The sequence below is a fragment of the Castor canadensis genome, chromosome 4 (assembly GCF_047511655.1).
Source record: "Castor canadensis chromosome 4, mCasCan1.hap1v2, whole genome shotgun sequence".
In the NCBI taxonomy this organism is placed as follows: domain Eukaryota; kingdom Metazoa; phylum Chordata; class Mammalia; order Rodentia; family Castoridae; genus Castor; species Castor canadensis.
Genome location: NC_133389.1, coordinates 168542781 through 168614869, shown reverse-complemented (window position 1 = coordinate 168614869; position 72089 = coordinate 168542781). Strand labels below are relative to the sequence as shown.

The following is a 72089-nucleotide window of genomic DNA, read 5'->3' as shown; positions in this document are numbered from 1 at the left end:
CCAGTGTTGTCATACCTGAAGGCAGAAAATGACAAAGTGACCTTGTACATTCAGCATGATGCTTTTTACCTAGTTTAAATTGAACAGTTTAAAGAAAATCTAACCTTCAGTTATAAGATAAATGAGACATTAATAGAAATGGATACTATACAAAATCCAAGAAACAGACCAGTTGGTATTTAGGTATATAATAAAATCTATAAATTGTAAATTTTGAAAATCATATGGGAGATCCTACTTTAAACTCTTACTGAAATGACTTGTATTGATGTATTTCCCTAACTCAAAACATAGGGTTGCTTCCCTCGATAAGTTAAAAATTTGAAAACATGATGTTAAGAAGTGAAAAGATCAGGGTAAACTCATGTCTGCCTCTTACTTTAAAGTTATTAGTTTTGACAAGTGTGCCTCAAATAAGATCATATCCATTTTGTTTAACCATATGTATGTCTGAAGTTTGATTTCACCATCCACCCACCTTATGATTTTTTACCATGCATCATAAAGTGATGTTAGAAAATCTTTTTCACTTTTTCTTTTCTTTTTTTTTTTAAGTACTGAGCAGATGATCTATCACTTAGGCTATGCCCCCAACCCTTTTTACTTTACTCATTTTTGGATAGGGTCTCACTTTTTTGCCCTGGTTAGACTGTAACCCTCCTACCTATGCCTCCCATATAGCTGAAATTATAAATGTAAACCACCATACCTGGTTTATTTGTTAAGATGAATTCTTTCTAACTTTTTACCAGCTGGCCTGAAACCCTGATCTTCCCAATTTCTTCCTCCAGAATAGCTGGGATTACAATCATGAGCCACCATACTGGCTATGGCCAGATTGTTGGACAATCTTAATGGTTATTCATCAAGTGCTATTAATAGCAAGTCTTTCACATTTAACACGTATAAGGCACTATGGTTATTATTTTTCAAGAGCTATCTCATTTAACCTTTATAGCAATATACTTGCATAAGTACTATGATTATACACAGGTAAGAGATGAGAGCATCAGGACTCAGAGGAAAAGAAACTAACTACTCAGTCACAGTTAATGAAGGATGGAGCTAGACTACAATCTAAGGAAATAAACTATAATACAAAGTGACATACCCTTTCATAGTTAACGTGAGTGTAGCTCACAGCAAAGTTTTTCAGTTCACTATTACAAGTGCACTGTTAGATATTTGTTGAGCATTTGTTATGTTCAGGTCTTTGGAAGGTACTATGATGACTGAGATGTAGATACTTTTCTCAGAAGGCTTACAGGTTACCATTATAGCTTGTTTCCAGCATAGCATGAAATTACAGGAACCAATAAAAATTCCACAATTCATTAAAAGTTGAAATTCCCTTTCCAAATACACCATTCATTATATGATTCATTTAGCAGACACTGGCAGTGCCCTGCACACATCTCTTCACCCCTCAATTCAGCCCATACCAAGGTGTCTGCTTGCAGGCACCCAGGACACATCATCTCCTGAAGGCTTTGTTGTGGTCCTCACACACATGTGAGGCAGGTAGGAAGTTCCAGAGATTCATGCTTCTTGGAGAAGCACTCTGTTAATGACTGAGAGATTATAGTAAACACATTCCAGCTTCCTTGCTCTTCAGCTGGGATAATTCTGAAGTGTAATTTACAATATCTTCTAAAATTACCCAGCAAGGCTGAGCCCAAAGTAACAATTCACTAGATAACATATAGTTGGACTTTTGTCCCTTCCCAATTTCAGTTCAACACTTCTCTGTCATCTCCTTTTTAATGAACCACTTATATTCAAGTCTTTGATTCAAACTACTTCCAGAGATACCCCATGCAAGACAATTTGTAAGCCAATATGGAAATTCAGAGTCTTATTCTACTCTTAATGCTTTCCTTGTTGAAAAACAGTGTTTTGCTCTAAGATTGGCAAGTTTGAAAACTTCAGCTTTCTATAATGTTTGTTGAGTTATCTTCAGGAAGTGACATGCAGTGGGGAATTCTTGATAGAACAGAAGATTGAAATATCTTTGGTGTATTTCTCAAGCCTAATAATCGTGTTCTGAGGCAGCCTCCAGTAGCTGTCAGACTGAAGGTTCTGTGTGTTAACACATCAAGTAATGACTCCAACCTGCAGAGAAGAAATCTTTCTTCAAGTATTTTCAAAAGGAATGCCAAAAAGAGCTGTGTACGGAAAGAATGAGATCAGATGCTAGGTCAGAGTGGAGGCAGCCTGGCATAGAGAAAGGTCCCTAAAATAGAAATCCATACAATTGGGTTCTGACCCTTCTACTGTCCATACAAAGTTGTATCACTCTATGAAAGCCAGTTTTTTAAATCAATCTTATTTTCCTACAAAATGATGTTTGATCATGTTTATTTTTTGTTTTGAATTATTTTTGTTTTTGAATAAAATAATACACTAGCAATTCATGGTTGCCTGGGAAAAGGGGAAGGAGAGATGGATTACAAAGAAGGACAAGGAAATTTCTTGAGTCCATCTTTTTTATTGTGGTGATGGTTTCATTAGTGAATACATACTGTCAAAACTCATCAAATTATCCATTTTAGATAATATTACTTCAGTAAAGTTATAAAAAGACAATCTCATGTTTAGTAGACATTTTTCAGTTTATATCAGTAAATTCTTTTTTTCTCCTAATATCTGAGTATCCCAAAATCTGTTTTCAAGACATTTTTTTTAATTGAAATGTTTGAGTTGTTCAAAGTTTGGTTTAGCCTTCTCTTTCCTTCCTTCTCTAGTTTTCTTCCTAATGGCTATCTTCAATCCTTTTAATTTTGAATTCTATCTATATGGAAATGACAACTAAATATATCAGCCTAGGATAGAACTCACTGCTGATCTCTAGACCTATAAAGTTGCTTATTAAACCCTTCCATTTGGGTGTTTCATAGACAATTCAAATGGAACCTGTCTCAAACTACTCTCAGCTGTTGGGGCCCCTTCTGATGAACCCTCCAACTTCTCTGTAAATAGTACCCTCAAATGCTTCCTACATTATGAAAATTTCCCTCATTTCATGGCCCAAATCCCACTAAGTGAAATACAGTCCAACTTTCTCATAGTTTATAAGACTCTGTATCAACATTTCTCAAAGATACCCTATGGGGCAGTTTGGTCAAAGCTATTTTTGTAATACTTCTGATATTTTGTAATACTGCTACATCAGTGGCCTTTCATGCATTGTTAACTTTGCATAGCTGCTGCAAACATAAGGCTGAGTAAAACTGTTGGCACCTAGTATGTATCAAGGCTGTGGCTTCAACCTGTGCTGGAAGCATCACATTTTTCTCTATCATACTCTAGCAGTTAAGCAGAAGGGAGCGAGGTGAGGTAGCACACACCTCTCAGCTACTTGGGTAGTGGAAGCAGGATGATCAAGAGTTCTATGGTAGCTTGGGAAAAGTTAGTGAAATCCTATCTCAGAAACAAAATATAAACAAAATATCTGAAGGTGTGGCTTAAGTGGTAGAACACTTAACAATATGTACTAATTTCAATCCCCAGTACTATAAAAAAAAAAAGAGGGAAGTAAATTTCATATAGGAATGTCTTAATGAAGTACCTAACAAGATTAATTCTTTTTAAATCTCAAATGTTAGATACATGCCTTTTAGTATTGTGTGTGATGACATGGGAAGTAGTACACATAAAACACTGTATAGTTGTTGGAGTTAGGAACTTAACTAGCCTTCTTTCTTTATGTAGCACCTTTTTCATTAGAAGCAAAACTGAAAAATTGTATTGAATAAGTCACTTTAAGGAAACCAACTGACAATATTTGTTGTCAATATTAAATCCACACTTTCAAACAAACAGTAGAATTTTGGAAAAATTTTATCCACTACTGTGAACTGGACAGTATCTCAATACTTAGAAAGTTTTCTCATTGCATCAACAGCAATTTTGATGAACATGATTCCTTTTGAGAAAATGCAATGAAATGCACCAACATCTGGGAGATCTGAATTTTTCAGTGAGCCTGTATTTTCCAAAAGACCAGTACATGATGCTCAAAATCATGCTGGGTAAAAGATCCTTCCAGATAGACAAATGTACTTAAGATAAAAAGAGTATGAAAAGTCATTGGAATGACTTCAAATTCCACTTTCCAACCAACATATTTAAGAAAGTCTCACTAATAATGATTTTGGTGCAATACCAAAGAAGCCTATATATTTTTGCAAGAAAACTCTATTATAAAATCCCTCCAATTTCAAATTACATATCTGTGTGAAGTTGCATTTTATTCAACATTTCACCCAAAATAACCTATCTTGACAGATAGAAGGCAGTGGTACATGTAAGAATATAATTGTCCTCTATTAATCAAATACTAAATAGACTTGCAAAAATATAGAACAGTATTACTCTTTTCATTGTTTTTCTTTTGGAAAATGTAGTTATTATAAATTATTTGGCATGTGTATTAGTTTTCTGGGACTTCTGTAACAAATTACCATGAATGGGTTAGCTTAAAACAATAGAAATTTGTTATTTCACTGTTCTGAAGGCCAGAGCACTAAATTCAAGGTGCTGTGTTGGTTCTTTTTGGTGGTCAATGCTTCTCTTCAGTAATGTTTCTCGCAAACATTCTTGCTATTCTTGATACATCATGTCAAATGCTGTCTCTGTCTTCACATTGCTTTCTCCTCTGTATCTCTATGTCTGCTTGCATCTCTTCTAAGGACTTGTCATTGTGTTTAGACAACCTCCAACTCTAGGACAATTTTATCTCAAGACCCTTAACTTTATCACATCTACAAAGACCATTTCTCCGAAAACGAAGTCTTGAGGTTAGCACATAGGCATATCATTTTAGGGTTCACCGTTCAACTCACTACAACATGCAATGTGTTTATTGTTATTTTATATGGTATAATAAATATATATTTTTAAATTCTCTAATAGCAAATGTCATGAATATCAATAGATATAACTCACATTTAAAAAAAAAAAAAAACTCTGTTTGGAATCCTCAATGATTTTTAAGTTTGCCATAGAGTCCAGAGATTCAAAATTTGACAACTACTCCTCAGTGTTATCTGCTCTATCTCAAAACTTATTCACCTCTCCACTCCTCATTCCCTTTTTCTCTGCTACTCTTGGCCTTGCAAGTCCTGAAATACACTAAACTTCCTCACTTTAGATTCTCCCAGAATTAATGTTTCTGGCCATTAGATCAGAATAAACCTGTGTTCAACACTATGCAAATGACATTAGGTCTCATGTATCTCACTAGTGAAAGGAAAGGATGAGCTAAATTATCCTGCATATTATTGAATCAACAGTTCTATTATGATATTCTTCAGGTCTCAGTCGAAATATCCTCTTTTCTGGAAGGATTCACAAGCCCTCCTGTATATAGAAGTGCCCCATGTTCTATTTTATGCTCATAAACTTATGCATTTTTCATTTGGCTTGCCAATATTTGTATTTTATTTAGTCCATTTTACATTTAAACATTTATTGTTTATATACCTTGGTACAGTGTGGACTTCATGAATACTTGTACTACTCCTGTTTTGTTTAATATTACATATACTCAGCCTCGCTCAAAGTGGCCAGCTTATCAATACTGTTTCAAGAAATCAATAAGAGGACTCTGCATTAATCACATATTTTCTCCGTATGTATGGACATAGAATTAAGGCATGCATTAGCACAAAAGCGGTTCACAATAAGTGATCAAAAATTTACTGCCCATTTTTCTTCCCGAATGTATGCTGAAAAAGTTTTCAGTTTTATTACAAAAGAATGCTATCTTTTCTTAAAGGCTTCATATGCCATAGTTTGACCACACTTTCTCATAAATTGACAATCTCATTTTGTGGAAATTTGAGTCCTTTTTAAAACATTTTGCTTTTCTAAATGGCTTTTCTTTCCATATATATTTTTGTCAAACTGACCTCCAAAAAGACTGAATAAATTTATGTCCCCTTTAATGTCCAAGGTCACTTAATAGCTGTCTAGATAGTAGGACTGAAGAACTAGCAAGAATAGGCTATTGTAAGACTCTCTCCCATTGGCCTACCATTTCACTTAAAATGTTTCTTCAAGAATTGAAGGTGGCTTTTATTTGTATAGTACCTTGAAATAATGACAAATATTGCACCTCACCAAGATAGTTTGTGAGTATTTAGAAATAAAAATGAGATAAATAATAAAATTTTAAATGAAGAGACAGAAAACACTAGTATCCCTAGGGAAAAGGCCACTTGAACAAAATTTAGAAAACAAAATAAAGTCATTTTGAAAGCAAGCATCTGGCCTCGAAGTTATAGAACTAAGTTCCCTGTTCGGTTCTTGGCCAGCTCATGACTCTAAGTCACTAATCCTTTCCAGGCTTCAGTATTGCCACTGGCCCATGAGTACTGGATGGTGTAGTCCCTTAAGCTATTCCAAATCCAGAACTATTTGCGGTCTTTCTTATGGCTGGTCATGGTCCTAAAATCAATTCAAGAAAGGGGTTGGTTCACCATTACTGAGCTACAGAAATATAACTACTTGTATTGGTTTATTACTTCTGCTGCAACAAATTACCACAAAATTAATGGCTTAAAACAGCATGAATTTATTAAGCTATTTCTCTGAAAGTCAAAGTCACAAATAAGTCAGTAGGCTAAAATCAAGCACTGCATTCCTTCTAGAGGTTCCAGAAAGAAATTTGTCCTTTGTCTTTCTAATTTCTAGAAGCCACATGCATTCCTGGGAGATTGCCTTCTCTTCCATTTCCAAAGCATAGCCTCTTCAAATCTTTCTCTGAATCTGACCTTCCTGCCCATCTCCTTTATTTATAAGGACTACTGAAAAACAAAAGTTCATTTTCCTTATGCTTGTATTTTTTTTTCCTTTGACTTGTGCGTTTGTTTACTTAGATGTATTGTGTTACTCCCTGCCTCACCTCCTATCAGACACCTTCTTCTCTTAGCTGTGGAGCAATACACCTCTATTTTTTTGCCAGCAGAAGTTTTCTATTGGGTATTTCAAATATTTTGATATTTGCACAGTTCATTATTTGTGCATTAAACTTTCAACAAAGGAGTTGGGGAAATACATAGCTGTCATAGTATTTGTCTATTTCTCCAAAAAGCCAACAGAAGGACAATCATAAAAATAATTGAGGCCACTTTTCCATCTATGATGGATGAAAATAATGCAATACTAGAACTCACACACCACAGGCATTCAAAAAAATACTGTGACAAATTCAGTGAAAGTTTTTTCCCCACCACACTGACAAAATCAAGAAAATACCCATCTGGCACCTGCCAGTTAAAGGAAACAATTTCCAAACAAATTACAGACTTTTAAAAAACTCCCTAAAACCCTGACTTTCAAACAAACAAACAAAATTTACACATTTCCTTTGTACACATTCCAAAGACTTCTACAACACAATGGATAGTACAGACTTATACATATAGGGAAAATATGGTGTTCAAAGTCAGACTCACTAATTTTATGAGAAACATGGTACATTTAAGACATTAACTTCTTTTGGTTGCCCTTCACACTGGTTTAACATTTTCAAACTTTTAAAATACCATAATTAATATGTTTTCAAAGGTAAAGTGCATTTAGAATGGAGGAGAGAGGGCCAAGAAAAAAAAAGAAAAGCAAGTATTTTCAATACTAGGTATAAGAGTCACGCATAGGAAAGGATGGATGGCAAAAATATACTCTGTGCCTCTGGATTAAAATTGAGGTATTAATATGAAGTCCTTGTATTTTGTAGCAATAGACACGAATGTAGAAATATGTAAGAATAGAGAGGTATGCACAGGCACGCACACACGAACATGTTCAAATAACTGAGTCAGCTTGGAAAGGCATCCAAATCCCGGATAATTTGAGCATAAAAATAAATAATGACACTAATGGATTATAACCGTTGATTAAAATATGATTCCATGGGTTTCAAATAAATAAATTAATGAACAACTAAATTAATTGGACAGAAGTGAAACCTTTTCTTACAGCAGAGTGTCAACTCATGCATAAAGAAGGAATAATTCAACTAGATAGTAAACCTAATGGGCAGATGTTTAAGGAAAAACCTGACGGATTCCTTAGTCAAATGATTAAGTTAAAATCTACACCGATGCAGCATTGTGTTCCTCTTTCCTTGACAGGCTGAGGACTCATCATCATTACTATGATGTCATTGACGTTCAGGTGCACGGCTGAACCTAGTAATGAAGAAAATTCTCACAGACCAAAATTGAGACATATGCTATAAACTAATTGTCTTTTACCCCTTAAAAATCAAGGTCAAGAAGGGCAAAGGAGGGATGATATACTCTACAGATCAAAGGAAACAAAAGAAGCATAATAAATAAGTGTAATGAGTTATCTTAGGTTAGATCCTGTATTGGAAAAATATTGGGGAAATTAGTGCAGTTTGAATATGGATGGTGGATTAGGTAACAGTGCAGGAACAATGTTACATTATGATATTTGTGCTTACATGTACTCTTGTTCTTAGGAAGTACTGGCTACAGTATTTAAGAGTAAAGGAGCATAATATTTTCAATGTATCCCAATAAATAATGTCTGTGGTGAGAGAGAGAGAGTGACAGGCAGAGAAAGAAAGAAAGAAAAACAGAGAAAGAAGATGGTGAAATAAGAGGATAAGTTTACTATGAATTATTATGAATGTGGGTAAATTATACATGAAAATTGTGCTATTCCTGAAAATGTTGTCAGTTTTAAATTATATAAAAATACAGAGATATATTAAAAAGTTCTAGATGGAAAAATGATCACCCAACATGGAGATATTACTTTTCTTAAGTGAGATCACCATAAGAAGGAAACTAAGGTAGAAAGGAGACAAATAGAGGGGATGAACCAATTCAGGTTATGATACATGTATTCATGGAAATGTCACAATGAAACTCCCTGTATAGCTATTTTAAACAAATAAAAATGTCTTTTTTCAAAAACAGAGAACAGGAAGGCAAAACAAGTCCTGTCTGGGGGGTTGGTACCAGAGGGAAGGGGGAGGATATAAGAAAGGGTGTAGGAGGATAAATATATGGAAATATTATGTACACATGTATGTAAATGGAAAAATGAGACCTGTTGCATCTACTCCAGGAATGAGGGGAGGGGACGTAAATGAGAATGATGGAGGCGGTGAATTCAACTATGATACATTATAAGAACTTGTGTAAATTTCATAATGTATGTCCAGTACAACAATAATATGGTAATTTTTTTTAAAATCAGCAACCTGGTTTTGACTAAGAAGTGATTTTTCAGTGGTGGAATGGCTCAAGTGATAGAGCACCTGCCTAGCAAGCTTGAAGCCCCAAGTTCAAACTCCTTCTCCTTCCCCCCAAAAAAGAAGTGATTTTTACAAACATGTGAAGTAATAAGTCCAATGCCTGGCAGCAAAAATATTGAAATTCTTATATGCATTATAAGCTCCAGACAAGTTGCTTTTACCAAATATGCTGACATTTCTAAACTCAAGAATTCATGTTTTGGGGAAAAATCAGCCTCATATATAATTTATTTTACTTATGAGACTTATTCAAGTATTGATAATTCTTTATGTGAAACCCATCTATGGGTAATCACTGGCGTTGTATAACCTTAGCAAAGGTCTTTCTATCTTCTAAGATCTTTTATAAACTATTCCCTTTAGAAAATTAATATTGAGCATTATCCTGACGTCTGACCACAGAGTGAGATCAGGAGCATTTGAGAGTTGGAAAAAGTTCTCTTTATTGTCAAAACACTGACACAAACCATGTGATGCCTCCACCACATTCCTGAAACTGCACAAATATCAGATGTAAGATAGAACAGTTCAAATTAGAATTTGACACTTTCAAACATCAGTGACAAAATTGAGAGACATATATCAGGGCAAAGCAAAGCAAAAATATACAGCTATCAGTTATGCATTTGAGCAGTGGAGATAAAAAAAACTCTGGAATGTTGAACACATTGGAAAGTTTTGTAATTTACAGAAATAAAAATCAACTTGTGGCAGTGTCAGCAGAATGTCATGATACAACTAAGTTTATCTCAAGACCAATATATTTTTGTTTTCCTCTTTCACTATTTTTCATTTCAGAAAATTCACTGACATTACATAGACTACTAGAAGCAAAATGTATATGGAATAAGGTTTCTAGGGACCAGCAATATCTATACATTCTTAGTGTATTTCCAGCAATGAGAATTCCTTGAGTCTATGGTGCTTTGTTGTTTGCAATGCTTTTTCAAATGCAAAGTTATTTTGTTTCTAGTTTTTGGCCTTTAGTGTTTTGCTAAAATTGTGAATTTCATCATGGCATATGTGGTTGTATTCGTCAGTGCTCTCCAGAGAAACAAGATTTAATACACATGTACATATACACATAGACACACACAGACAACACACATGTACATAGTATGAAGAGACTTGTTCTGAGAAATTGCCTTATGTGATTATGAAGGTTGACAAGTCCCATGATCCATTGGATATCTGCAAGCTGGAAGCTCAGAAAAACAAGTGCTATAATGCTAGTCCAAGGGTAGAAGACCAATATCCCAATCAAGCAGACAGATAGAAAAACAAAGGGGCAACTTCTTCTATTTCTCAGTTTGGTTTTATTCAGGCCATGCATGGCTGGATGTCCACTCACATCCCCACATAGGGGAGGGTAGTCTTCCTTGCCAAGTCCACCCATTCACATGTTTAACCTGACCCAGAAACACCCTCCCAGACACACCTGGACATAAAGTGCAATACGAGTATCTTTGGGCATAGCATCAACCAGTATGGTGGCTGTAGTTTCCTTTTGAATGAATGTAATACAGTTTCTACATCCATTCTGCTGTGAAGAAGATTTCTTCCCAGTTTGGGGCTCTTGTTTGTCTTCTTTGGTAAACATATGGATGCATTTCTGTGGGTTGGTGTCATCCGTGGGGTGGATGCTATAACATGGGATAGACATCTACTTCCAGTTTTCCAAAATGGTTGTACAAATATATACTCAGTGACAGTGCATGAGAGTCGCAGTGGTTCCACACGTTTGCCAACATTTGGCTTCATTAGTCTGATCTAACAGAGAGGAGTGAGTAGTTTGAGGTAGACCAAAGTTCATACCTAAAATAAAAATTATATGTTTACAGGCATCGGAAAGCTGATAAACCAAAAGCTAGAAAGGCTAATACTCTAGAAAGGGGAGAAGTGAACGAATGTGAATTTATTTTGGGGGGCTGCTTTTTTTCCTAAAAGGATGAGCACATTCTTGGTGTGGGCAATAGGCCCAGAATCCTGGTTCTGTATGAGGGGAAAGGCTGAGAAATGCCAAAGGAAAGACTTCACAGCTCTAAAAAGCCAGTAAAACAAAAGTGGGGATTTTAAAGGCCTCCAACTCAAGGCACTGTTTCCTTCAACACATTTTCCAAATTCTGAAGCTTTGTAGGAAGGCCAAAGAAAGCCGTTGAAAGCATTTAAAGACTACTGCAGAATCTTTTTCAGTTCCATACTGTTGAGTAGACTAGATTGAAAGACCCACTAGGGCTGGGCCCTTATGAGTCCATTGAGCGCCAGTCTAAGGGTTATGTTCCAAGAACAGGAGAGAACAAAGTCAGAGCCTCCACTTTGCAAAAGTGCCCTCAACTCTGTATGTTTGGGGAAAAGTGATAGACCTCCACTTCCTTCCTAGGAAATTATCAGCCACTTAAAGAAGATAATTTCATATGTGTATTCATAATAAAAGTCCTCGACTGCTAACTCCAAGGCCTACTCAGCAAAGGATAGTTCTGTTGTCTCTCTTTTTTTGGGGTTCAAACTCAGAGATTTGGGCTCATTAGGCAGGTGATCTACCACTTTAGCCACAACTCCAGAGCTTTTCACTCTGGTTACTTTTGGAGATGGGATCTTGCTTTATTTTTATTTATTTACTTATTTGTTTTTGCCTAAGGCCAGCTTGGACTACAGTTCTATTTGTGCTTCCCACAGTAGCTGGGATGACAGATGTGCTCCACCACACACAGCTACTAGTGGAGAAGGAGTCTCATGAACTTTTTGCCCAGGCTAGCCTTGAACTGCAATTCTCCTAAGCTCCACTTCAGCAAGGATTATAGGCAAGAGCTACCAGTGCCAGCTTTCCTGTCTCTTTTCCCCTTGATTTCAGTCACCTTACTCTATCTCTTTGCAGGCCTCCACACTTTTGATTGAATATTGGGCATAGATCTCTGATCTCTTGAAATTTGCATTTGCCAGTTTTTAAAGTCATTAATTTAAGACTATTTAAGGCCTATGTCTGGAAGAAAAAAAAATACTGTAGGACCTAGTTCATTTGTGATTCTGTTTCTAACATCTTTTGATTCCACTTCCTGTTTGTTTTTATGTATATTAGTTTTGGTTGAATGCCAGGCATTCTTTATGACAAGTCTGATAGAATTTAGATGATCTTTCTACAATGAGGATTCACTTATCCTGCTGCCAAATATGAGGGGTTCACCTTAATCCAATCAAGTAATTATTGTCACAATGTTAATTTGCTGTCTCTTTAAGTCTTGGTCTCTCTGTTTTATCTCCAGTTCCAAGAGAGATGCTTGCCAAGGGTCCAGAACAACTAAAAGACTAGAGTGTTTACAATGACTTTTTTTCCTTGGCAGTCCTGAATTCCAATTTTTGTTTACCCAGTGTTGTGAGATTGCCAAATCTCTCTTCTCCTTTTCAGCTACTCTTTACTTAGCTTCTTAACCTCTGACCCTGCTCAATGAAGAATTGGCACATGTTTAATGGGGAGTACCAAAGAATGTCAGGCTTGCTTCTCTATGCCTCTTTATTTTTCATGATCTTGGTCCCTCAAGCCCTTGATTCCTTTTTGGCCTGAACTCCAGTTTTTTGTCTCCACAATCCCATGACACTTCTAAAAGCTGCTGGCTCCTCTGCCCTCTGGCACCCATCTTCTGCCTTGCTTTTCAAACTCTCACTCATACAAAGATAAACAAATGCAGCAAGAGGTAAAAGATGCATGGGGAAGTCGAGCTTATCTTAATGATCATTTTTTCCCTAGCATCTTAGCTCTTGAGCTTGGTTAACTATACAAATTTCCAATGTCTTCCCATGGACTGTATTTGTACATTTTCTATCCAATATTTCCAGTTCTTCTTGGTGTTATATTATTCTGCTACAAACAGGTCAATGGCAGGCCAAAACAGAAGTCCCTTCACATTTGTGTTTTTACTAATCCTGAGTTAAGTATCATTATTTCCCTTTTATAAACGAGGTAAAAGATTTGATGAATGCAAGTGGTTCACCCAAAACCACATGGCTAACAAAGGGTAAGTCTTTATTCCACAAGCCTTTATACCACATCATCATGACCCCTTATTCTTTTAGTAACTGTCATTTGATCAGTTGGTGAGTATATTTTCTAAAGAGGCTCAGAAAACAAAAAGTTACTATTCCACTGTCACATATCTATGTTTGATGTATACTAATGGAATTCATGTACACATATGCACATATACACATATATGTCTATAAATTTTTATTGCTGGAACATGACTTTTCTGGTTTGGCTTACAAACTGAAGTAAATAATCATAATATTAATATGTTCCCCTCATATTTAATTGACTTCATCTGCGTATCAATTAAAATACTTTTAAAACCAACCCACTTTCATAACAATCCAACCTTTAGAAACATACATAGCATATATATTTATAAATGGGCCATTCCTAACAAATTTTTACATGTGCTTTAAATTAATCTTTAAATAACCTAAGAGCTAATATTCATTGGTCACTTATTAGGACTCATATACTTAATACACAATAGATTTTAGTATGACACATATTATCTTCATTTTACAAAGAAGAGAGCAAAAATTTAGGAATATTTTAAAAACTAACTTAAGAATATGTTCATGACACAATCAAGCATGGATCAGAACCACAGAGCCTAACCCATTAGTCCATGTAGTTAAATATGATGTAGCATTCTCGATGCTATGTAGGATAAAATAACTTTATATTTCTTTCTTTTAATTTTTAATGTACTTTAACATTCTATAATTATTCATGGAGAAGGAAAGCTTCCATACAGCTAAGTCAATTGAGTGTGCATTTATGATGGTTGTGGTGGATACAAAAAGTCACAGAACCTTCCAATTTAGTTGACAAGAAAGAAGATGGACATAAAAAAAATACCTCATTGCCACATGACATTACATGTTGAGTGATACAAATAAGGGATTCAGGAATTTCAAGGACAGCAGAAGAGCTGTGTACCTGTGGTTGACAGTGACTTTACTGAGGAAGAAGACTCTTGACATTTGTGTTGAAGAGCAGCATCTGTATTTGGAGAAAGAAGGGACCCAGGGACTGCAGAGGTGAGAGGAAGTGTCCAGGCCTCAAGGAGTAGGCATCAGAGGGCTCCTATATTGACATCCCTTAAATAAGCTTAATATTATGGCACATGAGCCCATTTTCCTTTGTACATTTTAAGCAGAGATATTAAACGAGACTCTTTCTAAGTGGGATAGCCAGTGGAATACACTCCTAAATATTTTTCTTCTCACTAATCTTTATTATTTCTTGTCTATCTCTTTGTTCAAATCCTCAATAGTTCTTTCTAATAAATGTCAACTGTCTTTGAAATGAGTATGCCTTAAAATATTAACATGCATAAACTTTTTAAATTGTTTTATTATTCATATGTACATACAAGGCTTGGGTATAAACTTCTTATGTTAAGCTAGTTAACACATCCCCTCTGTACACAATTTGAGAGAATAAGTTATGTGCTAGGTATAAGAAGAAAAGGGAAGGAGTCATGAGGGAGGCAATATACAAATGGACTATGGCCAGATCACATGTGACAATGGATCTCTTCTCTACAACCTCTGCAACAATCGGTCCAGAACATCAGTACTTGGTCAGTCACTATCAACTGCTCTACTTTTGTCCTCTCTTCTAATTTAAGAGAAACTTCAGAAAGTCAAATGTGCTCCGCAAACCATCACATAATATAAGATACCTCTCCGTGCCAGGTACCAGCGGCTCACACCTGTAATCCTGACTACTTAGAAGGCTGAGATTTGGAGGAATGCAGGAATTTTCCCATTATATTTTTTATTGTCATATTATTATTGTATTGGGGGATATATTCTGATCTGTACAAAAGTTCTTACATTGTATCATAGTTGAATTCACCCTCTCTGTCATTCTCCTTCTCATCATTCTAGGAATGCCCCCATTCCTAGAATAGTTTCAGCATGTCTCCTTTTTTCCCTTTTCATACATGAATACATAACTATTTCCACTACATTTTCCTGCTACACTCTTTCCATATATCCTCTGCCCCACACTGGTACCAACCCCCAGACAGAACCCGTTTTACATTCTTGTTTATTGAAGACAGCTGTACAGGGAGTTGGTTCATCTCCTCTATTAAAACATAGCCATGAAAGAATGGGAACTATGAAATCTCAAGAGAAGAACAGAAAGCAGTTAGAGGATTGCAGTTTGAGGCCAGCCCAGGCAAATAGTTAGAGAGACCCTACCTCCAAAATAACCAGAACAAAATGGACTGGAGGTGTGGCTCAAATGGTAAAGTGTCTGCTTTGCAAGCTTGAAGCCATGAGTTCAAACCCCAATCCCACCACAAAAGAAAAAAAGAGATGCCTCTTCTCCAGAGAGCCTACTCTAGCTTCCTTATGCTCACTGTTTCTAGTCAGAGAATACTAATATCCTTCTCTTTTGTGTTAGTCAACTTTGTGTTACTGTGACAAAGCATCAGAAACTATCAACTTATAAAGAAGAAAGGCTTATTTAGGATGGTTTTCAAGGTTTCAGTCTGTGGTTGCTTGGCCCTGTGGATACAGTGTACATCACCGCAAGAATGTGTGGCCAGTTCATCTCATGGCAGTTGGGAAGCCAAAGAGAAAGAAAGGAGGGTCTGAGTTCCCTATATTCCCTTCAAGGGCACACTCCCAGTGACCTGACTTCCTTCTACTAGGCCCCACATCTTAAAGTTTCCACAGCCTCCCAATAGCACCACAGGCTGCGGACAAAGCTTTAACACATGAGCCTTTGGGGGACATTAAAGATCTAAATTATAGCACTTTTTTTTTTGCACCAAACTTTCCTATTATCCTGATAGCCTTTGAGTTTCTGTCAAACACAGAAGGTACTGGCTGTCTATCCAGCTATAGGACAGTTTGAACAGACAGGCTCTGTTCATCCTAATTTGGGTGTATCTCCACATGTATTAGCAGAGGGGTAACAAAAAGTTTGCTGAGTACTTTTCAGTGCTGGATACTCTGTGTTGTAATAGGGCAAATAAGAAGGAAGAAGCTAAACAGAAACCCTGCCATCATGGAGCATATAGCCCACCAGGGAAAGCAAATCAAAAAATAAAAAGGCTAAAAGTGGACAAATAAGGTAACATAAGATAAATATGAATTGTGTTTGTTAAACAGAGAGGATATTTAGAATGCAAGAGAAGCATGTTCTTAGATAGGTTGTAAAAGATCTCTCTGAGGCGAACATTTTCTATGAATTTTAGCTTTTTGCAGTGGTGCAAATAGAACCCAAGGCCTTGCACACGCTAGATGAGCGCTCTACTACTGAGTTACAGCCCCACCCCAGCTAAGGTAAACTTTAGCCTGAATATTGAACAGAAGGAAGAGCTAGCCCAGAAAAAAGCTGCACAACTCACAATAGCCAAGATCTGTGGTGTATATTGACAGAAAAGGATAAAGAAAATGTGATGCATGTATACAAATATATGATGGGATATTGCTCAGCTATAAAAAAGAATGAAATTCTGTCATTTGTGGTAAAGAGATGGAACGGAAGGACATTATGTTAAGTGAAATAAGACAGGCACAGAAAGACAAAATACCAATAATTTCACTCAACTCTATAAGTTTTAAAATTTCATAAAAGGAAAGAGTAAAATAATGACTACCAGAGGCTAAGAAGGGAGACTGGATAATGGGTACCCAAATACAGTTACATAGGAGAAATTAGTTCCACTCTGTTACAACATGGTAAAGTTACTATAGTTTACAAAAACTTTTTGTATATTTTATAAAGAACTAGAGGAGTAAATCTGAGGACTTCTTATACAAAGAAATGATAAATATTAAAGGTGTAGGAAATGCTGATTATTTTAACTTGATAATTGAAATATGGAGTAGGCAGGCAGAAAGGGTGCAATGAAGGAACCAGAGAGGAGCTTTCCCACTGTATCTTGGTACATTTGGCCAACCATCCTCTCCACCATTGCCCTGGTGTGAGGATTGACTACAGCTGAGGCTGCTTCTTAGTATAGTGGTTAACTGTCCCCATCCCCAACAAAGACTTTTTGAACCCTAAAGTTTAGCTAGAGGCCTCATCTACATCTCATTATAGCTGTGATTTTAATCATGCACCTCCCCTCAACTTGCCATCTTGGCTCTGAGGAAACCTTAATTAGGTAGGCCATTCCCCATCCACTGGTTCTTGGGAAATCCCTCTATTTCTATAATTTACCATAATTATTAAACCCTGCCCATAAAAGCACCTAAGACTCTTGAGCTCAGTGCACGTGGCTTCTCGATGGTGAAGTAATTGCCTCTATCTCCTTGCTTTTGCTGTAATAAATTTCGTTTTTGCATTTGCTTTGTTTCAGATAAGTCTTGGTCTGTGAAAACTTGTCTCTGTATCTGCCCTGAATTCTTTCTCTGGTGAGACTAAGAACCTGGCATTCATCTCCACCGTGCATTATATTTGTGTATTGAATTATCACACTGTACCCCATAAATAAATACAATTTTATGTGTCAAGTAAACATACACTTTTTAAAAAGCAAAGAAAGAAAAGAAAAGAGCTGGTGAGGCAAAGGGTTATAGCTGAACCAGGCAAGATGAAGCTCTGGGGATCTTCTGAGTGAGCATTTTAAACCAAATATCCTTTCATTTTCGAGACAGAGAAAGTGAGGCTCATAGACACTGAGTTGCCTAGTTTCATAGCTTGTAACTGAAAGCAAAAGTTTTCTGATCTAAGTTCATCCCACCTGTTGCTGCCCTCTGGAGCTCCTGGGTGAGCCACCTAGGTATAGGTTAATGACCAGATTTTCACTATTGAAAAGGTTTCTTAACAGTCAGGAAATTCAAGAACACTGGATGCCTGAGGAAAAGAAAGGCAAGGGCTGTTAAAGAGTTGAAGAAAAGCGATGAAAGACAGAAAGGGCACTGCAGGTAAATGCGGCAGACTTCACAATGTTGCCTTGGGCATCTTTGAGTGAGTGCATCAGGAAAGAAAAAAAGTACTAATGGAGACCAGTGTCTGAACTTGCAGCACAGAAAGATGGGACTGAAGCATTTTTGATTTGACAAGTCTAAAACATAAGTTTAAAAACCAGATATGTTGGTGAGGCTAAGGAAGCAATGAAAAAATGTTGTTGTTTTCAATGGATTAAATTAAACCTCAAGCCTATATCAGATATGCTATTTCTGTTGTCATTATTTAATGAAAATGAGATTATTTTAATGAAATTTCATAAATGTAAGCTATCTTGAGCTTTTGTCTCAAGTTCAGCAACTTGAGGTGAAAAATAATCTGAAACAAATCACAGCTTTTCCTTCGTTGAGGGCCAAAGGACATACTTGTCTGTCTCAGAGCTGTGAGAGACAAGCTGTGGGAAGGAAGACCTGCACCATTTTGAAAAGAGCATTGCTCTGTAGACACCTGCCAACTGGTCTTTTGGGAACATTGCTGCCATTAGAGATATTTGGGGATATTAAAGCGCTCCCATTACAGGATAAAACAAAAGGCTTCTTAGGGCCTTGATAGAGTCCCTTGAAAGTGTAGCCTCCAGAATCATACCTGGCAGACAGCCGAGCATAGTACTCAGAGAGCACGCTATTTTTAGTTTTACCAGAACTTAAGTTCATTTATTTAACCTTCTTCCTCCCCACCCTTTTGCCTGAAGTTTAAAAATGACATGCAATAGTTTCCCTCTTTCTCTTTCTCTCTTTCTTTTTTCTCTCACAATATCTGTTTCTCTTAATCTCTCTCTCTCTCTCTCTCTCTCTCTCTCTCCTTTTGCATTGGTATTGTGCCTGTGATAAATCCACACCCTGAGAGTGTCTTTGTTGTCCACTAAGGACCTGATGCTGCCTACTTTCCTCCAAGCAGCCCTCATCACCAGCCTTATGACAATGCTGTCCCTTTCACACAGTGGCCCAGATTACTAAAACTCTCTTTGTGTGAGCTTCCACCCCAAGATGACATGACATTCGGGCCACACTGGAGTGACCAGGCAGTACTGGCACAATGTTAAAATTGGCTGGCTTTTTTGGCACTGGTTGTGTTGTTTGCTTATCCTTTTTCAGCAAGTGAGTAATTCACTGATTCCTGTTTCTGGGACTACAGAATATCCTTACAATTACCAACACACAACAGGATCTGCCGTCTCACAAATATATTCAAGCATCGCTGCAAAGTGATGAAGGGAAAATGACCCTCCCTTTTCTTCTCTGCTTAGATAGGATAAGAATCAGCTGTCACTATGGCTCCCAGAAGTGTCCCCTGATGCAAGTGAGTTTTAAAGACAAGCTTGAGGGTCCCATCATCACACAGGTAAAGAATGTACATAGGGGGATATTTTTCCAATGTGTTGTCTTATGGGTCAGAGTATGCTGTCAAACTGTTGGAGTGTGAGTGTGGGTGGGGTGGTTGCACTTGAGGAGAAGGAAGCACATCTTTTCTCTGCATGGAGCATGGTGGCTTTTCTGTGTTTTCTTTGCCTTGTCTTCCATGAAGGAAGGCAGAAAGGAGTTATGACAGGTTCAATTATCATAATACCTGTGAACAGGACCATTTACCAGCTGTTTATGTCTTGCCTGGTCCCATAGCATTATATAGTAATACTATTACCTTTCTTCAAAGTTTATTGCAAATGACAAAATTCAAGAAAAAATTTTTAAAGAATTTTGAAATATCAACTCTGCAAACATCAGATATGATTTGTATAAACTGCTCCAATGCCTCTGTGCATTTTTTATAAATAGTCAAGAGAAGGGGACTTGGAATGGTACCATTACAATCTAGAAAGCACCCAGGAGGTGTGCAAGAATGAGCACATCCTCCAGAAGCGTTGAAAGTCCAGTTCAGGATTCTATCTTGTGCATGCTGGCCTCCACAGTTGTTTTGTCTTTGAAGAATAGCTGCCCAGAAGTATATAGCCCATTTCAAAGACTAGAAACTCTGGGTCCTAAAGATTAAATCTTTTGGCCAAGTTCAAAAATTAAATAATTTCTCTCTAAATATGGAACAAAAATGGACAGTATTGCTAGCTCGATTATTTTGAACTGTAAGCTTTTCAGTATTTCCTCTGCTTCCTGCTTTTCCTTGTGAATTAAAATGATTAGCTCTTTTGTGAGAGTGATTTGGCTACATTTCTATATTTGTAGAACTTAGTAGCACCTGCTTCTCCCCAGAATTCAGATCTTATGCTCTCTTTACACTCAACTGCACAGTCCTATTGTAGTCAGGATAGAAGAGGAAATACCTATTGTTTTTACCTGTTCAGCTTTTCTTTCTGTGGTAACCAAATATGTCCTTTTTTCTTTTTGGAAAATGCCTCTCCATCTCCTAGGGGAGCTGTCAGTTATGTCTCATGGGTGGCTAAAAACTGTGTCTCAGACCCAAGGATTCAGTTATTGGTTCAGGGTTAGCAGGTGTCCCCATTAAGGCCATTCAGCATCTTTCATCTAATCATTTTGGATGCTCAAATACAATAGAGGTTTTCTCCTTCTAACATGTGGGCATGGAGGAATTTGAGTCTATTTTTGCTTCCATGTAGAAGGAACTGGCTTTGACGATAAAGCCAAATCATAGAAAGTGGGATAATAAACAGAAAGAGAGAAAGAGGGTTGGGGAAGAGGAGGATGAAGAAGAAGAGGGAGGCTTTAATAGCATGTTTTGTACTCCTGAACCCAAATACATTTGAAACTACTTTATCTATCTATCTATCTATCTATCTATCAACTATCTACCCATCCATCATTTATACTTACCTATCTATCAATCATCTATTACCAATCTACCTATCTCATTTTTAGGATAGTTTGAGTTGGATTTTGTTCCTGAAATAAGAAAGTGTCCTAACTAGCTGGCAGAGTAGCTCAAGTGGTAGAGTGCCTGGGTAAAAAGTGTCCTAATTAATATAGATAAGCCCAACATAACAAATAGATACATTGATTCTGAGTAAAAATGTTAATATTAAATGCAATTGTTCCTAATACATATATGGTAGTTACTGAATAAAGATGTTGAATGAATGAATGAATACAGAACAGTCAGTGCAGAGGTGGTCGTGAGCTTCTTCACACTCACAGGCTAAGGATGGAACTGAGAAAGATGGTCCTCTGAAATGGAAATTGCTGAAAGCCAGTCCATTACAGACTGAGTAAACTGAGTTATGTTTTCAAAGTGTCGCTGATGAGGGGAGATCATCTACTGAATCCAATTAAGAAGACAGGGTGTTTTACAAAAAGCTGTTAGCAGCTCCACCAGATTGTAACATGATGGAGGGAGCCACTGCCTTGTTACAGCAGAAGGGCAGAGAACTGAACAAAATGGATAAACAGTGAGAGGTGCAAATGTTTTTCCTCACACTCTAACACAGGAGAGAGTAACTCAGCCATTGTTCCCAGGAATTCAGGTATGCATGCAAAACTCTCTATTTCCATACTTACAAGCCACCTTTGACAGACATGTGAGTTTAATCAGGGCCAGCTTCACAAATATGTGATCTATGCAGTTGTACAAGGCCCCCACTCTTAGAATGGCTTGGTTTAATATACTTCTATTGCTGTCTTGAAATTCTTGATAATTTTAAACAAGGGGCTGCACATTTTTATTTTTCATTGGACTCTATAATCATATAGCTGGTAAGTTCTTAGTATAATTTGTCATTATGTTTCTTTTAAGAAATTAGTGGGAGAAATTACCCAAACATTGTATGCACATATGAATAAAATAAAAATTAAAAAAAAAGAAATTAGTAAATGGGGATTTTGCATTATCAAATAATCTTCAATGGGTTTGGCCAGTTTGTCATAAAACATGTAAAATCACAAGGTAGACTAATAAAAGTCAAGTCGCTGAGCATTCAAACCTCAGCCTCAACCCAGAATGTGGCAGCTTTACGGATATACTTACTACTTAGAAAGCCCTACAGAAAAGAAGCTAAATCTTTTATATCTAGTTTGCCTCAAGGTAAAGTATAAATACCTGTACCATCAGTTTATGTGAATAGAAAGATAAAAATGATCCCTTCCAAAAGGCACAACTATAACAAATAGATATGCTGTCCTTGTAGCTTTACATCAGTCAGTAATTTCCAGTTTTGTAAACACAGACTATTTCTTAGATTTTTCAGATTATTTTTAGATAACTTTCAATCACATAGTGCTGTCCTAAGAAGATGCTTCAGGAACCTAACCTTTATACAAAATAGTATTGTGATTTCGTCTTAGAAAAGGCACTCACAGAGAATCTACATCAGAAAAATTTTTGACTCAAAACTTATTATCGTTTTAATGGTTATCTTCTCCATAGGTTTATCCTATACAAAAAGAAAATTGCTAAACATTTAGTTCAAGATGAGAACCTGACAACCAACTACAACCTGGACTATTGAAATGCATTTTTAAAGATCATTATGTATCGTTCACTAAGCAACTTTAATCAAAAATGTAACAATCCCATAAAACAAAAAGTATATAATATATAACCAGTACCATTACCAGATGGTAGACTTTATTTGTTACCCTAATTCCATTTTACATTTAGAAAATAAACATCAGCATGAATATTTAATACATTTCTATAACCGAGGCAAAAGGCCAATATAATTATTGTAGGACTTGGAGGCTCAGAACTACTTATCCTTAATGGTGCTGTTCTTTTTATATTGCTCACCATCTTTCACTGGAATGGGCTAAAATGGTAGTACACAGTTGCCAGATGCTTCTAAGAAGCAACTCTGATGAATCTTTTCTAAAACACCATTCCTAAGGTCAGTCCATTTATCCAAAACCCAAATCTCTGTATTTTGCTCCGTTCTTGGTCATCATGTGTATTGTTTGCTCTGTAGAATTAATGAGTTCACATATGAAAATGTTGTATTTTAAGCTTTTGAAAGTAGAATACAAGCTAACAAAAAGAATATACAACATAAGATTTATCTTAGTTCATTTTCTAGTTGTCCACTTATGTAGCCTTGCAAATTTTTAAATTATTCATGAAAATTCATTTACTCAGAAAGTTTTAAAAGGAGGTGTCAATGTAGCTTTCCAGAGCTAAAGAGCTCTAGAAATTTGTATTTCTTTCAAGAAAAGGCATGCAGTCATGCTTCAAGACTTGTTAGCCTGTGTAACTTAGCAGAATTTTAAAGGAAAACATGTTGGAAGAGGCCCAGCTGTCTTGAGGTGCACCCAGGAGCAGATAACTCCTGTATAGATTGAAGCCATTTCATTCTGAAGACCATCTGAGGCATCGAGAAGGGTTTTGCTAACTGGAAGTTCCATGGGGGGAGAAAGTGAAACTTTCACCTGGCACAAATTTCCCAGCCTGTTTTATTGGCTTTAATTGTAGGATTTAAGGGGAATGCTTTTTAATGTTTTTCTGTTTAAGAAAACACAGCTTTCCATTAATTCATTCATCATACATTCATCGAGTTCTTGACCCACACTGACTGCCAGTGTGAATGGGAAAAAATAACTATACTGCTGGCCAGAGTTGTACCATGCAAACACTGTATCAAAGACAGCTGGCTTCAACATTCTTCCTAAAACTCATGTTCATCAGAAGTATAAGTGTCATAGCATGCTCTTTCGTATCTCCAAGGGAAAAATAGCATAACTAGTCTCCTGATTAGTAAAGTGAGAATGTAAATACTTATAGAATTCTGATAAAGATAAGACAATCTAGTTAAACAACAGAGTAGACATGCCAATATATTATATTTATTATGAATTTATTTGTGCTGTTAAAAATATATATGAAAATACATGAAGATATTTACATACATCAATCAACAATAAGTAAAATATGAGGGCAATTATGAATAACAGTGTAGTATAAACTGTATGTACTTTTCTGATATCCATAATCGAAGCTCATGAAAAATTTCAGTTTTGCTGGGCTGATATATGATCGTGAGAATTCAATGATAAGAGCAACAAGTCAACTTCCAAAACTGAAAGGATCAAACTCTGGATTTAATCCTAGGTACATTCCTCACTTGGTCTCATAGATAGAAGGAAAAGTGTTTGCTATTTGCTAATGCCCGGAGTATGGTAAATCCCCATAGCACATACAGGAAGAAGCAAACCTACTTAAATTAATCATCTAATAGCAGACCCTGAGTCAGGCTTTATATAGAAACACACTCAACCTAAACCAGCCCACAATATTATCAAAGTAAACCACTCAAGCAGAAGAGCTGAAGAATAATTCTTGAAGTGAATTAAATCACTAATGTATAATTAACAACAGGCTAATTCTACATCTAATTGTTTTTTTGACACTGACGATTTTCTTTCCCCTGTGACGTTTACCTTGATAAACCTAGGGTAAATCAGTTTCTTCTGTCACTGATGACAACTGGTACTTAAGTTTATTGTAATTCACATGTTGATTGAGTACTTACCCTGTGCCAGACACTTTCCCCAATCTATCTGTTACCATGGTTGATCCTGAAATCCAAGGTGTATTTCTATCCATCTTTATGTTTAACATGCCTGCTCAGTTGTTAGATGGCCTCTGACCTATATAAGTATTTGTAAGTGCACCTTGGATTTTGGAGGCATTATATTAGTTGGTAGGATATTTAAGGAACTCTTCCATCTGAAGACTATCCCACACTTCTTTCTCTCCATTAGATCTATAGACTGACTATCACTGTCCTCCCTTGTCAAAGCAAAAAACTAAGCTACAAAATTTATAACACTGACAAAAAAGGAGGCTTGTCCTTGCAGGAATGGTGTCAATGGAAATATTTGAATGGGCAGTTTCAAGAGGTGGCGTTGACCATACTTTAAAGTGAATTGTACAATGGCAATGAACAGATTGCACAAGCAAATGATAAATGTATACTCGCCATTGCTCAAAATCCTGAACTGCAGAGGGACTGAAATCCTCAGTAGTTCTTGAAGTTCAAAGAGATGATAACAGAGCAAACTATATTTAGGAAGAAAGGTGTGTTTCTTTAATTACTGTTCCAAAGAACCTCATCATGAGGATAGCCATCTTTTCTCTTTCAGTTTCCCTTCCTCAATTCTTTTCGGTCATCTCTCTCACACACAACTCAGTGAGGCATCCTGAACCCAAATGTATATAATTTTGTGATAAAATCATCCTTCTGCTAGTTAAGACAAGCTTGAGGTGGATATTACTAAGAAACATTGTCATATTAATGCAAAGAACAGAGCCACAGATCAAAGTAAATAGGTCAATTGTATACAAAGATTTCTTTTTAGTCTGTGAGATATTAAATATTTATTTGTGTGAGATGATCAGAATGATATTCTTTTCCTGGAATTGGAAAATAAGCCTGGTAACTTCGGATAGCAAGGCTAAAATTGATCCTTTCTGTTAAAGTTTTCTGAAGTTAATTGATCCTGGATAGTCAGAGATTATGGGGATCATGAAAGAAAACACAACTGATTTTAGTAGCTTATCATTATCATTTGGAGTTCATCATTAAATTGAAGAAGCTGAAATACTCTTAATCAATAACTGCTTTGTTTTAAGAAGAAAATTGGTACATTGGGGAGGGTTTGAACAAAAAATTAATCATTCTGTAAATGATTTCTTTTAGAAGAGAATCCTATTGGCCTTTTTAAGAGAGCCAACCAACTCTTGTAAGGAAGCATTCAGGGTAAAACATATATGTTATCTTCTGGGTGATACTGACTCATTGGATAATTGGATCTCATGTCATAATAAGAGAGAGTAATTCCCCTGGGGCAATGACACACTTAAACAAAATAGGTCAGAGTTATGAATAACAGAAGAGGCAGTTGCAAAAATTCAGAGTCAGCTTAGAGACTATTCAAAAGCAATTTCTGTCTCAAGAGAGAGTTTTGTTTTCATTAATAGTCAAATATCCCTAAACAAATGAATAAAGAATGAAGCTAGATAAATGTATGAGGACTTAGCAAGGATATCAAAATCTTGTGCATATGACATCAGCAGAACAGCACAACGCCATCAGCAGATGATGTAGGCTAATGGTTCATTTGTATTCTCTTTTTTGTTTAAGAAAAACTAATTTTTCTTCTGCAAACCAACTTTGCACTTGACATCACTGTGACTTTAGTGCTGACCATAGTTTTGACATAATTAATGCCTCTTTACTTCTTGCAGCACCTCCCAGGCCACCAAGTCCTTATCACCCATCCTATCCTCAACGTCAGCATTTACACAAAACTATGAGAGATCACTGAGAAATAACTCTGTGGTATAGACATTGCCAAGAGAAACTAAACCTAAAGACATTCTTCCATTTATATCTTCCTGCTCTTGTCTCTACTTTTATTCTTTCTTGTTATAACTTATTAAATATTGACTACATTTTTGGTTATCTTACATTTCCTGTGTCTTTTTTGGGGGCATCAGGACCTGCTCTAGGGTCGTGTACAGAGTCTGATTCATTTGGATGTTGCAAAACATCAACCTTTTAAAACAAAGATCATCCAATGCTCTTCCTGATAGTTCTCTTATCTTATTCTCTCCTTGTTCTCTTCTTTCTCTCTCTATTTCTCCTCTTTCTCCCAGAGTTAAAACTAATGCTCCCTCCCATTTTAAAACATGAGTGGACCGTGATGTAAGTAAGAAAGTGAATTTGAAAACATAGATTCAGATGACATGAGCCTAGGTATTAGTCTTGGCATCATTTAGGGAAAGTCAGAGGACAAAGTTATAAAAGAATCCATGAGAAGCCTGCAACTATTGACAAGCATGTTCTAGCTTGCAGGTTAAACCTTAATTGTTTATTGTCTCTCCCCATGCCTGTGCACAAACTTTATTAAATTGAGTCATTGTAAAAGTATCTTTGGGGCTACTTATGTGACTATGTGCCACATTAAACATAATGCTGATTCCAGAATAAGAAAAATTGCTTGAAATTATGTGAGACTAGATTCACTGGTTTTGTTTAAAAATGTAACTAGACAAAATGATACCATCATGGCTTATCAATGTGGACAGATTAAACTGTGCTCTGGTAGGCAGAAATCAGTAGTAGGTAGTTAATGAATCCTATTTAGTGTATACAATTTTGTTGCCTACTATGGTGTTTAATTCAAAGAGCTAGTGAAATGCAGAATGGGGGTAAGAATGTATAGTCCAGGTCAAATAGAGAGCTGAACTGCAAAAAATTTAAAAATATTATTGAGCCTCTATTTTGGATCAAAAATTTTAAGATAGCAGTAAAGGTAGATTATAATTTATTTATGTAAAAAAATCAACAGAACAATTAGGTGAGCATATATATAAGTCAGCAGTGGGCTGGGGGAGCGGCTAAGTGGTAGAGCACCTGCCTAGCAAGTATGAGGCCCTGAGTTCAAACCGCAGTGCTGCCAAGCAAAAGCAATAGTCAGCAGCTGTATCATACTGAAACAGAAGTGTGGATGGGGAGGCAGAGCATCTGGATTTGAATCTAGGCTCTGTATTTCCCTCAGTGATCACTTTACCTTGAAAAGTCTGTGCTTAGATTTTACACTAGCACACTGAGGGAGATAGATTAAATACTCCTCATTTATAATAACCCCTTTGCATAGGAATAAAGGGCTGGAGGACACGAAGAGCAAAGGAGAAAGAAAGATTTAAAACTTGACCAATTCTGTGGAAAGAGAGGTGTACTGTAGAGCCTTGTTGATATATTGGGATAAGATGTCAGTGTAAGTAAGTATTAGAGAGCCAAAACATCTCAAGCAAATAACATGGTTTAGATGTTTTCACAAGAAAATATGAAAAGTGAATTTGGAGAGAAATTAAATACAGTAGGAACAGTGAGGAGGGATTTTCAGTTACCCAACTGTGGTGTTCTGTATTCTTATACTCGCAGTATTAGCAGCTAGCATGTATTGATTTCTTGCATTGTGGCAGGCATTGTTGTTAAGTATTTTTGGATGCACTATCTCAATGAAAAAGCCAGTGTGAGAAATAGCTTAATAGAAAAACAGAAAGAAAACAAAACAGCAGGATTTACTTGATCATATGAAAGCTAATGTAAAAACTACTCAAATTTTTAAGTCTTAGTACTCACAGTATGATACTATTCCTTTGAAAGAACAGTCAGTTGAGGAGAAATATTTTGCTGTAACTTTTGGCTATGTTATCTGATAAAATTTCCCTAAGGATATACTGAGCTATGCTTCAAAGAGGTAGCCAATCATGCCCTGAAAGCAGATGAAATTTCCAAAGAAACAAAAAAGTAGAAGCAGCGGATCCTCATCAAAGGATGTGGGATTGGGGAGGAGATGGTCAAAGATCGCTGAAAACAAAAGGTAGGATGGAGGAGAGTGGCTATGTAAACCAAGGGAAGGGAGAATTTCAAGTGGGGGCAATGGGTGGAAGAAGTGATCAACAGTGGTCAAAGGCTAGAGGTCAAGGAGATTGGCTTAAGGTCTGGAACAAAATTGGGATTGGGCTGGAAGGACTAAACAGAAACTCAGGATTCACCAGGATATCAAAAGTGGGCCTTGAACTTTTGGTAGGTGAACTAGAGCTGTATTTTTATAATGTTCAATAAAAATGGACAAAATAGCTTCCAATTTTAGGCATTTTGTGGTCCAAATATTTCAAAAAGAAATGAAACCTAGTTCTGTCAAATATAATTAGAAAAATGGAATACATACTCACAACTGCCAATCCCTCTGCTATCCCTGCCCGACCCTGTTCTTGCTGATAAAACTCAAAACTTACATTGTTTCTATACTTTTTCTTTTGCTCAACCTTTTGTTGCATTAGGAAGTTGGCCCCATCTGTAGCTCCTAGGGGATTTATCTAACCTACTCATGGTGGTCCTATATCCTCTAGGTAATTATTGTTTCAGACTTGGCTATATGACACCATATTAGCTAGAAAGACATCAAAGGAAGTCAGTCAGGGAACTTCCAGGAAAGATTTTTCTTTCTAAATAAAAGCAAATACAAGGAAGAATCTGACTTTTTTCTTCTAAGAGCTTGGTGGGATGCCAGGAACTTCTGCAGCTGTCTTGTAACCATGAGGGAAGTCATTTCTATGGATAAATGGTAGAGAGGAGAGACAGAAGGGACAATGGGTTCAGAACCCCATTATTGAGCCATTCAACCATACAAGCCTGATCTCTGGGGTTTTCTTTTTATTAAGGTACTGGAGTTTTCTATTACGCATAGCTGAATACAACATGTTATAAAACGTGAAGATTATTTCCTGGTATTTTCTCCTTCATTCTTAATTTTCTATTATTATCTTTTATTCAGCTTTTTATATTTCATTCCAGTTGAGTTCTTTTTATAGAAAACATAACTACTCTATACAAGTCCAAATTCTAATTTCTTCTTTTGTAATTATTGTTTCAATTGAATTCTTAGCTTATTAGGTTGGGTGGTGGTGGGCTGAGGGGAGGTAAGGAGGGTGAATAAAGAAATGGTCTATTATTTCCCAATTTTCCTCTCTATAGTCATGGAAGAGGATTTAAAAGGCACTGTGTATACATTATTTCAGGAGAATTACACAAAAACCGAAATCTTTACATAAATTTCTCAAATCTTTTGTTTTCATTCCCATTTTATAGCTTTTTTCCAGTCATAGCACTTTCATTAGCATGTACAAGCAAAGCCCCATTGTTCAATATGGCCCTCTAATGAGAAAGAATAAGACTATATATTGGGAATGAAAACTGTACATTTTTATGTGGAGGTTTATAGACTATTACTTTTAATTGAAATTTGAAGTTCGCCTTTACAGTGAAGGTGAAAGCAGAAAATCACACATTATGTAGCTCTCTGACAGAACAGACTCACAAGGAGAACTAGACATTGACAAAGGGTAGCACTTACATGTCAAAAGACACAAGAAGCTGGCATTGTCCGTAAAGGTTAAATTTGAATGAAGTCTGGTGTCTATCAAGAAGCCATCTGCTCCAAGTGTGGACTTAGAATTATTGGAATTTTTTTGAAGAGCTAAAAATGTAAGTTGAGGAGGAAAACCTATTAAAGAGCTTGCCTAGGTGATGGAGGTAATTTCTGTGTTTGGTATCAAGTTTACTAATCAACCCAAGAACCTTACTTCCTGAACAATCCACAAGATTGCCTCAGAAAAGACATGAAGTGTTTATTCCAATCACTTCAACAACTACCTTGGATCAAGTTCACGGTAACTAAGCTTTATAGAGCAATATTTTACTTAAGAGCACTCTGAAATCTGTGGCTTCAATGCTATTACTTTACCCCGTGCATTCTCCATGGGGCAATACTGCACCAAGGGGGTGAAAAATTGGTTCAGGCAGAGGTTAAAAAATATTGCGAATTACATAGAGTTGCATAGCATATCTTTGATATTTTAATTTCACGGGGAAAGCAGTAATAAGGCAACAAGTTTAAAAGCTGGGAGTTTATAATAATGAATTTTAAAATTCAGTCTATTGAAGGGGTTTTATTTTCTGTGTAACAAAAAATAAAACCTGCCATTTTGTGATCCATCAGAAGCTTCCAAAAGTACTTCATTGACAAAGGACATGCTATATGGAGATGGTTTTGGCAGAAACTTCCAACACTGTGTTAAAAATGTAAATCTTCTGAAAAGGTTTGAGGAGGATATGAATGGGACTTTCCCATTATTTCATAAATGCAAATGAAACCATCATAAGAAAGGACTAAAGTAGAATGAAGAAAATTAGACGAGATAAACCAAGTGAGGTTACAATACATATATACGTACAAATCCCACATGGAAACTCCCTCTGTTACTACCTTTATCTCAAACAAACTAAAATGTCATCTTTTTATTTTTATCTTTTCTCTTTTTTTTCTATAAAATCGGAGAACATGAGGGCAGAACAGGTCCTGCCCGGGGGAAGGGCTGGCACCAGTGGGAAGGGAGGATGTGATAGGGAAGGGGGATAGGAGGGTGAACACAGTGTAAAAATGTGTACATATGTATGTAAGTGCAAAAATGATACCTGTTGAAACTATTCCAGGAAATGGAGAAGAGGAGATAAAGGAGACTGGTAGAGGGGATAAATTCAACTATGACATATTTGATATATTCTAAGAATCTGTTTAAAAACCACAATGTACCTCCATCCATCACAACAAAAAAGGAAAAATAATAAAACGTCAAGGATCTTCACAAGCCAGTACTGGGTCAGTGAAGATTTTCCAGTTAGTTTTGACATACCTGCCCCTTCCCAACCTCCAATAATCAAATGATTGTGGGGAAGATGGAATCCCAAGACAGCTTAAAGAGGGATTGGTCTAGGAGAGAAGTCCCAAAGATTTTCCCCACATGGGACATGAGAGGAAGTCCTCAGGAAAACCAATTGTGGTGATAGAAAACATCCACAATGGAGGGAGGCTACCATCTCATTTCCTCATCAGATGCCATCTTGGGCAGTGGATTTACTCATTTACCTTTTTTAACTATTTGAGCAGCTATAAAAAAGAAATGATAGAAAGAGGAAGAGAGGAGAGAAGGGGAAGGGAACAGAAGAGAGCAAGAGAAGAGAAGATATTCAGCAAGGAAACACAGTGAACTCCCACTATTTAGCTTGTCTTGCTTGCATTTTCCCATCAGTTCTTAAGATGCTGTTAAGATGGGCAGAGACTTAGTGCACACCTATAGGGGAGAGGAAGCTAAGGGGATTTCAAAAGAGGTCCAAACAGAGAATATTTGTCCAGTAGAGAATTGTGAAGTAGAAAGATCTCCCCCAAAGTGACTCTCACACAATTAACTATGTTCCTCCAAGACAAAATTTAGGCTGTCATCACACAGAGGAGCACTGATAGCCACAGGAGGACTACAATATTCACTGAATGAAAAATGGGTGTGTCATTTTAATCTTCTCTGCCCCCTTCCTTCCTAACCTAATGAACTAAAACATGACAGGAAGAAAAACATTGAAAGGACAAACTGCAACCCCTTCTCTCTCCAAGTCCAGAAGGTAGGCAGAGGTAGGTTCTAAACTAATTTCTGATTAAAGTTGTCAGCTGGCCTGGACTTGCTCAGCCTCCCTAATACCTGCACTTTACTGGCTAGCTTGAGTTCTACCACAGAGGTCAGCAGTGGGAGATTCTACAGGGTGTGATTGAAGGCAGACAAGGAAGAAAGCTCTAGAACCATTCGTTTCACACAACTTCACCCTAGCACCACTTTTTTTTTTAACTATTTAGTAAACAGACAATTGAGTTAAATCTTAGGGAAGAACAGCTTTGATGTTTTACTAGAATTTGGTTATTCTTCTTATCTTATCTGTCCTCTTTTAATACACTCAAAACCTCAGCTTATAGTCAATATCCTTTTAAAAGGATTTTTTTCCCCATATTCTCAGATTGTTTCAACTACAAAGAACAGCAGGGTTCTTTTCCCATGTCACCTATGGGAGTTGTTTTCATTATTCAGTTTGCTTCCCACACTTTCCTGATCATAAGAATTACTAGGAACTTTGGGTGTTGTGATAAATTCAGTTTCTGGAATATTATGAACTGAGTTATGTCTTAAATGCTATATGCTAAAAGCTTACCCCTCAATGTGAGATGGGGCCTTTGGGAAGGTAATTAAGGTTAAGTAAGGGTGTAATAGTGGGAACCTAATCTTAGAAGACTGGTGTCCTTACAGGAAGAAAAGGAGACGCCATATCCTCTACAGTGTTATAGAGGCCACCTGAGGACAGAGCTAGAAGTTGGTCTTGTGCAAGCCAGGTACAGAAATCAAATCTAGGAATATACAGACACCCTGATTTGGGACGTCTCACCTGCCAAATTGGAAATAAATAAATTTCTAGAACTTGGGGTATAGTTCAGTGGTAGAGAAATTGCCTAACATGTGTCAGGCCATGGGTTTGATGCTCAACATTGCAACAACAATAAGTAAAGAAATAAATTCCCTTTGTTTGAGCTCCCAGTCTGATATGTGATGGCAGCCTGAGCAATGTAAGATAGGGGCTTTCCTCAGAAGTCCTTAACTTAAAGTCTGATTTAGGTTCCAAGAATCTGTTTTTATTTTATTTTATTTTATTTTTTAAGAAGTCTAAATGTCTTTTATGGTCTGACAAATTTGAGAGCACTAGTTTAAAGGATTCTTCTTATGGACATTCTGTTTGCACAGATTTCTTTCTGAGTGCTCTCCCAACACTTCACATAGCTTCTTCATTCATATTTATTGCTCACTTACTATTCTAGTTGACAAAAATATAACAGTAAATATAAATAAGGGAGGATTCCTCCCTTCCAGCATGTGATATTACCATGGAGATAAAGATAACATTGAATGACCACATACATCTATTAATTAATTTCTAGTAATGACAGGCACAGTAAAAAAATAAACAAACCAAGAGAAAGGGAGGAGAGATAACATAAGCTGGCAAAGAAATCAAGTAAGTCTTCTCTGAGAAGGAGCCCATGTGAAAATAATTGAGGAAGAGTGTTTCAAGTTGTGGGGAACCGCAAGTACAAAATAGTGTGTCATCTCTTAGGAACATCACAAGGACCCAGATGACTAGGCTGAGGAACTGGTGGGGGAGAGTGGAACAACCTTGGAAAGGGAACGGGATTTAGATCAGGAGCTATGAGGCTGAGGGAAGAAGGTTGGATGACATTGAGCAATAGAAAGTTCTGGCATATTTGTTTCAATGTGGAAGACTCTAGTAGAGCAAGGGGAAAACTGGGAAGCCAGATAGGAAGCTATTGCAAGTAACAGTCAGGGGCAGCTCCCTAGGCACAAACCTGAATGAACTTAATTCTGATATGATCAATAAAATTAACCAGGTTAAAAAAATTCAGGACCTAGAGTCTACAATGTCTACATTCCTGAGAAGATCTTATTCTACTTAGCTTAACACCACTTGTAGCCATTTTCTCTTTCTTCTTCCTTAATAAAGAATCCTAGATCTACAGTGGCTTTTCAATTAAGCTTCTTTTCAGGCCTTGCTCTTCCAGCCCTGACTGTGCTTCTGCCATTGGGCAACATGAACCACTGGTGTGCTTTGCATAGGTGCATTTTACTGACATCCGATTGCCTCTCTGCCCAATTTATAGAAACTCCTCCAACATTTTCTGGTAGTCTGTTTAAGTGGAGTTGGAAATAACTTCATTTGCATACAATGGAATCACACCTTTACACAATTAGCCAACTGTCTCTAACACAGAATTTCCAGATTGCTACCCTTTAAACTGAACCTGTTTTTCTACAGAACAAAATGATTTGAAGAAAATGTTATCATGTGTCAGAATGGGGGCGGTTAAAGTGACTTAATTATAGAATATTGGCTCTATGTATGTTATCGACGAATCTAAAACCATACTTCTGAATTTAATGTCCTCTAAGAAGGCATTGAGGCATACTGGCTGTCCTTTCTTTTGGAAAAACCTTGATACTATGTACAAGTGCTTTCAATGGTATTTTTGGACCATTCTATTTTTGACCTTAATCCTTTTCCTTGGCTGTGGTTAGAGACCTGATTCTCTAAATTATAGGCTCTCCTGCAGTTTCAAAAAGCTAATTCACACTACCATGTGCATTAGGAAGGTAGTGTATATATAATTCCACTAAGGGAGACCCTAGGAACATTAAACCCCTGCTAGGAAGCGGTCACCAGTCAGGGCTAGAACTTACGATAGTCATTTTTCTTCACTGACAAGTTTTCATTATGTGGTTTTCCCAGAACAACTTAGAAATTGATCTGCAGCTGATGGAAGCTGGGATGAATTGGGTGCATAGTGAACCCTAAGCATCAGAGCAGAGTCAGAGCCAATGCTGGACTCCAGCTCCACTTAAGAGATAGCAACTGTCCTTCTCCCACCCTGCCCTCCACCTCCTTTTTTGCAGGCAGCCCACACAGACTCCTATAAAGAGACTTCTCCCTCTGGGGACATCCCCTGGTCTGGAGAGGTCATGTAAACATTCTTTCCTCATCTGTTTACCTATCTTTTGACTAAATAGGTCAGAGGTTCACACCCCTGAGAAAACAGCTCCCCAGTATTGTGCATCTATTGATGTAAAAGAAAGGGCCTTTTGTTTTCTACAAAACTGTGTAAATCTGGTTGAAAATTGAGGTTTTGATTTAAATTTGCTCCGTGTAAATCTGACATGCTTGGTGTCTATGGGATTACCTGACACAGTGTGCAAGGGTGGTACTGAGCAACCCTGGGGGCACATGGGGAAGGTGATACTTCCAAGACTATTCCAGGGGTACTGAAGGAATCTAGAGACATGTTCTGGCCCAAGGACAATTAAAAGTGCTAATTGATAAATAGGCTGATAGGGTTTACCAATGCTACAGTTTGGTTCTTGATTTTTGGTCCACAAAGGCCCTTGTGTTGAAGGCCCTTGTGTTGAGGGCTTGGTCCCCAGCCTGTGGCACTATTGGGAGGTGGTAGAAACTTTAGGAGGTAAAACCCAGTGGAAGGAAGTTAAGTCACAGGGATATGCACTTACATGTGATGTCGAGACCCCGGACTTTCTTCTTTCTCTCTTTTCTCCCTGCTACATCAGGTAAGCAGCTTCTGCCAGGCACTTCTGTCATGATGTGCTGCCTTGTTACAGGCCCAAAGACAATGGGACCAAGTGACCATGGACAGAACTCTCCAAAACTGTGAAACAAAATAAACCTTTTCCCTTATTAAGTTAATTATCTGACATATTTTGTCACAGTGCCAGAAAGTTATCAAGTAGGTTGTTTTGTGTGTGAGTGTGAGTGTGTGTGTGTGTGTGTGTGTATGAGAGAGAGAGAGAGAGAGAGAGAGAGAGACAAAAAAGAAGTAGGAATAGGGGACAAGCAAATTATGTGTACTGAAGAAAAGATTGAAACTTCAAAGACAAACTTGTATATAAATAGGAATTTTTTAAGGTGTATTACTTTTTCCTCTTGCTCTCCCCCCTTTTTGCGAGTCATATCCACCCAATTCCCTGAAACATGTGAAGACGTCTCAGGTGTGTCTCCTCCTCTAAGAATAACAATGATAGTGGCAATCACAGAGAGAGCAGCTCATGGATGGGCTGGACAAAGTGCCAGAGGCTTCTTTGATATAGAGTTAGACAGCAACTGTGAACTTGAACTTGGCACAGCCAAGTGTGAGATTAACTTAATTAATTAATGGAGGAATCTCACTCCCATATTTTCTTGATTGAAAAGGATCATTGTCACACACACACTAGAAGTATCTTTTAGTGCTTGGAGACAACCCTACCAGCATTGGCAAATTAGCAGAGCCCAGCCTACAAAACCATCTACCCATCACCTAGAGCTGCCCTGCCTCTTAGACAGCAGCTCAGCCAGTGCCTGACAGTCTCTATTGTGACACACCCAACACCTACATGCATCCAAAACTCTATGTTCTGTAAGATATAAGGGGCTGTGGTGGCTGTGTGAAAAATAGCCAAGAATAATCTGAGAAATGAAGTACCTTGATCTAGACATGCCCATTAACTACTTCATAAACACTGGTTTTGAGGCTTTATACTTGTCCTATCCCCGCATTTTGGTGGTTCAATGATGTACCAGTAAAGTGCTTTCCATTTCAGAATCCAGAGGATATGTGTAAGTCAGGCAATCATTCTGGTTACTTAACTTTATAGAAATTATGTTAGGAAATTAAGGGCTATGGAGGGAATTTATTTTCTTGGCCAGTAGGAAGTATAACAGGTCAAGAAAATCAATTTAAAAAATAAATTGGTTTAAAAGTATATCTTAATTGAGTTTTTAGCATGTTAAGTACTCAGCTAGTGTTTACTTACTTAGTTTTTATTTTAAAGACTAAAACACTTGAAGCCTAAGGGTATATTTTTGTTTATATTTCTTCTTTCACCTATAAGTCATGTTGATGTTTGGTAACGACCCTGGAGGACAAAATGGTTGTCAACATTCTCAGTGCAAGATCTGGAAACATCCCCAGATTTCTGTTTTGGGATGATGAAAAGGAGGTCAAATATGAGTTGAGAAGAGTGTCTGTGGGGGCGGGGTGGACTCAAAACCCACCAAGCAAGTTTCATGTTCAGTACATTACACAAATGGCTTCAGCCCGAGCCTATGCTCTCTTCTAAAGCCATGGTTTGGATGTGGGAAAATAAGTCACCAGGAGAACAGAACACCTCCCCACTGACCTGGCTTCAGCCTGTGGCTGACCTGAGAAACACTAGTCTTAGATGAGGAAGAGACTACTCAATAAACATTTCTCAGTATAATAAGTAAATGAATGAATGAATGAATGTAATGCTATTTACCCTTAAAATAAGTAACCTCTGTGTGTGTGTGTGTGTGTGTGTGTGTGTGTGTGTGTGTGTGTGTAATAGCTGATTTCAACCTTAAGGAGAAAAGCTGTTTGTAATACAATTGTATTGATTTTATACTCACCTGTGACAACTAGGAATAAACATGTCCCTTTGGAGATGCAGAAGCCAAAGAACTCAATCTGGTTGTCTATTACTTGAAGACTGATAATAGCCATAGTGAGTCCAAGTCTTAAGTGACATCCAATACTAATACCCTCTAGAAGTTGTCCTTTCCAACTTTGTTCCTTTGTCTAGTTACTATTCAGGGACACTAGACATGACCAAGGAATCCAAAAGCAAAGAAGGATTTTGAAGTCAGGAAGTAAAAGGATCCAGTTTGCTTCTATTTTGAACAGTGTTTGATCAATTCCATATGATAAACATGGAATTGGAAATGATTTCTCCTTGGAAAATAAGATTATGAAATCTTTGTTTAGTAGGCTGTGAGTCATGATTTATTTCTCTTTATTTCTAGCTTAGCTTGCTTGTTTAGCCACCAATACTTGTCTCTTAGTTGAAGAAGGGTATGACTTGTGATTTATAGCTCAGATAAATAATATAACATTGTAACTGAAACCACTTCAGTTCCTACCATGCATCCATGTGTATTACATCCATGTGGATCAAAACATTTACAAACATTCACAAAGCTAAAAACTACCAAACTGTAGATTAATCTAAGGGAATACCTTACCATCTCATTTTGGAAAGCATTAACCTTTCATTGAAAAGGCAAACAAATCAGTTTGATCAACTACATTGGCCAAGTTAATCATCAGAGAAGATGATGGATGTCAGAGCATTTTGAAAATATATAAAACTTTAAAAAATGTAATGTGTTTTATAATTATTGGTAAGTTTCTACTTGATTTGGAATACTTTGGAATTATTTCAATTGTATACTATTTAAGATGAGATACCTTGCTGGGTTGTATTTCTAAATGATGAATTACCCATTTTATGTTTAGAGTTAATCTCATTATATGTGCAGTAACATAAACATCTAGCATTGGTTCTGTGTCTACACACCAACAAGCAATCTTTCAGGCATGAAGTAAACTGTGGAGAGAATTATGAGTTAAACCATTAGTATGTAGGAATAAAATCTAGTTTCTTATTCTTAATCTTTATTTTCAACATTTTACAACAAAAAACTACTTTAACTGCATTAAGTCTTTCCCAGTGACAGCCAAAAGCAAAGTTTAGTGTCTATATCATTATGTTTCATGATTTTTATAAAAATCATGTTTTAGAAACTTTCATATTTTCCTTAGTCTATAAAATAAAAATATCCACAACGATTGATGGACTTACTCATTCCCTCATAATAGTATTAAATGCATCTTTGACAGGTCTAGGTTAACAAAGATTAAACTAAATCAAGCCACCAAAGCCACTAAAACAAGCCATTCAATTCCAGTTCTTGGAGCAAATTTCTTCCCCAACTTTGTGTGGTCACCTCTTCCATTTTATTTGTTTCTAAAATTGTGTGAGCTGTCTCCTTCAGTGTTTGCAGATCCTGGACTAACAGAAATCAAGACACATGTTAGACATACTTTAAAGTTATGCCTCAACATAAAAACTGATTAAATAAAGTATGTTCCAGGTGCCTGCCTATCTTAACTAATACACCTTCACAATGAAAAAATTTAAAATTAAGCTTAATGCTACTGCTGTTATATGACTGGATGATAAGAAAATCCTGTCACAACTTATTCTCAATGATCTAAAGGGTTAAAGATAAAATGTAACTATAATCACTGTGTATAATTTCTGAGAATATTTAATAAAAATTTAAACTAAATTATAAAATTAAGAAATACTTCTATTTTGTTTTTTAAGTCATTTTTAAACAATCAAAATACATAGCAAAATTAAAGGATAACAAATAACTTATAATTAACGTAAACAATTTTGAAAGTTTTTAGATGAAATTAACCTTAAATTTTAAAAATTATTAAATCTTATTAAATGTTCTCACAAAATGAAATTATTTACAATTTTAGCATTCAATTGTCTGCTCCACCGCCAATGGAAATTATTTGCTTCGTGCTTCATTTATGCTATATGTGGACCTATCTATGTACAAATTAAAGAATGATTGGATTATTTGATATTGCAAAGTATTCCTCAGCCACTATTTTCAACTGTTGGAAGTACTGTGTTAACTCATGTGTTCTTTCAGAATTGTGGATTGGAATACAAAGAGAAGCAAAAAAGTGAGCACTGAGCACCAGCTAAGAAGAACACTCCCTCATGGGTAAATCCATTACCTTCCTGGTCTCTGGGAACATTTAACAAATTAATAAACTTTTCTGTTCTCTTACCTGAGCACTTCTGCTGTCCAAGAAGTCCCTGTCCTCCAAAGCTGTGCCTACCTCCTGTGTCAGCAGCCTGACAAGCCACATCCCTCAGCCATGGATGTCACTGCTGCTTGCTTTGTAGGAATACTGCATTACAACAGAATTAATTTCATAATTACCAGTGACAGAAGTGCCTGTGTCTTCAGAAACAGCAGACTTCTTAATTTTATGGTATCTGGGTCTATGAAAGCACAGGCATGATGGGGTAGCAGCCCAGCTCTCTTAAATCTAAGACATGTATTGGTTGTGAGTCTGGAGTTGTTGAGAGTCACTATGTAGGACATCAAGATGAAGCCAATACAGAGGAATCTGAAAAAACAAAATGTAGGACAAGAAACTCACACATGATGAAAATGCATGAGTTCCAAATCCCATTGCACTTGGGGCCAGCTAGTTCCCTGGGGTTTGCATTTGGAGAGGCTTATATTACTTTTCTTTTCTTAAGTCATGTCCCAGTGGGGTTCAGTCATTTGCCAGAGGTAAGGGAGGAGCCATTACCAATTGAGCAGAAAACCAACCATTCTCTTCTCAGAGCTCTACCTAGCAAGAAGTGTGTTGCCAGCTCTGATCTTTTAATGCGAGGTAGTTAGGAATTAGAGAGAAACCACTGGACTTGTCCTTTGGCCTCAATTCTGTCTCCATTCTTATGTATGTGTTGATATCTTTTCTTGCCAGTGCCACACAATGGTTTCATCCCTACGTTTGCCTTCCAGTTTGAATGGCCTTCTCTAGGTGTCAGGGCCACCTTGAACTATGACAAGTAACACTTAACAAGAGGATCATGAAGAGGTCTGACCATGCAAAAAGCCTTGGAAGAGCTCTTCTAAAGGCACCATAAGTGCACATTGGTATGTTCATTCATTACATGTGGGATTTGTTAAAAGGAATAAATACCTAATTTCATAGCCCGCTGTAGAAGACAGTATTGCATTTCTTAAATCTAAACAACCACCCATTAATGCTTAATTCTCATGATTTGAAAATCTTTTCTAATCTCATTTTCTTTCCACCTCCAGCTGAGTGATTTTTTCCCCAGATATTTAATCATTAACATAGCATCGGTGTTGTTTGTAAGGTAATACTACCAAGAAGCCTGCCTGTACACTAATAGCTTAGTTGGAGGCTACACATTCCTAACGGTTATGTATTCATTTAAACCTTTCATTGCACAGTAGCAGAGTCGACTTAAAGTAAATCACAAACTTCATTTTAGTCCACATATCACATATCAAGATTTTTGTAAGTACATGTTGACTTTTTGGTAAAGGCCCAAGTCTCTAATCAATCTTCTAAGAAAGGAATAAAAGAAAGAAAGAAAAGAAAAACTCACAAAAATACAGTGGGTGGAATCATGCCCTACACTAATAATCTATTTCAAAGAATACCTTCTTTCAGACTACACAAAAATATAGTGCTTACATTTTTACAAACCCACAGTTTATGTAGAAATTATTTTATGTTTAGGTATCACTCACTAGTAACTGGTATGCAGCCAGCCCCAGAGCTCCATAAACACCAGACTTTACACACTATACAGTGCACACAACATTTTGCTCTAACCTGGTTAGTTACTTATAAATCTACATACAGTTTAAGGTCTAACCCCAGCCTGATAGCTCCCTTGCTCCCATCATTTAAAAAAAATGGTCAAGGAAAGCAGCAGGGAAATTTTCTTTAAATATACCAAAAGAAATCAAATCATACATGTGCACTTTTGTAAACTAGGAATTCCTGTTGTTGTAAATCACTGCCAGATGTCAAACAGCAAAATGTTCATTACTCCCCCAAATAATAGAGTTGATTAATGAGGCACATTTACATTGTGGAATCTTGGTCTCTGTCATAACTAGACAGGATTTAAGAAGTTGAAAAAAATCATACAGATGGGGAAATAACTTTAGCTATCATGCTTCAAAGGCAAGGTAAGTATTAGGCATCTCGGGCAGGATTTGGTCATCTAAGGAGTAATAACTTCCAAATGAAACTGGTCTTTCTCCTCAAAGGAAAGACATGGTAGCTGTGTCACAAGACAGAAAGATAGATCTGTTTCTGGTCAGTCAATGGTTCCTAACTGCTCAGTGTAGGGAATATATTCCAGGGGAGTTTTGGAGCAGTATGCATATTTTTAACAGCAATTTGATTGCTCTGCTCCAGTAACTTATTTGTTCAGAAACATTATTCTCAAGAAAACCTTCCTTTTCTACTGAAGGAGTAGTTTTCATTTGAAAACAAACATTTACTTCAATGATGTCACCAGATTGCTATAAAATCAGCTGCAATTTGCAAGCAACTCTCTCAAAGTGACACACTTCTAGTCCCTCCATCATTCCACAGTTTCACACTGGTTTCCATAAGTGGTGGATGTTTTAAAAATACACTACACATGCTTCTTGCCTCTACATTTGTGTCCTATTGCATGGAGGTGGAGATTTTAAAAGTTAACACAGGGAGGAAGCTTGACATTGTCATATAATCAAAATTTTTGGTTAAAAAAGTCACCCTAAAAGACTCTTTGGCAGCTAGAATCAAAGCTTAGGTACCTAAAACTTTGTTTAGACACTTTGGAACCAGTGCAGAACATGATCACCAATACTACATGTATGTATGCAATCTATTTTACAACTAAATGTTTCTTTGCTTTTATATAAACACATTATCTGGGGCACATACACGTACATCTGTGTGCAAGAGTGCTTGTGTATGCAATTCAGTTTCTTAATAAGCAGTATTAGGTTGTCATTAAGAACACTGCCTTGCCTGGGTGTAGTGGTACACACCTATAACCACAGCACTCGAGGCAGAGGCAGGAGGAGCATGAGTTCATGACTGACCAGGGCTGCACAGTGATGCCCTAAGTCAAAATTTTTACAAAAAGTATCCCAGAGACATCAATCATGTGCAAGTTCAACTCTCGATTCCTCCTTGATTCCTTTCTTCAGGTAATCTAAATTCTCTGAATTTCAGTTTCCTCACATACAAAATAGTTACCTAAAGAGCTAGACAAGAAAGTTTCTTAAATCCTTAATATTATGTCTGACACAAAAGTAAGTGCCAGCATTTTCTCCTCAGCTAATATCAATGAGACTTGTCCAACCAAAGATCTTTATGCCACCCCAGCTCAGATTCCTTAGTTTTCTGTTATTGTCCCAAATGGAGTTACATGAAGTAAACAATGGACCGGACAAATCAAGAACTAAGTCTCAATAGGCATCACTAATATTAATATTAACTTAAGAAGTGAAGTAGGATCAATATTTGAAATAATTTGAAAATCTAATACCTAGAACATAAATAATACACTGCTGTCATTTCCAAAGAACCACAGAATTATAAAGGAGTTTAGGTCAAAGTCATTGTCTCAGAATACACACTAAGTCTAAAAAAAGGTAAAAGTTAAAAACTCAAACCTAATGTTGATGAGAGACCTGGCTCAGTTAGGAGAAAAACACACATTAGCAAGTGCATATTGGTAATGAAGGCAATTCAGAAAAGGGAAGCTCACCTGGCATTGCTCACTTCAGTATAAACACCTTCATTTTGGAACTAGAAAGCTAAGATTCAGAGAAAAGGATTTCTTTTCCCCCAAATCTCCTAAGAGGTGTCACTAGGACTAGAATCCAGGCTCACTTACAGGCTGCAGAACTCACTCCACTCCTGCCCTAAGCATAGGCTCTGCAGAAATTCTTTGGTTTTATAACATGAGCCAAACACTAGATTTTTAACAAATGACAATCTAAGTAAAACAGGTGTGGGGGATCCTGAGCCAGCCCCTTCCATTGAAAGCCTGAAAATTCTGAGAGTATGAGAATCACAGATTGTTACCTAATTAGTAGGCTCTACAGTGTTATCTAGAAAAAAGAATAAAATAATGAGTGTGAAAGCAAGTTTTAAGACAGTTTCATGTCATTACAAGGATTCATATCATGCCATCAATTGTGTCCTTGGTAAATGGAACTGAATTATAATGTGGTGAGAATACCTGGCCAAAAAAAAAAAATCTATGGCAGAACAAAATACCATTATAAAGAGGAGTGAAGGAGTGATATAAATAACCATGTCTCAAGACTCTTGTCATAAAATTAATTGCTGTTGCTTCCCTTCTATGTAAGTTCTGCACTAAGATCTTCCACCATTCAAAGAAATCAGGGCTTAACCTTTGTGATTAATGAAATACCTGAAATTTAGGATGCTAAAGTTAAACTGTTTAAGAATATACACTAAATCTAGGTAAAAGTTAAAAACCCAATCCTAATGCTGATGGTGGACCTGCTCAGTTAGGGGATAAACATCTTAGCAACTGAATGTTGGGAACTGAAGGTGACAGAAAAAGGAGGTGAGTTCAGTATTGCTAGTTTAGCTAAGCATATTTTTTTTATCTCTCTAGAAAACAATTAGGATATTTAACTGTATTTTTTTGTTCAAAGAACTTTTAGTTTTATTTCTTCTTACAGAGAGAGTTAGACTTTATTATATTCACACTTCATATGAACCATTCATTCTTTTAGGAAGATTTCTGAGAATCTTCTGTCAGATATTTAATCTTCCACTCAGTAAACGGGATCCTGTTAGGAAGAACTCACTGATACTTTCAAAGGGAAAGTGAGAGTGTGTTCAGGTTTCAAGGCCAATTGCCAGGGTACCAAGGAAGAGTCCTTCTTCCCTTCCTGACAAAAAAAATAAAAGAAAAAGAGAGAAAAGAAATCTAAAATCCCTGTGTGGTCTGGCAATGAGTGGAGCAGCTTCCATATCTTAGAGGCTGGTATGGCACACAGACTTTTGAATGCCATCTCTGAGGCACTTGTTGGGTATGAACAAAGGGAACAAAGAAAGAGGCAGTGGTCTTTTAGGGAGTGCAGCTGATCAAAGCCCAAGGATAAGGGCAAAATGTTGCCTTACTTTCCTACAGTGTTTGATATTTCTTGGGCAGCCCCCTGGAGATCATTTTGTAGTTATCTCCTTAGAGTTCCCATTTTTTTTCTTTTTTGGTATATTCAAGAACTCAACTTGATTCTCTCATGATGCAACTTTGAGTATCTTATCCATCTTTGTGGCTACTAGACCACTGGCATTTTGCCTATCATCCATGCATCCATCTATCCAACCATGCATTTCTCAAACTATTCTTTGCACTAAATAAGGCAATGGGTTGCTAAAGTGTTATATTTTGTTTGTTTTTAGTAGTCATTTGATACTGTGGCATTCTGCAGTGGGTGAATTAGAAGCTAGGTGCTGCCTGTTGAATAAATTATGCTGTTTACATATGGCCAAGTCAACGTGTGTGAAGTGAAAAGACAAAGGGGCATCCATATTCATTTTTTCCATCTTTCCAATGAATATTGATCATTGCACATCATTACAGCTGGAGCAATTACTAACAATCATGGAAATGACCGAATGAATTGACTGACTGTTCTATTGTCCAGTTTCCCAGCTGTGTAACCAGCTGCATAACCAAAGCCCCAGATAAATCCTGTTTATGGGGTTCTAAGGCTTTTTGATCATGAAACCTCTCGTGGAAGATTATTAAAAGGGTACTTGAGGATTCCGTAGCAGTTAGAGCACCTTCAAAGATGTCTAACTCATAGGGGAAGTAGCTCTACATCTATTAGGATTTTTATTCTACATGAGCAACCCAGAGGCCAAGGTAAATTGAAAATAAGTGAAAAAATACACCAAATCAAATAATCCTTTGAACTTGTATTGTTAACCTCCTGTCTTGTTGTCAGGGAGAGTTTATTTTAAAACTCCCCTGCAAATAATAAGAAAAGCATGTAGTTAAATTTATTTACTTACAGTACATTTATGCTTATTAGTTTCTAAATGAATTTGAGGTCAGGACACACACACTCATGTACTAAGAAAAAAACAATGTCATCATTTTTTCATCTACTGAGATTGCTTCTGACATGTGGGTGGCTGAACAGTATTTAAAGTCACATGAACTGATAGAAGAGATTCTTACCACTGACAAGTTCTGTTATTTACTAAAGAAGTTTTGTGAACTTAACATGGGCTCTGCATGAACAATGGCTTTGTATTTTCTAAATCATCTTTTGGCTTGCAAGAAAATAGGGCAACCTTAGCCCAATGGCAATGGACTCTGACCTTTCTTATGTTTTCCATCTGCACTACATTTATCAAACCATGGGGTTTGGATTCTGCAGTTTTTTAATGCAATTTAAGTAAGAGAACAGAGGGAGGAAAGCACTAACAAGCTTCCCCTTGGGGAACCCAAACATCTTCTAGCACCATCTGAGAGATTTGGGTCAGTGAAAGACCAAAGCCTGACAACTTACCACTGGACAAAGGCAAATTTTGGTTTGGCAGTAAGTCTATGTCTGCTTGTCTTACCCTGTGGAATTCTGAGTCTCTGAAGCTGTTATAGTGTGAAAGAGATTCCTCGTATTTCCCCTACAATGTATTGGAATATTTAGGCTGTCCCCTTCCTTGTCCCCAGGGAAACATCAGATCTTGGAATATACTGGCTTGAGTGGACTTCCATGAAAGGAGAAAGAGAATGATGACCTATTATCAAAACAATTTAACTGGGATCTTAGTGAATTTTTCTTACCAGAACTTTTGAAAATTCATGGAACACATGGTCTAATAATGGGACAGGATATTGGCAATCAGGACTCCCTGGAAATCAGAATTCCCCTTGGAAATCTGAAACACATGGCCCCAATAGAAGTAATCCAAATTGACTTCCAAATGGAGCCACAATGATTGCAAAATATTTGCAATTATGACACAAAAAGGTTAGATAGAAGCAATTATTTGGGACCAAAATAATTTGCATTACTATATTTTAATACTGAATTTCTTTTTTTTTTTTTACATATCTATGTGACTTCTTTTTTTAAAGCATTTGGACTTAGATGTGCAAAACATGAGTATCTACATTCCTTTTTTGAGTTCCTTTTCAAGTGAGTTAACATTCAAGTGTGGTCTGTGTTACAAAACATGGAAGAATTTATTTAGACATGTGATGTTCTCCCTTCAGCTAATTTCACCATTATCCCTTGATCATTAGTGTTAATGAGAAGAAAAAATGTGAGAATAATCCAATAATAGTAGGTAATTCAAAAGGCATGTATACTTAACTTAAAAGTGTTTTGTATTTATTTTTGGATACAGGTATGTCTGACATTATTAGCATTCTCATTACTTCAGATAGCATAATTAAGTGATATTATGAAAACATAAGTCAGAATGAGAAACAGTATCTCAGAACCTATTTTACTTGGAATGTAATTCATCACATATTGGTAGGCAATTTTCAGAATCAGCCCACTTCTTCTCTTTAATCTCTCCATTCCATCATTCTATTCTTTGTTGTTTACTTAAATTCTAAATTGCCAACGTTAATGGCTCACTCAACTCTGCACTGGCTTGCTAAATACACCCAACTAATTAATAAATAGTTATCCTATGTCAAACTCCCAAATTGATTTGAGTGAGGGAGAAGACTGAAAATAAACAAAACACAAGGGCTATATGTCTAAGATCTTTACTTGAAAGAATCAAGATATGAATCAAAGTGTTAGTTTCATAACTCTGTGATGTTACATGTTCCACCCAATTCTTTGAATCTGATTCCTTGTTAACAAAATGAGTGGTTTAAGACATATTAGAACTTTGCTAAAGGATCCGAAGACTCTCAAGAAAAGTGAATGTGAATGTCAAGTATAAATAGGCAGCATTCCAGATCTTTCTTCCTTGGTTCAGAAAATGCAACTGTTGTGTGTTTATCTCTTGATAAATTGGTTATACCAATGTTCTGTGTAACATTATGCCTGAGGGTAAAAGAGAGGAAAAGAAGTACAGAAAGATAGTTTTAACATGATTAAGGTGTGTTCTGGTTGATCAGCACACCCCTAAAACACTTGAGAATGTTTACAAAACAATAAATAGTAGGTTAGACAGCTCATAACAAATAGAGTTTAGTATCCAAGGCTAAGTAATGTCAATATTGACAAGTTAGGGTTTTGTGAACTTGGTTAAGCTGGTAACTTTGAAAGCTCCTACAAACAGATAAACACATGGACAAATTGACATAAGATTTTATAATAAAAAATTTAAAAGTAGAGAGCATTTAAATGAATTCTTCACATTTTAGATAAGACTTTAATATAAAAATTGATTTTCATGGGTCTTTTCCCTGAAACACTGAGGGACACTTGCTATTCTCAGTAATGTGGAATAAAGACAAGTAGGGAAGATTATTACCAAAAGCAAGAGGCTCAAGACCCCTCCTCTTCCAGCCATGGCTTTGCACACATTCGGAGACAGCTAAATTTGACAATAAAATGATATGACTCTTGGTCCTGTTTGAATCATCCACTCATTTTTGAAAGAGATTTTATTTCCATCCTGTTGAAAATAGTTTGAAATATAAATTGAACAGAGATGTTTGAATGTCCATTCCCGCCTCCTTATCTATTTGCCACAAATCATTCTAGGCATTTTAAAGGAGTCCATTTGCATCTCTTTCTCAGCATGTTTCAAAAATAGGGTAAGAAATGATTTAGGGAATTAGAGACATTCATTTTTGGTCCTTATTCTTCTGTTTCTCTTCATCATCACAGAATGATCACAAGGTCTTCTGATAGAACATGAGAGTGAAAATCAAGCTTTTGGCAATCACTTGACTCAATGTGTTTGAATCTCTTGGTCACCAAATGTTTTACAGATGCTTCATTGAAAACTTATACCTGTGTATGCTGGGGAGGAAGAAGAGAGATTGCAAAATGAGTCAAAGCTGGAGGGGATTCTATCATTATGGGGAATAATGATAGAATGCATCTTCTTTCTCTCCAATGATGCCTTCTTTTATTGAGGACTTTCTTTCAGTTCCTTTGTATAAGAGCTTCCTTGGAGGTTCAAAACAGTCAAAGGATGCTAGCCCTTTGTTCACTGGTTGAACAGAGGTGGGAACTAAAAAAGCAAATAAACAAACAAAAAAACCCCAGAGTTGTGTTCTTTTCATTAGAAAAAGAAAACCCACAGAAATACTGCGCTTTATATAAATGGTCTTCCTTTCCTCTCTCTTTTTCCTCTTCTGTACAATTTTCTACTATGTCCCAGTGTATTCTCTCTCTGTCTGTCTATTTGCTTGTGTCTGTCTTTTATGTGTATGTGTGTGTGCATGCACGATTAGAGGACAGAGCTTCTTTAGAGAAGCATATATCTTTGCTGAAAACAAGATGAGATAGTCATGTATATGTCTATAGTTTCTTTCCAGATATTGAAAGAGAGAGAGGGAGGGAAGAAGAAAGGAGAGGGATAGATTATTAGGAAAAGGAAATGGTTTAAAACAAAATTTAAATATTTAAAGTTAATAACTATAAATTCCTTGATTAAACCCCTTAAGACTCTACCATAGCAAGTTCCGTGGTGATCTGGTTTCTTCATACTTATCCAGCCTTAGCTCCTTTCCAGGGCTTCTTCTTTTTTTTTTTTTTTCATTTTTCTTTTATTATTCATATGTGCATACAAGGCTTGGTTCATTTCATCCCCCTGCCCCCACCCCCTCCCTTACCACCCACTCCACCCCCTCCCTCTTCCCCCCTCAATACCCAGCAAAAACTATTTTGCCCTTATTTCTAATTTTGTTGTAGAGAGAATATAAGCAATAATAAGAAGGAACAAGGGTTTTTGCTGGTTGAGATAAGGATAGCTATACAGGGCATTGACTCACATTGATTTCCTGTGCGTGGGTGTTACCTTCTAGGTTAATTCTTTTTTTTTTTTTTTTTTTTTTAACAGTCCAAGACAATGTTTTATTATGTTCTCAAACACTACTATGTTGAATGAATGCCTATCCTCACCCCTCCCTTGTGTGCTCTTAGGTTAATTCTTTTTGATCTAACCTTTTCTCTAGTTCCTGGTCCCCTTTTCCTATTGGCCTCAGTTGCTTTAAGGTATCTGCTTTAGTTTCTCTGCGTTAAGGGCAACAAATGCTAGCTAGTTTTTTAGGTGTCTTACCTATCCTCACCCCTTCCTTGTGTGCTCTCGCTTTTATCATGTGCTCATAGTCCAATCCCCTTGTTGTGTTTGCCCTTGATCTAATGTCCACATATGAGGGAGAACATACGATTTTTGGTCTTTTGGGCCAGGCTAACCTCACTCAGAATGATGTTCTCCAATTCCATCCATTTACCAGCGAATGATAACATTTCGTTCTTCTTCATGGCTGCATAGAATTCCATTGTGTATAGATACCACATTTTCTTAATCCATTCGTCAGTGGTGGGGCATCTTGGCTGTTTTCCATAACTTGGCTATTGTGAATAGTGCCGCAATAAACATGGGTGTGCAGGTGCCTCTGGAGTAACCTGTGTCACAGTCTTTTGGGTATATCCCCAAGAGTGGTATTACTGGATCAAATGGTAGATCAATGTCTAGCTTTTTAAGTAGCCTCCAAATTTTTTTCCAGAGTGGTTGTACTAGTCTACATTCCCACCAACAGTGTAAGAGGGTTCCTTTTTTCCCCACATCCTCGCCAACACCTGTTGTTGGTGGTGTTGCTGATGATGGTTATTCTAACAGGGGTGAGGTGGAATCTTAGCGTGGTTTTAATTTGCATTTCCTTTATTGCTAGAGATGGTGAGCATTTTTTCATGTGTTTTCTGGCCATTTGAATTTCTTCTTTTGAGAAAGTTCTGTTTAGTTCACTTGCCCATTTCTTTATTGGTTCATTAGTTTTGGGAGAATTTAGTTTTTTAAGTTCCCTATATATTCTGGTTATCAGTCTTTTGTCTGATGCCAGGGCTTCTTCTAGGTACCACTTCTATCTTTACTGAAAATGGCCACTTCTGATTAGCAATCTCTTTCTCTTCTGCCTGAACCACATACCTCATGTGTCTCCCTAGTCTTACTTGGTTTTAGCAAACATATATGTTCACCTAAAGAACTTTTTATTCAGCTTATGACTCTTCTACTTCATTCCAAATTACGATTTTAGTGTATTCTATTGTGATCAGATGTGTAGTAGCTATAATCTTTTTCTAATTAATGCACTTAGATAACAGTACTGATTTAAAAATACATTTCTATGACTCATCTTAATTTCTATCTCACATTCCAATTTCTTCCTAAGAAGAGAAAAATTTCTTTTCTTCTCTTCTAGGTAAAGTCAGAGAAAGTAATGGTTATTTTGTTATTCAGTCTTATAATCTCAGTCAGTGATCTACTTAGTTCAAGTCTATGTCCCACCTCAGCCCAAGGGATTGTCTAAATTTGTAGGAGAATTTGCAGTAATAGGCCAATTAGAATAGCTAACTCTTAACAGACCCTGTTAAAAGCTTTTACATATTTGTTTAGTCTTCACAATAGATGAGAACGAAGGACTGTTATTTGCACAGCTAATAGGAGGCTCAGCCTGGATTTGAACCTGGACACTTTGAGTGCCCAGTACATGCTCTACTGATTTTCCTGTCTAATCTCCATGGATCTGGATGGCAAAATCAACTCAACAAGAATCTTTCCTTCCTCGTATGCATAGTGGATGATCAGTGAGTATTAAATAAATAGAAAGAACAGCTGAGAGTAAAAAGAACAAAAAGAAGAAGCAGATGAAGTCAGCAAGTTGCTATAAGAAAGGAACAGAAATGCCTGTCCTTTTTCTAAATCCTTTGGCTATCTACCAGAGTGATCTGCACAGTCAGTGGACTGCCAGTCACCACCTATAGGTTCTGACTTGCTGGAAAGCTACAAGGGTAGAAATCTGTGCATGCTCAATTTCTGTTTTTTTTAAAAGGAACACTTCACTATCAAGTTCATAATTTCTTATGTCTGTACGTTTTCAGAAGTCAAAGCAGAGACAAAGTGGAATGGAACTGAAGCAGAGGCCTGCCAACTAGAGGTCATCTGAATCAGACCTGGAGGTCTGTGAGAAGATGCTGAAACAGCAGCCGGATGAAGAGGCAGCTGGAGAATTCAGAGTAGCAGATGACTGCAGTGCACGGTGAGGAGTACTGGAAGGTGAAGGGGATTGTACTTGGCAGTGAGTTCAACATCAACATCAATGTGATCATCAGCATCTATCTAGATGTGTCGTTTTTCTCACCTAAAATGGAGGTCATGGTCTGAATAAGCACTTAAGTCTATACCAGGCTCTGAGCTCTGTGCTGCCTCAAGTTTTGGGGTGCCTATCTCCTTGCATGGCCCAGAGCTATTTCTGAATGTCATTTTCCAAATCTCTCCCAGAAAAATGCACAGGAAATTAGAACTCTCACTAATTCCTATGTGTGATAACAGTGTAATGTGACTAATTCAGCAGTAACACCAGTACTCTACACTGAGTGAATTTTGATGAAACTCTCAGAAAGCCAAGCTGAGAGTAGATGAGAAGCAGTCCTCCATGCGTGCTTCAGTAGTTATAATCTAGCAAGATAAATCAGACAGATGCATAAATAACCATGAAATAAAATGTACTAAAGGAGATTGCAGGACAGAGAAATTCTTTTGCCAGAAGATACAAAGGCCTTGAAAAACTCATAGGGTTTTGAATAAGAAATATGGGGGGGGGGCACTAAAGGAATTTCAAAAAAGCAGAATTAGTTGAGTATAAGGTACAAGTTGTTGTTTTTAAATTTTAATCTTAGTGGTATTGGGTTGCATGTTACTGGCAGCACCAGGCTGGGAGTCACTTAGAAGCAGTGGTCTTTGCCTGCACATATGTGAGATCAGCTGTGTGTAGGGTATCTTTCCTTCTCTTGTCACCTTAATTAGATTTTGGTAATGGTGACTCCACTTGTAGTTGAATTTTCACAAAAGATTAAAATTTAATTTTTTTCAAATAAAATCTCTTTTTAAAATCATAGTAGAATGTGGGCTCAAAATGAAAATGTGTGATGTGTACACCAAGTTATCTGCAATTAAAAGCAATAGAAATTGCCAAAATTTGGAAAAGATCATAGGATGTTCAAAGCTAGGAAAAGTTAATATAATCTGTTCTTGGATATTGAAAGCTTAAACACCTAACATCTGTCAATATCTGCTGACTGACTTTAAAGAGAACTTATATAATGTCTAAAAATAGGTAAACAACTGAGAACAAAAAAATCTAAGACTGTAATACAGCTTACCAAATGTAAATGCAAAAAAGTAAATATTTTCCATATATTATGTTGTTAATTTTAAAAGCACTAAAAATAGGAAGATGGAGAGAACAGATTAAGTAAAAAATGTTATTTTGAAGTTATAGATAATTACAAGGCCAAAATGATTCAACAGATATTAATATAATGAACATGAAATACTAGACTCAAGTTTTGTAAAACAGAAAATAGATTATATAATTATAGGGAGAAATGCTTGCTATTATGATTAGTACATTAAAAGACAGACATTTAATATAAATTTTCTTATTTTCTCCTAGAAAACTTATTAAACTGATGTTCCATTTCATAATTGAAGAGAAATCCTAGCATTAGTAAAGAAACATTAAAGAGGAAAAGCATAGAAAATGTTCTAACCAAAATATAGGTTGCAAGAAATACTCCAAGGATATTATTCATTTGTCATATTATTTGCTTTGATTTTCCAGAATTGTTTCACATTAAAGAATTGATTTTTTAAAGTAAATTATCTTTTATTATATGTCATGTACTCATTAAAGATGCCTATTAGTAATGAAATATAAGTACTTTTTTATTTATTTTATAGAAGTCTATAATAAAGGCAAATTATTAAAATGAATATAATTATCCATGCTTGATTTATCATATGTGGGGCAGAGTTTTATTAATCTTTATTTTCTAAGGGTATTAGGCAAATACTCGAATTCAAAATTTTAAACTCCAGTTTTCTGTAGATGCTAAGAACATCCATTGTAATGGTAAAAATCATTTATAATGCCAACAAGTAATAGTCAGCTAATGACCTCACACCTAAGATTTAATTCAGAATCACTGAGTTGAACACAATTATAGTCAGTTATCCATTACCCACTTAAATGAAGGAGAACCAAAACATGGATACGATAAAAATTCATATGGGTGCATGGTAGGGTAGTTATGGCTATTTTCCCCTCATGGTTTCAGAATTGTATCCTGTAGCATACTTTGTGAAAGGATAGAATTTGTATTAATGTGCATCTGCTAGTAAAATATGGTGGCAAAAGATTTTTTTGACATGGGCAGTGAGTACTTCCAGTTGGAAGGAAAATGAAAATAAAAACACTAGTAAAATTTGACATCAAGTAGCATTTGAAATTCACTTTACCATAGTGAGCAGTTTTCCTGATAAGTGGCATGGAGATGGTATTTTTGGGAAAAAATTGTATTTTGGATCTATCAAGGCCTAGTAAGTACACTGTTTAGTAAAGCCATATTTTATTTGAATTCAAATACATCTTTGCTAATTTTCATTTTTAGAAATCCTAAATGACATGGAGAAATAATTTGTGTAATTTAAAATGTATTCCCTCATATTTGGAAAATCTTTCAGGGCAAAAACAATACAATGGTATTATGGATTGGTATTACAAATCTTTAAAAGCAATTTCTTAAAAATTCTATATCCATTTCTGAAGTAATGATTCCCCTTTTGGAGACTGACTCTACCTTTTTATAGAATAATTAAATAGGGTGTTTGTGATTTCGGTCTTGTTTTATTTTTAGCAATAGTAAAGTTTGAATTCAGGGCTTCACACTTGCTACTCACTCAATAGGCAGGTATTCTACCAGTTGAATAACACTTCCATCTCTAAAAGGGATAGTGAAAAAAGTCTCACTCAATATTTCTTTCGTGCCTTGCCTCTGCACTCCCATAAGTAGCAGTGTCCAAAAAATGTATTTATAAACATTTTCATAAACAAGTGGATTGGACCAGTCAGGTTTTTTAGTTAGATCCAGGGAAGCCACAGTCAGAGAGCTGATGCCTCCTAAGAAGGACACTGCTACAGCTGGTTAAATGATCATTTATAAGCTCTTCTGAGGTTACTATTTTTACATAAGAGACCAGAAAGTAGCAGGCATGTATAATATGATATTATTCTTAGCACATGGAGGTAGCTTTATAGCAGAGCTTTGAAAGAATTATGCTCCCTTCATTTCTTCAGCCTTCTTTTATCTCCTTTTAAGATATTCCCTGCCTGACCTTCCCCACAAAAGACAAGCCAACCAGATGTCACTGGGAAATTAGGGTAAGGTCATACAGGACCATCTAAAGACTTGCTTTAGAAAAAGCTCTTTTTATAGCTGTCTAAAAGCCACAAGCCATTGAAAATGGACCATGAACAAGACCACACAAATCCATACTGCTTAAAGGGAAGTATTTTGGGTGACCTTTTCCCCTTTCCTTATCAATGAGCCCTCTGAAGGTTTGAAGATCATAGTATAGGTATGTCTCCTATGAATACATCTTTCTATATCCCACTTTTGACTCCTCTATTTTCAGAACTTATCTAAATTTTAAAAAACCATGTTAAGTAATTATTGAAAACTCTACTGAGAACCCCAGATTCTGTAGCATTTTGTAATTATCAAGAATTCTTAGTAAGGAAGAGTTAAGCTGCAAAGAAAGGCTTTGATTCTCCTTCTTAAAGATTTTAGAGCCTCAGAGTCTGATAAACTTCTTAGTAGTGAGAGCTATTGTGACCTAGACTATATATTTCCACCATCTGGATATCTCAGTGAAAATAATGCTTCAGACTAGGTTTTCCTTAAAGTCTCACTGGTAAAAGCATGTGTTTAATCATTTCTTTCCTCTAACCATATTCAAGAGCTTGTAGGATTCTAGAAGAATAATTCTGCTAAAGCAATTAATAAGTACAGATAATGCATTCATTCGTCTATTTTTCTGTGTACATTAAGGTGAGTATCAGTATCAGGTATAGAGGGCTGCTTAGTTCTAGAAACTCTGTAACTTTGGGCATATTGTTACCTCTCTGTGCCTTGGTGTTCTCATCTACGCAGTGGGGATAAAAAGAGTATCTTTCTTGTAGAGTTTGATGGAGAACTGAGTCAGCTTCCTTTTATGCCCTCAATGGCTATCAACAATTAATAATTGCTTTCTCCAAGTGTTTCTTATCAGTACACACATGCATCTGGCTTTCTTTCACATTCCTCCTCCTTTGAAGTTCATTTCAAACTAAAAGTACACTTAGCTCTTTCATTTAATTGAGATTTAAATTATTTATAATGTGCATAAATTATTTCTCCTTCAAGAGATATTTACATTTAGAGACACATTTAAACCCTGGGTTTACATATATTAAAAACCTTGGTTATGGAGTTAGATGAACAAATCTTGCTCCTGTGACTCGCAAATTGTGTGGTCTTGAGCAAGTGAGTTAATTAGTTTTCTCCTCTGCACCTTAGATACTTAGATAATCTGGTCAATGCAAATAACACTTGTCTCACAGATTGTGAGAAAAATAGCCAGAGCCTACTAAATAAAGATGTTGCACACACCGAAAGTGTGCAAAAGAGAAAATCTAACAACATATACTGGCTTGGTCAAAGAAAGGGATTTATCAACTCACTTAACTGAAAAGTCCAAGGAAGGACTGATTCTAAGCATGCTTGGATGAGGTGCTTGAAAAATGTCCTAAGGATCAATTTTTCTCCATTGTTTAAGTCTACACCCTCTGACTCGGTGGCATTGTTGAGTGACTGAGTCCCCATCAGCAAGAGGTAATCATGCCAACAACTGCAAGGTTAATGAGGCAGGCATTTTCTTTTCCCAAAGGTTGTAATGAGATTCTGCACTATCTCTCATGGCCTGGTTTGGTGGTTTTGTTTTATTCATCTTGGACAAAGTAACAGCAGATATTGAGGACCAAGTGACCTAGTTATCCAGGCCTGGCTTCTAAGCCCATTCTTGCCTGGCCTTCTAGGTTAGTGATGAGGTTAACTACCTTGATTCACAGGTGACATCCCAAGGAAAATCAATATTCTGCTCTCTGAAGAACAGGTAATGTGCACTGGCTGGGTGAGCAGAACAGAACTTCTCTACAAAATATTAGTTCTATTTCAAGAGCAGTATAGTGCAACAAGACAAGAGAACAAATTTCAAGGACATATGTCTTTTAAAATCTGACAAGAGGTAAATTACATAAGAAAGGGTTTCAGTTTCTTCAATTAACTGAGATTATTATAACTCTCATATATATAAACATATGCACATCATATATGATGCAATATATTGTATATTTTATATTAACATACATGTTAAAGAGTAAATATGTGTATTGTATATGGTATGCATTGCACACTTTTTTTTAAAAACTCATTCTTTAAAGAAAGATGCCACCTTTGTATGTTGGTGTTTGTTAATAGTAATTGTGGATGGTAAAGAGAAGGGAACATTTTACAGGCTAATTTTACATCTGGCACTACTGGTTTATTGGAGCAAATACAAAACTCCTATGAATGTGGTTAATATGGATATTGCATTTGGTAATGCATTTTGTTCATTTTATGCCCCTTTAAAGTGCATATCCGTGCATGTCACTTTCAAACTAGCACCGTGGGCTTTTTAAACATTACAGTACCACTGTACAAAGCTGCCAAATGAGTATTTTGAAATTTAACTACAATACAGCTGGCCATAGATCTACAAATGGTTTTAACGAGAGAGAGAGAGAGAGAAAGAGAGAGAGAGAGAAGGAAAAGGAACAAGAGGTCTGGCATCTTTATTAAGGGAGCTGGTAGGTAGACAGATTTTTCCGGAGGGGAGGGGCTGGTCTCTGTGGACTGGCAGTTGTTCCCTCTTTGCCCTTTTGTCTGCATCATGGTACACATTAAAACCCTCACCCTTTCTCTGGGGCATACTGTAGAAACCCGAGATCACAAAGTTTTTTGTCTAAAGAAGGCCAGAAGGTTCTCATTAGAAAATCATTCCTCAACTACCTAAGAAGAAAACAAAGACCCCTGATCTTCCCACAGAGTGCCCTTCATGTGGCTCAAGCGGTCAGAACCTAGTGAGGCTTGTTATTAATTTAACAGTACTTCTGAGCATGAAACACACTTCTGCTATGAAAACATGATTTAGATATAAACGTTTGCAACAAATAAGTCAGTAAGATGACTCCTCTAAAGCCATTCTTCTTATTTTTACTAATATTTCTGTTTTAAATCTTCTATATGAAAATAGTCTTTATCCCTCTGAAATTTGACCCTAAAAAAGTGGTTCTGTTGTTATTAGATCACAGATGCATTGTTTCAGCATTTTCTCTCTATATAACCATAGTTCTTCGAAAGGGGAAACTTGCTAGCCCGTGGTCCCCTTACGATCCAGACTCAGAGACATTGCCCTTGGCCTCTGTCAGACTACTCTTTGAGCCTGGTAATGAGCAGGCTGGGTGTTATTTGCTTGACTATTCGCCTGGCAGCATTAGGTACTGTGTAGATCCCTGGAGAAATTCTATCACACTCTCACTGATTTCTTTCCATGGTAATTCCTGTACGTGGACCCCTTTGATCCTCTCATGCCCTGATTCAAAGAGAAGGGGAAAGTGAAGGAAGGCATAAGAGCTCACAGCTTGAGCATGAGGCTTTGTGGCAACTGGGGAGAGTGACCGGGCCCAAACTTCAGTGAAAGCAGCCTCCAGGCCTGGCCAGAGATGACCCTGATAGCTGGCAGGAACTTCTCTACAATCTAAATTTTCTCAGGATCGGACTTTGAGGCAAAGTTGAGGCAGTAACTTACTCCCCAAACAGATAAGCCTTTCATTATGGGGCTTCCTTGGAAAGCAAGTTTGACAACTTTGATATTTATACTGGGACTGTGAAGTTTACTGGCAAGTTCAAAGGCATAATCCATTACTTCAAGCAGCTGCAAGTGGAAAGATGTTTAGCTGTATTTCACATGAATGATGGAAACACTTAAGAGGGCAAGATTTGTTCCAAGGGAAGGGCCAAGGTGAGGTGGGTAATGTTTGGGTTATAACAACGACTATTATATTGTGCAAAACTGCAAAGGAGGGAAATAGACATTCAGTGGTTTGAATTTCCCCTGTTTTGTGCTATATTTCTCTTACTCTGATATATTTCTACTGCAAAACTCACAAGCCAAGACATTTATATGCACTACACACACAGAGAGAGTTCAGAAAGCTGTTGTGTTCACTCCTGTAACACTTTCAGATTTTATCTTTCCCCTAGCCTATGGAAAAGATAAGACATATTAATTATCAATATGTTTTTGTCTAACATTGTCATCTATTTATTGGGATTACTGCATCTTAAGCCTTTAATGAATCTCAAGAATTGATTTTCATGGGGTTTGGAATGTAACAAGGGAGACGGAACAAAAAGTGAGGGCTATATAGAAGACTTCTAGCTAGTTCTGACAACAGTTCACCGTTGACCTTGAGCAAATCAGGGTCTCAGTTTCCCTCTTTTGCAAAATGAGGAGATCAGCACAGTGCTTCTCAGGTCCAAACTCATACCCTGAATGACAAAGAGAATGAACATATTCCCTAAAGTATTTGAAAGGCAGAGGCCTGAGACGCCAAGGCAAGCTGGAATTTTCTTTGGAGTCTTATTTATATGTTGCAAAATACAGTCAAATATTGTCCCTGATTCTATAATATTTGGGTGTTAATATAAAAACAAACTCTTCCTTTATAAGTTTTCAAGCCAATTTGCTATTAGGGAATATTCATGCCATACTTAAATTATATGCATGCATATACCTCCCTGGCACATCCATACAATTCTGGAGCTATATATGATCCAGAATGAGAAGCAATGAATTATTCTTGGGTGTAGTATTCTCTAAGGTCTCTAGATCTGCAGTTTTTGTTGATGGGCAGTGAAAATGGCATTAGAACAGTTTAAAGGCATGGAGGGGCTATCATTGCCTGGGGAATATTAGCACAGAGGCAGAGACCTTGGAATCTCTGCCATCCTAAAACTCTACTTTGGTCACAAGAACATTCTGTAGTAATGATTACTTCAAGGGTCCAGGAATTCAGAGTTTTCTGGACAATAAGTGACTCTAAGGAGCTTATTAACTAGTGGCATATTTTGGAGGACCACAGGTATTGTAGCAGAATAATTTCCTTGGAACCATGAGATCCTTCCTTACAAAGTCCTGGCTACCATGGACCATCACTAGGTGCTGAACAACCCAAAACAAATGCTTTTTGGCACTAAAAGCAGAGCTGTCACTGACCCAATTACAGGAGTTATATAGGTAAGAAAGGACCTGAGTTTCTTTCCTTCTTTTTTACTCTGTTTTTATTAGCGCATATTTGTTGTACAAAGGGGTTTCATTGTGGCATTTCCATAAATGCCTGTAATGTACTTTGATCAAACTCACCTTCTAAGAGTTTGAGTTTTAAATGCACTGATCCAGAACTGGCTCTTCTGAAGTGATGGGCCTGAAGTTCACACCGGTTTTTGACAGTTGACCCAGAGCCCTGGTGAGAGGGCAGATATTTTCTCCAGAGAGAACGGTAGGCTAGAAAGTACTCCTTGGGGTATCATTTATTCAATTCTTCATACTGACTATTGTTGGGCTCTGAAAATGAATTGGTTTATTTTTCTTATATCTCTGTTACATGTTCAAGAGGCAAAAATCCTCCATCTAAAACTCTGCTTTTTATCTTTTTTTTTTTGAAATGAGATCTTGCTGAACAATGGAAGCTTTGCTAATGTTCTGTTTACATCGATCTTCTGTTTTTGAAAAATGAAAATCTCTGTTCCCTGTGGGACTTTCTCTCACATCCCCGTTAACTCTAACTGCTACAAAGCCACCTGTATAATATCCCTAGAGCTCCTGACGGGCCTGTCCAACTCTGTACAGCACACAGAAATCAACTTCCAGAGACAGGTAGAAATGGTTCACCCAGTAATCAATTCTGTTGGGACACAGAAAAGCAGTAAATAAAAACCTTATGTCAAGAAAAGCACATGATTAAGGAGATTAGATTTCAAATATGCAGGTTCTGGACTTTTGTCTGAGCAGAGAAGAATAAACTGAAGGTGATGCAGTTTTAGGATGTTGTGGCTTTCATTTAACTTGCCAAGATAACTCACAAAGAAGTGGGTCTTTGGAATCTCCATTAGGTGAGACCGCCCACCCACTTTAGCTTAATATCATAATTGTGCAAGTAGGAGGAATGAAATCTTTCGGTGGGTGTTTAATATGTCACTGGTATCAACAAGGATGAATATTTCCAAATACATTCCATAGACCACATTTTAAAATTCACTAGTGTGTACTTATTAAAATATAGACTCTTGGACCTGACCTTTCATGAAGTAAGTTTCTACAAAGTTTTGGAACTGATATATATGTATATTTTTAAACCACATCTCCAGGTGATTAAGTTTTGACAAGCATTTCACTAGGAAATGCAAGCTTTCTGGATTCATTGAGAGCAATTTTACTTGGCTTCTTTCTTCTGAAGGACATCAGTTAAATGTCTTCCCAGTTGGATGCAAATCGAGAATTAACCAAAAGATGGGTTTAGTAGGATCACACTGGATGGAGTTAGACTATATTAAACTGATCTTTGAATCTTACTCAACTATGTGGTTTCCAAAGCAGGCTATGCAAGAAATTTTAACCTACAAATGAATGCTTGTGAAAACCAATTTAAAGTAACTACTTAAAAGTTTGAAGAAACAGGACTCTGTTTTTATCTGTATCCTGGTTACATGTCAAATGAACCAGGTAATTGCTGTATCCTGAGTTCCTAAATAGAAGATTGCTTTCTGTGCTTCAGATGGTTTGGTGCTATGTTTAATTGACCTTCTTTAATTAGGTTGGTTTGGTGATTCTTTCATTAAAAATCTCAATATTGTGATTATTTCTCTTTATGTTCCCCCCACCCCCCTCCACAGCTAAGGAAAACTTAACCTTAAGATGGCTACAGATAACTTTATTTAGAATCAACAAATAAAGGGCATGAAAGAACCTAGTTTAGAAGGAGAGCTACTTTGTCAAACATAGTAGAGAGAGAGATTATTTCAGGCATGGAAAGGAAAGCAATGTTGCATGATTGAGATTATTAAAGGCTCAGTGTGTTACTAGCTTGGAACTAATTTTTTTGTATGTTATGCAAATGACGTGTGCCTATGACAAGGTTGACCAATGGTATTTGGTACTCAAGGCCTTTCAGAAGACTACAGGAATTAGCAGAAAAGCTAACTGTGGAGAGAACCACTTTATGTGGGTGTTGTTTTAGAAGTAGCTTCCTAGTGACCTAAAAAGATTGGGTTAAGGATGTGAGCAAAATGCCCAGGAAACACTAGGAACTGAGATCAGATCAGGGTAGAGAGACCTAGAGCTGAGGGGCAGGCTTTCCCACCTGTAAGCACTGAGAGTACCCAGATTGCATGACCTTCATTCTCCACTGAGGCCAGTCCTTGAGTCAAACAGTCTGAGGAGTCTGTTCCCCATAAATTGATGTCCATCTGTGGGACTGAGTCTACATGTGCAACTGTGCTTTTGCACTATTGTGAAAGGCAAATAACCATTAGTGAATGCTAGCTGTTGGTATGATCACATGATCCTATAGTCTATGCATGATGTTATGGGACCTAGACCCCAGATTGGGGCCCTAGTTCCAGTTACTTGGGAGTTAGAGATTGGGAGGATAGTAGTTAGAGGACAGGTGGTGGTGGGAAGTTAGTGAGACCCCACCTTAACAAATAAGCTGAATATGGTGGTATGTAACTGTAATCCCAGATATGTAGGAGAATCAGTAGGAAAATCATGATTCAGATTGGCCTTGACCAAAAAATGCAGGACTCTAACAAAAAATAACTAAAAGAATTTATGCTTTTAGTCCTTTCCTGACTAGCAAACATGAAGCCCTAAATTCAAACCCCAGAACAGCTAAAACAAACAAAACAAAACAAAGAAAGAAATTGTCCATAAAAATTAAGGCCAAAATGTGAAAAAGTTCATATAATAAATTCAATATGTGAGTAAATGCCACATGTAGAGCACTGATACACAAACATTCCAGATGCATATAATCTCTGTCTAGACGTGGTATAATACCTGCTCCAAACAGAACACATTCTAGATAAGGCACAGACACTTTTATTTTTACAGTGGATTGTGCTTAGGAATTATTGTGAAAAAAGCTACATGTTTATGAAAATATTTCATATTACATTTCACTTAAAAGCTGACTAACCCTACAAAGTTTTTATTTACCAAAGCAAGTGATGCTACCTGCAAGTCCTCCGCCTTAAATTCTTAGTAAAGGTCATCCCTTCCAAGTCTTGATGTAGTAACAATGATGGGTGGGTCCAGGGCTGGCTTTGAACTCATTTGTTTTTTTTTTTTCCTCAGGAATCTGCAATAGTTTCCTCCTACTACAGATGTCATGGAAACAAACAGAGAAATTGGATTTATAATCCAATTTGGAGAATCAGGCATAGAAATAACTTTAGTATAAGAAGGAATGAGATGAGAACCATAATACGTGTGCGAGTTGATTGCAATGGGACTTCAAAGGGAAAGATAATTATGGGGTGTTCTGACCACAATGAAATAGTTATCTCTGAGTTTAGAGTAATGATGATGTCGGGTCTTAGCAGGCTCCCTGGGAAACACTGAAGATCACCCAGAATCTCTCAATGTGACGAAGGGTGGATGGTGTCCAGCCATCATGGAAAGAGTGTTCATCATTTCTTCATTCCAGGACAAACCACTGAGGATTTCACACCAGAGATGAACAAAAGCCCACAGGTAAAAGTATAGTATTCCTTATCGGTTGAAACATTCATTTCCTTCTTTCCTTCTCTGGGGGAAGTTCGATCTCTTGAAAGAATTTTGCTCATCTGATTATATCCACATGGCTATAATCATTAAAAGAGGAAACATTAGGACATAGTTGAGATTTCTTGCTCAAAGTGCCCCAAGTCATTCAGTGGCACATTTGCAGAGGGCTCTTAGAGTCTGCAAAAAAGTCCTTAGAGCAGTTGGTGCCAATCCTAATGATGAGTGAGTCTTAACTATTTTTTTGAAGGAATTGATCGTAAATTCCTCTCAAGTTAATATGCAAAAAGTCAAGGCAAGTCTTTCCTTCCCCAATGCTGCAGAAGATGTATTGCTATGTCCTTCAGGGTTGAAAGAAAGAAATTAGGTGGAGCACATTTCTGATAAAACAGTTCTGCAGGAGTTATTAGAGTGCTATTTACTAAGGACTTACCATAGGACACTAAATGTCTTTGACTTTGACTGAGGAAATGACCCAAAATAGGCTATCATGGTTTGATTTCAACTCATACCTTCATACTGGCCCTGATTTACAACAGGCATCTAGCCTTGGTTAAGAACCACTGAGCCAGTCAACTAAGTTGACTTTATTTATTGAAATCTCTTTTCATTTATTCATTTTTCTGGGATCTTGCTATGTTACCCAGGCTGACCTCAAACTCATGGTACTCCTGCCCCAAACTCCTGTGTTCTGAGATTACAGGTGATACCACCATGCCCAGCTACTGGAACCTCTTGCTACAATTTGTTTATAGCATGGTTTGCTAACTAGAGGGTCTTGTGAGGCAATGGGCTCCAAACCACAGTTGGAGGCCAAAGTTTTGTTATCTCTCCCAGGATCCTACTCAATAAAATAAATTATAGAATTAAAATAAATTATAGAATAAAAATGTGATGCATCAGGATTCCAAGATGGCGGCTAGAGGAAGGAAGCAGAAAGTGAGCCTCCTACAGTGAAATCTTGGAGAAACACTGGAGACACACCTTGCAGGCAAGGCCATGGAGAAGAGGCAAAACTTTGACCCCTCCACACCCTCCAGCTGGCACAGAGCATCTCCACTTCACGTTAAAGGGAGAAACAAGAAGGGCCCCCAGGTGGCCAGTCACTCATGCCCAGACAGCTTGGGAAGATGTGGACAAGATGAGCTCAGTGGTACGTGGTACTCCCACAGACAATCCTGGGTCAGATCAGCATAGCCCCCAGACAGACTGACCTCCATACCGGGGAATAAAGAGAAACTGAGTAATAAGCAATAAAAACAATAAAGACACATGGCAAAGAGGGTGGGGCGTCGTGAGCTCTGAAGAGTGGGGGAAGGGAATCCTTCCCGGAACTGTAAATAAACAAGCCAGGCCTGGCTGGAGAGGCTCTGGCGGGAGCGGGGGTGTGCCCACCAACCAGGAGTGGGAAAGCTTGTAAAAGTGGTGGTGGGAGGAAAACTCCACAGGAGAGGGGGAAGACCCACTTCCCACATGAACTGTAAATAAACACGCAGGCCAGAGAAAGCGGGTGCAGTGTCACCTCCCCCAGTGTGCTTGGAAAGGGGAAAGCTTGTAGCAGAGGCTCACGCACAGGAGAACTCTGAGTTAACAAAGACAGCAGGGCCAGGTGAGTGCTAAGCTCACCCCAGAGATCTGCATAAATAACGCCTCCAGCAACAGCACTGCTGACAGCAGCAGGGAGGCAAGCCACAGCCGCAGATACCATTCTCAGAACTGTCTCCAGACTCTTTTTTTCTCTCTCCCTACCTTTGAAGAGAAAACAACCGAACTACACCTGCATGCTGAAAAACTTACTGAAACTATTGCATTTGAACTTGGGACACTTGGTGGACTTTTTTGTGTGCGCGTGTGTGCAGTTTTGTTCTACTTTATGTATCCCCTTTGGTGAGACAACTACAGAACAACATCTGAGGCACCATCTCCAGGATTGGAAACTGAGACAGACACCAAAATTATTAAGGACTGAAATTTAATTGCATTTGAACTTGGAGGTTTTCATTTTTTATTTTTTTATTTTATTTTTTTAAATATATATATTTTTTCTTTCATTTTTATTCTTATTCTTTTTTATTTTTATTCTTATCTTTACTCTTTTTTTTTATTTTCAATCATCTCTCTGTCTCTGTAATGCCTTTTCAGCTTATGGTTGATTAGTACACTGTCTCTCCCTGTTTATATCTTTGAAACTTTTTTTGTTTGTTCCTTTGTTGTTTTTTTTTCTACTTGATTACTTGTTTTTCCCTTTTCCTTTAACTTCTTTGCTTTCCATCCCCTCTCACCCTTCCATTCTAAATATCACAAACCAGAAAATACTTAATTACACACAGTACAGGGACAATAACAATATCAAGGGCAATGATGTTAAGACAGAAAAAACAAGGAAACCAGTTTCCCCACAGCAAAAAATTATTACAGGAACCAGAGGGAAATGAAGAAAACAGATACTCAGATCCAGACTCCAACAAAATGAAGATAAACTATGCCAAAGAACACAATGAAGCCTACAAAAATAATCTAAAAGAAGAAATGCTACAGGTACTCAAAGAGAATTTTATAGAGATTATACTGGATATGGTCAACCAAAATGTACAGGAGACACTCAAGAAATTCCAAGACAAGAAAAATAGAGAATTTGAAAAAGCAAAAGAAGAAATAAAGGAAACCATAGAAGCACTGTATAAACACCAAAGTGAAACAGAGAACACGATTAATAAACAGAACAATGAACTCAGGACAAAAATTGACAACATTAAAGAGGAAATGACCCAGGATATGGAAAACCTCAGAAAAAAGAATGAAACAAAATTACAAAACAAAACAGAAGGCCAATCCAGCAGAATAGAACAAACAGAAGACAGAATCTCAGAACTCGAAGATGAAATGATAATTAAAGGAAAAACCGAAGAACTATTAATTAAACAACTCAAGACCTGTGAAAAGAAAATGCAAGAACTCACTGGCTCCATCAAAAGACCAAACCTGAGAATCATGGGCATCGAAGAAGGAGAAGAGGTGCAAGCAAAGGGAATGAGCAGTATAGTCAACAAAATAGTAATGGAAAATTTCCCAAATCTAGAGAAAGATATTCCCATACAGATGCAAGAGGCCTCCAGGACACCAAACAGACCAGATCAAAATAGAACTACCCCACGATATATCATCATTAAAACAACAGGTTCAGAAACTAAGGAAAGAATATTGAAGGCTGTAAGAGAGAAAAAACAAGTAACATACAAAGGTAAACCCACCAAAATCACAGCAGACTTCTCAACAGAAACATTAAAACAAGAAGAGCGTGGGGTGAGATCTTCCGGGCACTGAATGAAAATAACTTCAACCCCAGGATACTCTACCCAGCAAAGCTATCATTCAAAATAGATGGAGCAATAAAAGTCTTCCATGATAAGAAGAAACTAAAACAATATGTGACCACAAAGCCACCACTACAAAAGATTCTGCAAGGGATTCTGCACACAGAAAGTGAAACCCAACTTAACCATGAAAAGACAGGCAGCACCAAACCACAGGAAAAGAAAAAGCAAGAAAGTAGAGAGTAACATCAAGTTAGGTACACACAAAAAACCTTCAAACAACTAAGACAAACTAAATGACAGGAATCACCACATACCTATCAGTACTAATGCTTAATGTTAACAGACTTAATTCACCCATCAAAAGGCACCGCTTGACTAAATGGATTAAAAAGGAAGATCCAACAATTTGTTGCTTACAGGAGACCTATCTCACCAACAGAAATAAGCATAGGCTTAGGATGAAAGGCTGGAAGAAGATATATGAAGCCAATGGCCCCCAAAAACAGGCAGGAGTAGCAACACTTATCTCTGACAAAGTAGACTTCAGACCTACATTGATCAAATGAGGTAAAGAGGACATTCCATATTAATAAAGGTGAAATAGACCAAAAGGAAATAATAATTATCAACCTGTATGCACCCAATGTCAATGCACCCAATTTCATCAAACATACCCTGAAAGACCTAAAAGCATATATTAACTCCAACACAGTGGTTGTGGGAGACTTTAACACCCCATTATCATTAATAGATAGGTCATCCAAACAAAAAATCAATAAAGAAATCCAAGATCTAAAATATACAATAGATCAAATGGGCCTACTTGATGTCTACAGAACATTTCATCCAACTTCTACATAATATACATTCTTCTCAGCAGTCCATGGAACCTTCTCCAAAATAGATCATATCTTAGGGCACAAAGCAAGCCTCAGCAAATATAAGAAAATAGAAATTATACTGTGCATACTATCTGATCACAATACAATAAACTAGAACTCAACAACAAAAGTAAAGACAAAAAACTTGCAAACAGCTGGAAACTAAATAACTCATTACTTAACAAACAATGGGTCATTGATGAAATAAAAGAGGAAATTAAAAAGTTCCTGGAAGTCAATGAAAATGAAAACACAACCTACCGGAACCTATGGGACACAGCAAAGGCAGTCCTGAGAGGAAAGTTTATAGCCATGAGTGCATATATTAAAAAGACCAAAAGATCCCAAATCAATGACCTAATGATACATCTCAAACTCCTAGAAAAACAAGAACAAGCAAATCCCAAAAAAAAAGGAGAGAAATAATAAAAATAAGAGCTGAAATCAATGAAATAGAAACCAAAAAAACCATACAAAGATTTAATGAAACAAAAAGTTGGTTCTTTGAAAAAATAAACAAGATCGATAGACCCCTGGCAAACCTGACTAAAATGAGAAGAGAAAAAACCCAAACTAGTAGAATCAGAAATGCAAAAGGGAAGATAACAACAAACTCCATGGAAGTCCAGGAAATCATCAGAAAATTTAGAGGCTACTTAAAAAGCTAAACATTGATCTACCATTTTATCCAGCAATATCACTCTTGGGGATATACCCAAAAGAGTGTGACACAGGTTACTGCAGAGGCACCTACACACTCATGTTTATTGCGGCACTATTCACAATAGCCAAGTTATGGAAACAGCCAAGATGCCCCACCACTGACGAATGGATTAAGAAAATGTGGTATTTATACACAATGGAATTTTATGCAGCCATGAAGAAGAACGAAATGTTATCATTCTCTGGTAAATGGATGGAATTGGAGAACATCATTCTGAGTGAGGTTAGCCTGGCCCAAAAGACCAAAAATCGTATGTTCTCCCTCATATGCGGACATTAGATCAAGGGCAAACACAACAAGGGGATTGAACTTTGATCACAAGATAAAAGCGAGAGCACACAAGGGAGATATGAGGATAGGTAAGACACCTAAAAAAATTAGCTAGCATTGGTTGCCCTCAATGCAGAGAAACTAAAGCAGATACCTTAAAAGCAACTGAGGCCAATAGGAAAAGGGGACCAGGAACTAGAGAAAAGGTTAGATCAAGAAGAATTAACCAAAAATGTAACACACATGCACAGGAAATCAATGTGAGTCAATGCCCTGTATAGCTATCCTTATCTCAACTAGCAAAAACCCTTGTTCCTTCCTATTATTGCTTATACTCTCTCTTCAACAGGATTAGAGATAAGGGCAAAATAGTTTCTACCGGGTATTGAGGGGCTGGGGGGAAGAGGGAGGGGGCAGAGTGGGTGGTAAGGGAGGGGGTGGGTACAGGAGGGAGAAATGACCCAAGCCTTGTATGCACATATGAATAGTAGAACAATTTTAAAAAAATGTGATGCATCTCTGTTTTTCTCCACAGGTAGTAACACAACAGAATTATTATCAAGGTTGTAAGAATTTAGTAGATGAAGGAAGAATAGCAAAGTAGTTGAAACATACAGGAGGATTATATTAAGTGTATCTTAATGCCACAAAGAAACTTCTTGTTTTTAAAAGTTAAATTTATCAAAGAATATCCCAATATTTTTATCTTACTCTTTTGAAAGCTTTTACTCATATGAGAAAGAACAAATTTATAGAGTGCATGTGAAGTTTGTAACAATGATGCCAGATTAATTCATTTTCAAAGAAATTATGAATATATATAGAGAGAGAAAGGGAAAATATAAAAATGGATCACTTCTCTCCAGAAGAACAGCCCATAAATTGGTCCATTTGAGCAAAGTTACCTATGAAAAGTGTAAGCTAATTTCTCCTAGTGTTCCCAGCAAAGTAAGTGAAATCCTTGGTCTATTTGTGGAGCTTCAATTGTGCTTCTTTAGAGAAATAACTCTAGGCAAAGAGCTCCTTTAGCATGTGTGGAAAGTGGGCAGCACTCTCCTCTTCTGCTGGCCTTTTCCACATCATGAAAATCAGTTTCCACCAGGAAGTTCACCTTCACGTCTAAAGAACAGCCATGTGCGGTCTCGCCATGGTACTCCTGTACTCTGCCCCACTCCAGGTCCTGGGATGGAATGCACACCTCAGGGAGTAGCAGACACACAACCCAGCTACGTGGGAAAGATGTGAAGTTGTGAGATCCACAGCAGCGCTGTTTTAATAAAAAACACACGTGGGGGTGTGTGTTGGTGTGTTCTAGTCCCAATGTTTTTACCCATTGTTCCCCCACAGGGATACCACTGGCATCTGTTGCTGGGCAATTCTTCAGTGCCTGGGGCTGTCCTGAATATGGCAGGACATTGAGACTCCTTGGTTCTATCAACTAATTTCTAGCAGGAGTGCTTTTTCCTTCTTTTATTTTCCCCTACCCAGTCACTTCGACATCCAAACACACATCCGCGGCCTGCAAATCACTCCTGGGAAGAGGAATCCCATCATAGGTTGAGAAGCCTGTGACTTATTGTGACCTTACCCAATCTATTCCTGATTCCTCTTCTTCTTCAGGTCTTTGCTCAGAGGACACACACTCTCTGAGGCTCCCAGGGCTAGTGTCTCTCCAGTGGGGAGCCTGACTGTGTTCAGTGCCCCAGATTTATTTTTCTCTGCAACAGACCATCTAATATCCAACTCTTGCTCATTAATTTTTTGATCCAATATCCTACCCACCATAGTATGTACCTAATAAAAAAGCTGAATGGATGAGGATGAATTAGTCTTCTTTGCCCTTCTTTTGACTTCCAAATTTAGCTATAAATTGCACTAGCATAATACCAGAAGAAGACGGATACTTTTGCAAAATATCTCATGAGCTTACTAACCTGAGTGATGCCAAACATTGATCAATCATGAACAGAACCATGCCCTGAGGCAGCCAACTCTGAAGTCTTCCTTTCTCATCTCCCTGGCTTCATATCAGGGGGCTCAGACATTCAACAGGGTACCAGGATGAGAATTATGACCTGGCAAGCATAGGAAACAGATAGCACATTCAAGTGAGGGAGAATTAATTACAGATCACGTGGTAAAGGAATTGCTGCTACACCTCAGTCTGAAAGGTCAAAGGGGGTTGTCACAGGGATGCCAAAGGAGAGTGAGATGGAGAAAACTGGCGTGAGAGAGGCTGGAACTTCGGTTGGGGACAAGCCAGCCAGAGGCAACTCTTTAAGGAGGGAACTTGACCTCCTTCTCCTCCCTCTCTTCATCCATCTCCTGCTTGGTCTCCCCATCAACTATGCCAAAAGGAAAGCTGGAGGACTGCAGCTCTCATGGATACAGTGCAGGCAGAGGAGAGAGAACTATGAGCAATTGGGGAAGGAAATAGTGAAAGGGGCAAAAAGGCTTCTATCAAACCAAACCTCCAACCTCTCTCAGTAGTAGGTTGCAGCATCTACTAAAACCCCAAAGAAATAACAGTGTATGGGCTTTTGCATACTAACTTGTGCTTACCAGTTTCCAGAGGGTCATTTTCCAAGTGGATTGCCCAGTGTCCTCTTCAGGAAAGAGGTAGAGTGCCAGGGTTCCATGGTGTGAATTGATGATCTGTGGGACATTCCTCCACCTGCACTCATTGGTTATCGGAATATGATGATTACTTTTTGATGAAGTAAATGAGATCCTCCAGGAAAACTGTTTTTTTCCCCATTAAGAATGAACAAAAGAGAATCTGCTTTTGGTTTAGGAAAAGTCAAGTCAATGACACAAAATCTAAAATGACTCATAGGAAAAAAATAATTGGGTCATTAAAAGGCAAGTATCACGGTCCAGTCCACGGAATAGCTACTTTCACAGTATATGTGGTCGGCTATATGGGTATACATGTGCATGTATACATACACATGTGTGAACACACACATATTAATAGGACAATTAAATAGCCTATGGCTTTGGGTAGACAAGAAATGACCACAGGGGTATGTGTAGGAGGTGTTGTTTAAAAATAAGAAACCCAAAGTGGGGGTGCTTTGTTGATTGTCCAAGAAATTGGAACAGAATATGTAAGTCCAGCCACAAATTAGCCTGACTTAGGTTATCAAAGAAGACTAAAGACACCGGATACTCTTGGTTTCTTTGTGGTGGTACAGACAACCCTTTCTCTATGCTGGGCTTTGGCTGGGCACATTCACTTCTCTTTCCAAGCAGCTCCTATATCCCTGGCAGATGACTTGGTGCAGATGACTGTGTGAGGTCCTCACATCCTGGCAGAGGACAGACAACTG

General features: G+C 37.2%; 1 long non-coding RNA gene across 3 annotated transcripts; it reads left to right on the top strand.

Annotated features, from left to right (window-relative positions):
* The first annotated feature begins 19284 nt into the window (after window positions 1-19284).
* Window positions 19285-70578, top strand: LOC141422398 (uncharacterized). Of its 3 annotated transcripts, none has more exons than XR_012446941.1 (6): window positions 19285-19598; window positions 39691-39765; window positions 40544-40716; window positions 51679-51836; window positions 63385-63535; window positions 70105-70578. It is a non-coding gene; the product is annotated as an uncharacterized lncRNA (long non-coding RNA). The 3 variants fall into 3 exon arrangements; XR_012446940.1 differs by having other exon boundaries at window positions 19287-19598; window positions 40582-40716; window positions 69935-70578; XR_012446939.1 differs by having other exon boundaries at window positions 19289-19598; window positions 40582-40716.
* Window positions 70579-72089: the final 1511 nt, after the last annotated feature.